Below are 72,089 nucleotides of genomic sequence, written 5' to 3'. Positions count from 1 at the left end.
GTACAAATATAACATGCATGTGGCACCTGATGGATTACAACTGTGGAGCACGGCAAAGGAGAGTGAATCATTCAAAGAATACACCAAAAAGTGTAGGGCGTTCAAGCGCAAATACAAACTTTAATTGATTCAAGATGGTTAAAGTTTGAAGACGGTCAACCAACACTAAGGCAGGGCTTGAGAATGTCTCTACAGATGCCATAAAGAAATGAAGTGTCTTGCTACCGGGGAGGTATGCGCATTGATATCGCACTTTCATCCATGACTTTTGATGTGAACATTCACTACGTGGTTCTCCAAGCAGTGCTGGAAATCGAGTCCTGAAAGCGTATTACGAAAAAAAAGGGAAAACAAAATTAAAAAAAAAACAAAAAAAAATGAAGGAAATCTTGAGTCACTTGTCTTTCTTGTGAATCATTAAACTCTTGTTTTTCAAAAATAGAAAAAAAAGGAAAAATGATGAATAATCAAAAAGAAAATTGGGATGTCAAGTTTTTCTGAGGACAAATGTTCAAAAATAACAATTTGATGTTTTCTCTTGAGATGTTTGTGCACGTGTTGCTTGAAAGCCTTCACCCTTCACTTTCTCTAAAATAAAAGATTTTCCCCAACAAACACTATCACTGCCCTCACTAACAAAGTGAACCTTTACACTGGGGCAGGTTGGCCTGGCCAAAATTTCTCTCGCTTGTGCTAGTTGGGTGATCCCCGAATCCATTGAGACAAACAAAAGAACTTTCAAAAAGAGAATAAGCCCACTAGATTGAAAACCCGAAAGGGCGATCTAGAAAGGCAAAGAAAGGAAAAAAGAACTCATGTTGAGGTCATCTAGTCGTGGAGTTAATCTTTTGGAAATAAAGCAATCAGAGTTCAAAATGATGTGTGGCCTTCTTTCTTTATCCAAAAAGCAAAAAACTATAACCATTGTTACCCCGTTTGAGCCAAAAATAATCTCTTTTTTCAAATTATCCCCAAGCAAGGGTTGTCATCAGGTAGGAGTCAACTCATGATGCAAATGAAGAACACTCAATGATCAAACGAAGAAATTTCATCAAGAAGAGTGAACAAAGAAAAACAAAAGGAACAAAAAATCACAAAGTGATGATGAAAAAACGAAGTTCAAGAAAAAAAGAAGAGTGCTCAAAAGATCAAATAGTTGACACAATGTCAGATGATAACCCTTGTTTCAAAAAATAATAATAACCGACAAGCATTCATTTGAGCCTTTATATCTTTTTTTCAATACCTTTAACCTTTAGCCACATTACAAGCCTAATAAAGTCCACACAGATTGAATAATGTTTGCTCACGTTTTCATAAAGTTTAATTTTGCGACAAGACGAAATGACTTGCAATGTCTTCAAAAAAAAAACAAAAAAAATTTGAAAATGAAAAAAAGAGAAAAAAAACTAATGTCTCAAGAAGAGGGGATCTCCCTACCAACTGGTTAGAAGCGTACAAAAGAAAATCAAACCAATTTGCGCCATCCTTTTAGCTGATCCTTTCATGCCCACTACCTCTCCCAAACGAACCCCATGCCAAAAACAAAAAAACAACAAAAACTGGGGCAGCTTGGTGGATCTCACCGCACGCCTTTTCCTTGAAATTCATTAGCCCGTAATCTCAAGACTGGGGCAGCTTTGCAGATCTTACTTGAATTTTCCACCTGAGTTATCATGGATTTGTCACCATACTCATTACACCAAATCGGGGCAACTTTTAAGTACCTCGTGTTCGCTTTGGCACTCTTCTCCTTTAAGGAGCGCATGAGGTGACAAGCCTGCATGGCTATCCCATTCTCTTCCAAACCATTCTAAACAACTCTCATCCTTCACTTGCCAGTAAATTCAAGCATGTGTGCACTAAAGTCTCGGAAGAAAAAGTCAAAATGTAATCATCTCAAAACTAGATCTCGGATGTATGACATTCCTCGCTTTTCGAACTATTGCAAATAATGACCAGTTTGATGATTGCAAGTAAGACAATTGACTCACGCAAAAAAAAACAAAAACAAAAAAAAAACAAAAAAAAAAACAAAAAAAACGAAAAGAATAACATTCAGATTTTCTCTTTCAAGCCATATTGTTTCATTTCGATCACGTTTTTTCTCTCATTATGGGGTCTTGACATCCTGATCCTGCATCAAGATTTTAATACTTTGTAATGAAAGGTTTCAACACCCTCCTGTCTTTTCAAAAATCAATTTCTGTCAAAATTACAAAACATTTCACAAATTACAAGTTTCAAGAATTTCAAAATTCCAAAGCCCAGTTTCTACACTGGCCCACAAAGCCCAGTTTCCGCACTGGCCCCAAAGCCCAGTTTCCACGCTGGCCCTTAAAGCCCAGTTTTCACTGGCCCCCAAGCCCAGTTTACACACTGGCCCAAAAGCCCAATTTTAACATTGGCCCCAAAGCCCAGTTTCAACACTGGCCCCAAAGCCCAGTTTCTACACTGGCCCCCAAAGCCCAGTTTCCACACTGGCCCACAAAGCCCAGTTTCTACACTGGCCCCCAAGCCCAGTTTTACCTGGCCCACAAAGCCCAGCTTGCCTGGCCCCAAGCCCAATTTTCACATTGGCCCCCAAAGCCCAGTTTCCACACTGGCCCACAAAGCCCAGTTTCTACACTGGCCCCCAAGCCCAGTTTTACCTGGCCCACAAAGCCCAGCTTGCCTGGCCCCAAGCCCAATTTTCACATTGGCCCCTCAAAGCCCAGTTTCTACACTGGCCCCAAAGCCCAGTTTCTACACTGGCCCCCCAAAGCCCAGTTTCAACACTGGCCCCCAAGCCCAGTTTCTACACTGGCCCCCCAAAGCCCAGTTTCAACACTGGCCCCACAAAGCCCAGTTTCACACTGGCCCCCAAGCCCAATTTTCACATTGGCCCCCAAAGCCCAGTTTCTACACTGGCCCCCAAAGCCCAGTTTCTACACTGGCCCCCAAAGCCCAGTTTCCACACTGGCCCACAAAGCCCAGTTTCTACACTGGCCCCCAAGCCCAGTTTTACCTGGCCCACAAAGCCCAGCTTGCCTGGCCCCAAGCCCAATTTTCACATTGGCCCCCAAAGCCCAGTTTCCACACTGGCCCACAAAACTCAATTTCCACACTAGCCCCAAAGCCCAGTTTACCTGGCATTCTACGCTCAAGTTTTTTCTTTCTGTTTCTGTCCTCTGCTAGGAAATAGTCGAATTCTTCTACAAGCTCACCTTTTCTTGAATTTGCTTAATCTTATGTTTTGTACTAACCCTCTTTCTTTTCGCCTCCTTTGAAGCTCAGACGAAATTAGTGTTTCTATCTTTACTTAGCTTTTACTTTGATAATATGAAAATTTTAAATTTTCATATTATCTAGTAATATCCAAGTAAAGAGGGGCAGCTGTAAACACCCAATTTCGTCCGGGTGACTAAGTAATATGTTTTGTACTTTTTATTTTATTTTATCTTATTTTATATCTTTTTTATCATTTTGTTTCACTTCATATTATTTAATTTTAATTCTAATTTTAATTCTAATTTTATTTTATTTTATTTTATTTTGTTTTATTTTATTTTTATTTTATTTTTATTTTACATTTTATTATTTGAAGTTATTTCGTTTTATTCTTTTTTATGTTAGTTTCTTTTTACTGTTTAAGTTTTATTTTATATATATATGTATGTTTTTAGTTAAAGCGTTAACAAAAAAAAAATCTAAGAAAAAGAGAAGAAGAAAAGGAAGAAAAATATAATGGTCTGAGTTTTTAGAGTCTTTTTTTTTTTTTTACTTTGCAGTAGTTGTTTTTCCTCTATTCTGTCGAGGTAAGCATTATTTGGTCATTCACCGTGAAACTTGCAACAGCATGCTTACGTTTCTCATCCCCATGAGGCCTCACGTGATCGACTTTGTTCTTCTGGCTGAAAAGAGTTAACACGAAAAAAGGAAAATGGTGTTTGTACAGGGTGGCTTTGACCATGGAGCAAACATGAGAAAGGAAAAAGATACAGAAAGGAAATCTTAAGTCAGAAGATCGGCTTCTTCCCTTGGGTTCTCAAACAGAGCTGAGAGAGGCCTTTTTTTGATTTTTTTGGGGGATGAACCTTTTCTTTGGGGGATATGGCGTCTCACATCTCATGACGAGCAAAAACAAAAAAAGAAGCATCTTGAAGCTGCAAAGTTTCAACAAGATTCATCTCCCACGCCGGATGACCACAACCAAAGGCAAACTCGTAGACTCTTTGGATCTCCAACACCTCCACCTTCAACCATAATCCTCCTCCATTCACTCGTTGGATATCACCATCAACCAGGATTCAAAGGAAAAAACTTAACGCAGAGACAGAAGGCAAGTTCATCTTCTTAAAGCTTTATTTGTGTTGATGTCTGCGTTCATTTGGGTTGTTATATGTTCTTGTGTTGGTTTTGTAAGACCTGGTTTTGTCTGCTCGTATTAAGCTTGTAATCATATTGGATATACATGATTAAATTATGTGTACTCTTTGCCATTCAATCATCCCCAACTCCAGTATCATGAACACGGCCTTGTATCCCATTACCTGAAAAAAAACAAAGAATCAATTATCACACTCACACATGCACACTCTAATGCACCCCTCTCTATAGTGAAGCTGTGAAATTACCTCTTTTGCCTCTCCGCTTCGAAGCCATCGAGCAACACGAGCTCTCCGACCTTCCATAGCCTCCAACGCCTCTGTTCATCTCTAACCATTAACAAGGTTAAATCATAAAAAAATCATAAGCACACCACAACAACAGAGTAAAAACCCATACATAGAACCTCCAAAGACTGTCTCGGCAAGCCTCAGTGGAATCAATAGAGAAAGGGAGAGAAAGGAGTCAAGGGTCAGTGACGGAGGCTGGGGATTGCAGCGGTTCCGGTGCGAGAAGGGTCGAACCGTCGAGGCAGCGGTGGCGACTGGATTTGGTCGTGGTGGCAAGGACGTGACGTGAAGGAGCACGACGCTTCTCTCTCGCGCGAGGAAGAGGATTAGAGGTGAGAATCTGGAGCGGTGACCGGCAACGACCCCGGCGGCGAGCTGTATCACTGGCGCGACCTTGGCTCACGGCTTGCGGTGGTTGGCCTCACCGGGGGTGGCGTCGACGTGGCGCGGAGAGGCGAGAGTTTCTCTCCCGCGCGCGAAGAAGCGGAGGAGAAAGGGGGAGGGGAAGCTTGGCGCGGCAACCGGTGGGGTCTGTGGCGGCGATCGGCGCACTGGTGGCGTCCTGGTTTTGCGGCTGGTGGCGGTTGGTTCTGGCTGGGAGCGGCGACGAACCTCTAGGAGGGGAAGGAGATCTCGGGTCTCTGAAGAACTGAGTATGGGCGTTGGGAATGAAGGGGGAGATGCTGAACCCCTAGGATTTCTGGATAGAAATTGGGCCAAACCCTAAAACGAAAAAAGATATTCTCCCTTGCACCCCCCGTTTTTTATTTTCACAGTGCTTTCCGTTTGGGCTTAGGCCCAGTCCGTTTTTGGAAAGGAAAATGGTTTAGGCACCACTTGCAACTCCATTCACACCCCCATTTTCGTTTGGGCTTAAACCCACTCTGTGCAAACAGAATAAAAAAAAAGGGAAAGAGGAATTGGACCTAAGCACATTATTTCAGGATGCACCTCCATTTTCGTTCTTGCACCCCTGACAGATACAAAGACAGAAAAGGAGATTTTGGACCAAGCTAAAGGAGCCCCAATTTTATTCCGCACGCACCCCTGGTTTTTCATCTCTGTACCCCTATTCCTGTTGGGCTTTTTTTTCTCTTGCTTTATTTTTATGTTTTTGCTTTCTTTTTATTAGTTGGTTTTTATTGCATGTAACCCCTTGTATGATAGCCCACACCCCTTGTTTTATTTATATCTATTGGGTTTGTTTTTTCGTTTTACATAAAAACTACAAAAATAAAAATAACAAAAATAGGAAAAAGGATAAAATATTAAAATTACAAATATTTTAAAAAAAATTAAAAAAATATATTTTAAAGGTTAAGCGCATGTGTGGTCGCTCGCATCGTCTTTGTGCTAAAAAACCTTTTCTCTTTCTTAAATAAAAATTACAAAAATATGTTACAAAAGGTTAAGCGCATGTGTGATCGCTCGCATCGTCCTTGTGCTAAAAACCTTTTCTCTTTCTTAAATAAAAATTACAAAAATATGTTACAAAAGGTTAAGCGCATGTGTGATCGCTCGCATCGTCCTTGTGCTAAAAACCTTTTCTCTTTCTTAAATAAAAATTACAAAAATATGTCACAAAAGGTTAAGCGCATGTGTGATCGCTCGCATCGTCCTTGTGCTAAAAACCTTTTCTCTTTCTTAAATAAAAAATACGAAAAATACATTTTAAAGGTCAAGCACAGGTGTGATCGCTCGCATCGTCCTTGTGCTATAAACCTTTTCTCTTTCTTTTATAAAAATACAAAATATATTTTAAAGGTCAAGCACATGTGTGATCGCTCGCATCGTCCTTGTGCTAAAAACCTTTTCTCTTTCTTGAATAAAAAAATACCAAACATATGTTTTGAAGGTTAAGCACGTGTGTGATCGCTCGCATCGTCCTCGTGTCAAAAATCTCTCTTTGTCTTTTATAAAAATATCAAAAAAATATAAAATCTTCAAAAACTAAAAACAACACTTTCAAGCAAACAAACAATATTTCTAGCCAGAACTACGTGATCCTTGATTCTCCATCAAAAGTGGAGATACGTAGGAGCAAGGCTAGACCTTGTCAGGTTCACTTTCCCAAAAATCCAAATTTATCCGTAATCATTTTCCAAACAAATTTTCTAAACAATTTCTCAAACAAGCTTTCCAATCTCCAAAAGAACTACGTAACCCTGATTTCTCATTCTGAATGAGAATACGTAGGAGCAAGGTCAATCCTTGTCGGGCCCAAAAAACTAAAAAATATATTTTTTTTATTTAGAGTTTTATTTTAGGGGATAGTTAAACATATTGAAAACCACATCATATTCGCGTATTTAGTTAAAGGTACTGCCTTAGGGCAGGCGTTGTAGGGTGCTAATACCTTCCCTACGCGTAACCGACTCCCGAACCAAGAATCTCATTTTCGCAGATCATGCCTTATCATTTTATGGTTTTTCCGTAGTTTTCCAGAATAAACTATGGTGGCGACTCCAAATCTCTTTTCTAAAACCCGTTTCTTTTTGGATCGTCGTCCCGTCGCGATTCCGGTTGCGACATGGGCCATTGGATTAAGTGTTCAAAAGAAAATTTGGGGGTGCAAAAAGTAAAACAATTAGTATTTTTTATTCTGGTTTTTTTTATATTTTTTTATTCATTTTTGTGATGAATTTTATTTACCCGGACGAAATTAGGTATTGACACATCCTGACTTATTTTTTGCCCCCAATTTAATAATTTAAGCTGGGTCAGGACTCGTGGATTGATAAGCTAAAAACTTCAACTCAGATTTGTTAATTTTTGACAAACTAAATGCAAACTATGACCTCATCTTTAAAAGTAAAATAATTAAATATATTATTTATAATATAAGATATTAAAATTTTATTATAGTAAATAAATTGGATTAGATATGCTTTCAGTCCTTTAACTATCAAGCGATTTTATTTTTTGTCCCTCTTTCAAACTTTAGTACACTTTGATCATTTTCCTTAAAGAAACTACAATTTTTCGTCTTTCAAAACTAACGGACTTAAAATTACGCTGAAGTGGCTAACAGTGTGTGCCATGTAATTTTTTTGAGTCAATTTTTTCCAGCTTTCCTCCCTCCTCTCCCTCCTCTCCCTCTGTCTCCTTCCTTCGTCTTCCTCCCCGTTCACTTGCCGCAAACCTGTGTCCCCATCCCTGACTTTCGTCTTCCACGTCGAAGATCGCTCTCCGCGGTTCTGTCTCACCGAAATCTTTGAGGTAATGTAACTTTAATGTCTGAGCTCAAAGCATTGAAGCGGATTGATCTTTCAAATAATAACTTTGATGGATTTATTCTTCATGGTTTTGGAAATTTATGTAATCTTGAAGTTTTTTATTTGTCTTCAAATAAGATCCAAGGTTCAATTCCACCTCAGTTGGGTGGTCTCAAAAACCTCAAATCATTGAACCTTTCCAATAATGTGCTTGAAGGAGAAATACCAATGGAACTTTAGGGCTTAGACAAATTGCAAGATTTTCAAATTTCTAGTAATCATATGAGGGAAGCGGAAGTTCTTGTTCTCACCCAGAATAATTTTAGTGGCGAACTTCCTGAGGAAATTGGGAATTGTGAAGCCCTTTCCAGCGTTCGAATTGGAAACAACCATCTAGTAGTAGGTACCATTCCTATGACCATTGGAAATCTTAGTAGCCTAACCTACTTTGAAGCTGATAATAATAATCTTTTTGGTGAGGTTGTGGCAGAATTTTCTTAGTGTTCTAGTCTTACTCTGTTGAATTTGGCTTCAAATGGATTTACTGGAACAATTCCACAACTTTGGACAACTTATGAATCTTCAGGAATTAATTCTTTCTTGAAATAGCCTATTTGGCTATATTCCAATTTCAATTTTGAGTTGCAAAAATCTTAACAAGCTTGATATTAGCAACAAGATTCAATGGGACAATACCAAATGAAATATGCAATATCACTCGGTTGCAGTACTTGTTGTTTGATCAGAATTTCATAAGAGGAGAGATCCCCCATGAAATTGGTAATTGTGCAAAACTTCTTAAATTACAATTGGGCAATAATATTTTGACTAGAACTATTCCTCCTGAGATTGGGCGCATTAGGAACTTGCAAATAGCTTAAGGGAATGTTGAGCTTGATAGAGGTGAACTTCTCAAATAATCTGTTAGCGGGTTTGGCTATTTTTATGTCAGTAATTATAGCTGTCTTGTTGTTTATGATTAGAGAAAGGCAAGAAAAAGTAGCCAAAGATGTAAGGTTTAGTCAACGAGGTTGCGACAGTGGAAGGGGAGGAAGATACAAGGAAAAATCAGAAAAAAAAATTACATCGCACACCACCATTTGCCAGCTCAATGTAATTTTAACGCCGTTGGTTTTAGAGGACAAAAAATTATAGTTTCCTTAAGGAGAAGGATCAAAGTGTGCCAAAGTTTGAAAGAGGGACGGAAAATAAAATCGCTTAATAGTTAAGGGACTAAAAGCATATTTAACCCTAAATAAGTTTGATTATAATTAAACACTCTATATATTTACAGACTAATATATAGTTGTTTATAATAAGGATACTTAGTTTTATTTAATCCACGACTTTATTTATTTATTATATTTTAATTTGTTTTTTTTTTTCAATTAGGAGCTTTATTTGTATTGTAACTTAACAATATTATTAAAAATAAAATGAAAAAAATGTTAATAAGATAACCCTTTATATATATATATATATATATATATATATATGAAATAGATACATGAAAATGTCTATATATATCCATATTTTGTGATAAAAACTAATACTTGATATAATTAAAAGTTTTACATAACTATTATCATAATTAATAAAAATACATACACATGTAAATTATATATAATTTTCTAAGAATTATAGTAATTAAGAAATATTTAAATACGCATTCACGTACGTAGATATGCATACATGAATATATATATATATATATATATATATATATATATATATATATATATATATATATATATATATATATATTTATTTATAATTTTTTAGTAAAAAAATAAGAGAATTTTTTTTGAAATCCATACTTGAGGTTCTCAATGTGAGAGGGTGAGTTGAAGATCTCACATTGACTAGTGATGAGATTAAATTATAGTATATATAGTGACAAATCACATTTTATTGAATCAATTTTGTAACGAGAAAAGTTTAAACTCATTACCTTAATATCTTGTAAGTCGAGGTGTTGTTTTTATTATTATTATCATAATATAGCTTCATTAAGCTAATCAAGTTATGTTCTTAAGACAAGATCATCTAAGTAAATCTCGTTTTGATGTTTAACATAATTCCTTAACGAAATAACATCTATCAAATGAACCATCTAGAATAAGTACGTTATATGTTATATGTGTAAATGCTAAACGTTACTCCAATCAAACTTTGCCTAAATGCTAATACATGCATCATGCCGAAACACTTAAGAACGTTTAACGCTTTTAACATATGTACAAAATAGTACTCTATTGTTTATTATGTTGTGCTCTCTTTTTTTGTGGAGATCATTAAAGTACATAACTTTATTCAAAATTTCTACATTGAATTAGAAAAACGTTAAGAGATAGGAAGATATTCTAGGAATGATTCCTTAATGTTTTCTGTCTAATGCATTCATACAAGAAACATGGTTGCCTGTACAAGAAGTAACATTGCATTTGACCTTAGACCTAAAGGCTACCAACCCTACGTTGAGTAACAAATCTTTATTAAAGAAGTCTATATAAAGAGGATTACATGAAGAGAAAAGAACAAGAACAATATTTTTTATTGCTCTTACACTATCAACGTTCTCTCGCTTACATCATCTAGACTTTCTCTTTTGATAAAGAAAAACTTTATTACAAGTTTTCATATATTCATTGTATTGAAAATTTATCCTCTCTATTAGAATAATCATTTGTACTTATTTTAGAAAAACACTTTGTTGTTTTGTATATTCATAAATGAATTAAAATACATGTTGATTTAACTCAATGGAGTTAAACTAGTCAGTTAGACCAATGTAAAATCAAGAATAGTGAAACTCATTTAACTAGTTGGGTTAGTTTGTAAAATCAAGAGTTGAAGATTAGTAGAACCCGTTAAGGGTACTTAAGGGAGAACTGGATATAACTCATATTGGAGTGAATCGATATAAAAATAAGTCTTCATCCTTGTTTTCGTTTTAAAAGTTTTCTAAATGTTTCTGAAAATCTTTAAGTGTTCAACACTATTTGTAGACCGTTTCATCCCTGCAACAACACGTAACACTTATGTGTTACTCAAGGAAGGTTCATTTCATCTCTTTTGTCTTCAAGAGAGTTGTTCTCTAAACTTTAAACTCTTTCTTATATGATTGTAAATTTGGTTTATTTTTAGTGTTTAAGTTAATACATTTTTTAGAAAGATTACAACTAGACATATGGTCTTTTTATTCGAACTAATATAAAATATCTATGTACAAATTTTCTATTCCCTGATTTCTTTATTTTACTAAACTTATTAAAATAACATAAAAAGGTTTTAATTGAATGATAGATTTTGAAAAAAAATTTGAAAGTGTCAATTTTTATTAAACAAAACTAATTTGACTCCCTCTTAGTTTTTATCTGACGTAAATATTCTATGTTATGACTCTAATATCTGCAATAGTTATAGGAGGACAAGTCACAATGGGGTAGATGACGATGATCTTGCCCCAGTCTTCTTCTTCTTGGAAGGAAGGCGAACAACCAGACGTTCTTCCTAAAAGCCTTGTAATCCAATTGGCCTAACATGTATTCTGCAAAAAAGAGGAAAAAGGTTAAGAAAGTCAGTCACAAAGGAAAAACTCAAACATAATTCTAGCTTACCATAAAAAATGAGCGTCGGGGACCTCGACATCAAGGACTCAAAGAATTTCCTTCCAACTAAGGTAATTGGTAGAAGAACCCAACACCCCTCTTCTCCTCGATATTGAATAAATTCTTCCCAACATAGTTGAATTTGAAGGGACGACCACAAGAAGGAGGAAATTTCTAAGTTCGATCAGGATTGAGAAATAATTTGAGCTCAACCTTTGGAGTATAAGCCTTTAGCATAATGAAACAAGTTTCAAATTTTTTAAACGATTGAATGTAAGGTGTGAAAAGGGAATGTCGGGCATTGTTCAAGGAAACCTAGCTAACTTAAGACCCATGCTTTAGTTGATAAAAGTATGTGAAAATTTGAACAAAGCACACTATTCCTAGTTGATTACACAAAACTTGAAACGCTTTTACGAAACCCAACTATTGGGGTGAAGTTGACTATGAGCAGTGTTAGCATAAAGCTAAAGACCAGAAATTTTGATGATGTCTCAAAGTCAAGTCTCAAGTGCTCTTATTGCAAGAAGATATAAAGATTTGTTTGTATATTAAAGCTTTTGTAATTTAGTATATTTATGTATAGGATGTGGTTTATCCTTGATTTTATGTATTGTGTGCCTTAGGTTGCGTTAAAATTTATTTTAAATCAGAAAACCTCATTTTATACTCAAGATAATTGATTATCAACTTATAATAATCAATTATCAATAATCAATTATGACTTGCCATAATTGATTATCACGAGCAATTATGAGAATTTTTAAGCAATTTTTTTAGTGTTGTGCATTCATTAAATGCATAATCAATTACCATAATTAGATAATTGATTATCACACGTTAATTAGTTGACAACAAATTTTTGGAGGTATCCTTGAGTGAGATCTCTATAAATTAGATTGTGACTCTCATTCTAAAATACGAAATACGAAAATACAAAATAAGTGTATTTTGGAAAATCTTATCTGTAGTGTGCGGTGATAAGTTTTCTAGGGTTTGCTGAACCCTTGTGTTATGGCTTTGAGAACTTGACGTTCTGACATAGAGCGAGAACTTTCATAGGGAGTGTGATTGAGTGTTGTTGTTGTTGGCATAGAGCGAGAACTTTCACAGGGAGTGTGATTGAGTGTTGTTGTTGTTGCTGAGTTGAAAACCTGTTATCCTTCGTGAAGCATTCGGAGGAAGAGTTCATCCTTTGTGAAGATTCAGAGGAGGTGTTCATCCCTTGTGGGTCACAGGGGAAGGGAGTTTCATCTCTTTGGGTAACAAGAGAGGTGTTCTAACCTTAAATTGTTTTATTTTCTTTGTAATTGTAACAGTTTGTTGGTTTGTGCTAGTGCAACATTAATTCTAAGTTGAGATTAACAAATAGATGTAGGATCTATGTGATCCGAACCAGGATAAAAATTACCTGTGCAATGTTCTCTCTTTCTTATTCTTTAATTTGTTTAAATTTTTTTAAGGAAGTTTTATATTTACTTGAGAAAATTATTAAAAGAATGATTTGAAATAAGAAACCAATTTACTCCCTCTTGGTTTGTTAAATGTGTTAACCATTCTATTGCGTCGTTCTAACAGGCAATGCTCAAATCTGTCGGAAGAGCCGACTCAAAATTGGAAAGGGGGAAAGTCACATAAAACACTTTAAAAAAATATTCATAAGAAAAGATAAAGGTACCTCGCTAGCCTCAGGTACCATAAAACCCATATCCGAAAGGGAACAAGGGAGAGCAATGAGCCCATCCCGACAAATTTTGAAGGTAACAACAAATTCATTCAGTTTCCTGAAAAAATTAAAATCAGAGATGTAGGAAGCAACCTTATCTAAACCTCAAGTATACCTAGCATCTATAATAGGAAGAAAGTGATCCTTATGCTTGGTTTTTGGGGCAGAAGAAGCCATTTTTTTCCTTTTGTCCTTTGACTTAACCTAATGTTTCCTAGAAGTCACTATAGTAACCCCTAAAGAAAGAATTAAAGGGGCAATGATGTTAAGGAGCTTTGGGGGAGGAAACCTTGTCTCGCGATCAAATGAATATGAAGAACCCTCATCCATGGTGGTAATCTCCCTCTCTAGTGGAGGATGACCTAGAGAAGAGTTGGAGGAAGAAGACATACCTAGCAGATGAAGGACAAACAAAGAAGTATGTAGAGGAGAAACTTGAAGAAAGGTTGTTCGTAAATTGTAGAATGTGGATCCAGAACAAGGATTGTTGTGAAGCAAGGAGAAATTGAAACTTGAAAAGGAAGAGTCACTAAGCTCAAAATAAGGGTTTATAAAACGTTGTTTCCCTCCAAAAGGTCATGACCTTTGACGCTTCGTGTCTTTTCATCAAGCCAACGAGATAGTGAAACATCAACAAAGAAGTTAGATGTAATTAATGTAAAAGTGCACTTTAGACGCTTAAAGGCAATTATTATCCAAAACCCCTTATTCATGTTGCACTAAAACCAAGAAGAGTGCTCAACAAGAAAAACCCTAAAAGATAGCGCAAATGTCTTTATGTTTGAATATGGTGTCATTAAGCTTGGATAAACAACATTCCACCTACTCATAAGTTGGTTTAAGCTCGGCCAAAAGGTCAATTATAGCCACGATAAAGTCTTTTATATTTGCATGAATAAGTTAGATGCAACTCGGCCAAAGCAGAGTTGTCATCCAATGAGATAAGACAAAGTGTTGGTCAAACTCCTGAGCTTGGGGGTCTGCGTACATACTCGATCTAAAGGAAAACTTTAATGTACCTTTAAAGATCAATAGTTTCAACCATAAAGATCATTTATAACATATAGTCGTTGTGTCCTCTCTTTGTATGATATTTATTTATCATCATTCTTCGGATACTTAGGCTCAACAGGCTCAAAAGCCAAATTCGATCAAATTCAATATAAAGAACTCAACCAAGAAGCATTGCTCACTAAAACTAATCACTCTTTTTCCACTCATGTCATCTTATCTATAAACTCTTACTTAACCATCTAAAAAAAATTTACATGTAAATATTAGGATTCTACCACGGACCTCAAATCTAAACCCAATAAAAACACATATGAAGTCTAAGACAATTATATTTTAGCAACACACCTTTGATATAATACTTATTCATTTCAATTAGATTATGAACGCAGCACAGGTCCTTATTAGTGTTAATAAATATGTCGGTCGACTTTATTTGAAATATTATTTATCTTGATATTATTTTAAATTGTTAAAATATATTTTTAATAAAACTTTATTTATTATTGGCCGAGTTAGATTAATTTAAAACAAAATTTTCAAATATTGGTATATTACATTCATACTTAAGAAATTTGTCCTTAAAGAAAAGAAATAGTTGGTCTAATCCAATTGACATATTTTATTTTAGTATAATAAAAAAGTTATAATTTTATTATAAAAAAATTTAATTGCATTAATTTTGTTTGCACTTTGATATAGTTGTGATAATTGAACATGTGTTAAATTGTAACGTGTATTTATTAAAAAAATGTAATATATCATCATTATATTTGGAGATAATTTTTTCTCCTTTGTTGTTTGTTGTGTAAATTTACAATCATTTATGATTCCTTCGTTATTAATTGCGTATTAATTTAATTTTTTAATAAACGCACATAATAATTACTAAAGACCAAATTTGTACTAATTTTTTATGTTTTTATCAGCAATTACATTAATTTTTAACAGAGTTGAAACAAAGCTTATAAAAAATTAAAATTATTGTACTAAGAATATAATTTATTTTACTATATTCAAAATAATATTCAACTGATTAATTACTTTTATTTTATCCATTAAACAATTGAGAGATTTTTAAACACTAGAACAAATATATCTTAACTCGTAAAATTAAATTTAAATAATGTAAAAAAAATGTATGTTCATTTCTTAAAAGGTACTCATACAAAGTCAATGTAGAATTGAAGAATAACAACTAATTATTAGCTAATAATGTTTATACGACTAAATAATTAATTGATAAATTAGATGTGGTGGAATATAGAAATTCGTCAACTTCAAAACCTTATCTTATTACATGGTCATGAAATTATCTACAATCGTCTCATTGATCAGTCTTGATAAATGATGTACAAAATTATGATACTAATTTTCTAGGTCCATTTAAATTATTTTACTGAAAGAGTATTTTAATATATTTTTGAATTTAGATAATGGTATAAAAATAATTTTGAGTATGAATTCAAACATAAACAACTTATTTTTTTTTTAAATAATTATTAAAGATCGTATACAAAATGCGATTTATTTTTGGGTGATAGAAACTCAGAGGCGATATGAAAATGAACTATTGTGATACGCTCCAAATATTTAGAACGAATCGATGCCTTTAAAACTAGATAAGTACTTAAATTGGTGAAAACAGTAATTTTAAGGCCACGAGTTTTATTGTAGAATTATATTAATATTTTAATATCATATAATATTCTAAATAATAACATAGTATGCCATTGTAAAAAATGAATATATAAAATTTATCAATTACTTTGAATAACTAAATTATAATAATAATTGGAAAACTATTTTCCAGCTATATAATATTTAAATATTACTCTTTGCTATCCTAAAAAATTATTTTGGTTAAACTAAACATTAAAACTTAAAAATATGATTTTTTTTTTATTTCAATCAAATTATTCAAATAATTTTTCAAAACTTTAGAACAATAAATTAATGGTTCTTCATCCATATTTCTATTCAACGTCTTAAGAGTCACGTCTTAAGAAATATGATCTGTTCTGATTAAACACAAACAGTGGAATGAAGTGTTTTATTATGTGAGTTGCAGCTTTCTGTTGTGTGTAATTCTTTGTTTTCGGTTTCTTTCTTTAACACCATTTTCTTGTTTCGTAGCTCTTAGTATTTGATGCATTGATTGTGTTATAGTAGATGATATGTGTCATGAGAGTGTAGAACTTTATGATAAGATTCAAAATGTAACGAGAGATAACGTTTATAAGGTTGAGATCAGCACACATTTTATTATCTCACCCAAACCATGTTGTCACTGTGTGAAGCAGAGAGAAAGATCTGCTCACCACTCACATTTTGTCTTCATTTCTTGCATCACATCAAGGGCCATACAAAATTGGACCAACACACTCATAAGTACTTTTTTTTTTCACTTTTCTGTGTCTATCTATAGTGATACCATGATTCATAATTACCCTTTACTGTTACAACGTGGGTCTCTATCACAACAACGACAAAGACCACGAAATTCATCGAGTGTTGTACTGCACAAGCTCATGTTCGCTTATCCTTAATGCAATTATCATCATCAATGATTCAATGGCCATGGTTGAAGCCACTTTCTTAGTGCCCAACAGCTTCCTCTTATCTTTCTTTCTCTATCTCTGTGCACCCTTTTGCATGCCAAGCTCTTCTTCTTCACTCACTTCAAACATTTTCACCACACCAACATGAAAATATCACTCTTTCACACTTAAGTGGCTTCTGCTCTTACTGTGTTCTAATATGGGTCTGCTTAGACTCCCATTTCTTTCTGTACTCTGTTTCCTTTTACCATTGCTGTGTTCCATTACCAAATGTGGTGCCTCTGATGTTTATGTGAAGTTCTTGAAGGTCCCTCACGCATTCTCTCACTCTAAGTCGGCAACATTTGCTTTCCAAGTTCTTAACTCTTCTAGTAGGGGCCATTGCTCAAACTGCACCCTCATATGCAAGGTTTGTGTGTTTGGGTGTGTTAATTTGGCAAGTCGTTTACTTCTAAGAGTAGCTTAATTTAACCAGCAATTCAATCATTTTGTTGTTGTGAAATGTTGATTATATTACTTAGTGTAGTTTTTCATTAACGTGGGCATGTTTTTATACAAGACCGAGATTGATAAAGAAATTAAATCACCAAATTTATCAATTTTCTGATTCGAGAGCTTTCTTTTCTGTGGGAAGACATGTGAAACATAGTACAGCTTACGTGTGTTAAATCCTTTTAAGGAGCAATTATTGCATGATCTTCAACTGACACATCACATGTCTATGGTTTTGACCAATCTTCACATGTAGGTGTAGCACAGTTTTAGTAACTATTTGAAACGTGAATTTTGGATGGTAACAAAAACATGTGAGGTACCATATCGTACAATAATTTTAAGGTTAAAGGGGTTAGATTCACTTGACAGATTATATCATGTCTTAAACTACTCTGTTGTGTTTGTGAGTAGCACTAGAACTAAAATGCTGGTTCAAGGTGTTAATTTTGTTTTATATTCCTTTTGGGTTTTGTATCTTTTGGATGGGGAGGGGATGTTATAAGCTATTCTGATTGTTCTGAAATACCATGTTGCAGATGGATGATGAGATCAAATCAGTATGTAAACATGGAAAAGTTTCATACAGAAATTTGAGGGATGGAAATCATACTTTTGAAGTCTGCACCAGACATGAAGGACTTGGCTATAACTGTGCCACCTATAACTGGATTGTTGGTTAAGAAACCATACTTAATTCCTTATCCTTTTTATTAGTTAACAATCACTTCTGGGATTTGACCCCTTTTAATTTCTGATTATGTGTGGTTAATGAAAGAACCTATGTCCAGAGTATTTTGACTAAATAAGGTAGCATAAAATAGGAGAACATTAATGTTTCATGCTTAACAGTTTATGCCACAAATGTCAGTAGCAAAATTTCTTTTGACATTTTGAGTAGGATAGCTAATGCATCTCATTATCTCAATGCTTAACTACCTTTTGCTTGCATCATTGTAACATGGAAAAACAAGTTTCCAGAATCATGGAAAGGAGGGAAAGAAGAAATATTGCTTGAATTTTCTATCTGACTAATTAACATAAATCTGTTTTTCATTGAACATAATAGGTATTTTTTGCCTATCTGCACTGTAATTTTGTCATGAATTTGGTGTAGTCTTGTCTTTCCATGTTTTTCTTTTCTTTTTCTCTTTTTTAATAAAATCTTCATGTAATACCAATGATATCTGACATGAACTTATTTTGAAATACCATTTTAACATTTCTCTACATTATTTTCTATCAGATACAACTCCCCCAACGGCGTATGTTACTGCCTCAACATCTTTTACAAGTTCCTTAAATGTGTCTGTAAACATATCTTTCACAGAACCCTGTATAGTTGGAGGAGGTTTTGGATGCAAGTCAGTAAATGCATGCAATGTAAGTGGGTGGCTAACCAAGGTTGCTTATATTTCTGAAGTTGTCTTTTTTTACCATGTATCTATAGCAGATCTCTTCTCTGTAACTTGTTTCCAACGAATGCCATATATTTCCAAGAAATTAATGTAAAAAAAAAATATGGAATTTTTCTACCTGTATAGCAATGATAATTTCTTCCGAGCTCTGTTGTCGCTATGGAAAATGCAAAATCCATATTAAGGGGGTGAGGTGTCTTGAAAAAATAAATGCTGTTAATATAATACTGCCTCAGTCTTTAACACACTGCTTTGTTATTTCTCTACAGCTTCTTGTCTATGGTGCTGGCCAGGTCATACCATCTTCCTTTAGAGTTTTACAGCCAAATCTCACATATTCTCTTCTCGTTAGTCTGTCATCTACAGTTCAATATGGCCGAGCAATCGTTGTAATGGATAGGAACTTCTGCACTGACCTTGCTGGCAACAGCTTTATGAGAATGCCAAATTCTAGTGTTTATATACATTTTGGTAAGTGAATCTTTTATTCTGTCATAGTAGGTCAGTTCAAGGTCCAAACAGGTAAAACCATTGTTTTAAGCCTCCAAGAAAAGAAGGTCTAAAAAAATGTTTTCTAGTACTAATTGCTTTAGGCCTCAAAAATAATTTTTAGGACTAATTGCTTGAGACCTCCATGAAAAAAGGACTTCAAAAAAATATTCATTCTTAAAGGACTTCTTAAACCCTTGAATAGTCCCTTTGGCATACCATAGTATTATTCTCAGCAATGCGTGATGTGTCATTTGTTTGATTACTTTTATGGATAAAAGTTCATGTGCTTTGGTGCTTGTGGCCTCAAAGATGCTGTACTGTCTTTTTCTACAGGTGCTTGAACTTTTAATCCAATAGAACTGAACATTATGTTATCGTGTATCAGTATTGTAGAGGCTAGGAGCTTCGAAGATTTTTATGCATTCTAAATATAAGTAAACAACACTGTAGAACACATTTGGTTACTTTTTAATGTTCAGAACTTGATTTCCTCTATTGCAACCATGATACAGACAGGAGAAAAGTTTATGTCAACATCAGGACTCGTGTACCAGAAGAACTGCTTCAACTTAACAGTGAAACGAGAACAGTACAGGCAACTAATGACTTTGACAGGCTAAAGATATATTTGTACTTCTCAGCTCCAGTTCTGAATTCATCTACAGAAATTTTGAATTCTATCAACATTAGTCAGGGTTCACTTCTTCTAAATAATTCAAAAAGCCTTGGAGAGAGAAGATTTGGATTCATGGTCAGTTGATTGATTCGTTGATATGATAAGTTTTAAGTGTGTATATCATTTGCTTATTCTAAGTGCTTCTCCTCTGCTTACACTTTCTTTTGGCCAACTCTTATTTCAGATTGCTAATATATCCTCAACTTCTATAATATCAATTAACTTCAATTCAGAGTCTATAATAACCAGACAAGGGACTCAAGTTTCACCAACTGCACCAGTTACTTTCCTTTATGGTACATTCTATCCACCAACCACTAAGAAAAAACATATATTGTTTTTACACACCTTTGTCTTAAGAATCTTGAGATTCCTATGCTCTTTGCTAACATACCCATGCATGGAATTCAGATACTACGAGGCCTGCTGTGATGTTGAGTACATATAGCATGAGGACAAGAGAGCACAATCTCCAAATATTAGTTAAATTTGTGAAGCCTGTTTTTGGCTTCAACTCCTCTTGCATATCAATTTCAGGGGGTTTACTAAAAAGGTAAGTATTTTTGTGGATGGTCATTTTCTTAGGATATAAATATGTTTTTAACCTTTCAAACTTGAACACAAAATTGGAATTGGTCTGGTTTGAAAATTTGTTATATTTTGATCCTAAACTTAAAAAATAATTGATATAATCTTTTCAAACTAATAACGTTAATCTTTTTAGATTTGTTAAAAGGTATTTTAGGCTGACATTTGAATTGAAACTTAGGTAAACACCTCAAACATTGTCTTCAAACCGCATTTAACTCATCAAAATTTTCTAATGAAGTTGAATTAGAAGGACGATATTTATTTATTTTTAAAAATTTGAAGACTAAATTATATCAAAGTTTGTAACAGATACTAAAAATATATTTAACCATTTTATTATATTGTATATAGTGTCAAATATCCCTCTCTCTCTCTCCACAATCATTATGTGAAAGCCAAATGTCTATTGACAGACATCAACTTTTGTTTTCTGACTAGTTTCCATGAAATAAGACGCGACATATACATGGTTGAGTTACTAGCAGATGATGGTTTAGTCTTTGTTGGTGTGCATGAGAATGTAACAAGAGATGTTGCTGGGAACAAAAATCTAGCTTCCAATTTTCTACAAGTGAGGCGCTGTAAGATTTTTAGTTTTGCTTATTCATTCTTTTTTTGGTGATAGTGTTGCTATTAGAGCTGATTTTTTTTTCCCATCTTGTGAGCATTTCTATTCGTGTATATCACAATATTGTTTTTTTATTTGCACCTATTTTATCAAGTTGTTAAAATATTTATGGTTTTGCAATCGTGCAGACTCTATGCCTCTCATTTCCTCAGTGGTTTCAGCATTTGCAACTGCTTCATTTGTGGTGACATCAATTGCTGCGGGTTTTCTTACTATCTCAACTGCAAGCCTTCAATCTGTTGGTACATTTACAAGATCATCGTCTTTCTTGGTCTTCGATCCAGCGAGGAATCTTCTTGTGAGACACTTAACTTGAATCCTGCTGACAAGTTACACCAGTTTATATCCTGTTATTTAAATGGAGAGTCAGTGACCTAGAATACTTTGGAAGAGAGACTCAGATATCAAGCTTGACAAATTATCAAATGGAGCTTGATCGAGTTTATAAACAAGGAAAAGTAAAAACAAAACAATGGATGAAGATAAATTTTCTCTATTTCAATGCTCAGTTGCTCACTCACTAACTCACTTTCTTCCATGCCAACTTGTCACAAACAAAATATTGGTCCTAGATTTTGCATTCAAGGGTAGAGAGTAGAAACCATTGCTTCTTCTCAACCAACATGAAATAATTTTCTTTTAGCATCTTGAACTTTTAGTTTTCTTTCAACTTTGAAAAGTTTCTGTAAATTACAGAATGTTCTTTTATTTTTATAGTGATTATGGAGAGAAAACCACATTGATAGGATAACTTTGTCAATCATGCAGAGAATTTTGGGCCATATTCAGGTGTTTGCACTATCTAGATGGTTAGCAGTTAAGTTGCCAGTCGAGTTTTATGAATTTGCCAGACATTTGCAATGGACCATACCCTATTTTACTGTTCCATGGGAAAATGAACCAATGAACCTATTCAAGGTAAGCTCTAATCCCTTTGGAACCTCTAAGGTCATCAACAAGGCTCCAGCAACAATCCCAAACAAGTTAGTTAAGAGTTTGAATTTGGCTGCTTCAGTGTATGGATCACCACTTACTTCTTCAGAGTACCAGCAATATTTTGAGGTTAGAATAAGTTGAGATGTATATCAATAGTGCAGAGAAATTGAATTTCTTATCTATGTTAATGAAAAATCGTCAATTCTTAATTCATAGTGCACACTTGCAGAGTGAAAATATGAAACCAGAAGCTGAATATATTTTGGATTCACAACATCCCTCTGGGTAAGTTATATGTTTCAATACATTACAATATATTTGGAAATCAGTTTTTTCATTTATATACAGAAAAGGTCATCATTAGCATACAAAGGATACTAGCAAAACACTCAACTCACTTTTTGTTAGCTCAACCTAATATTGTTTTGAAAAAAAATGAATACTAGACCACCAATACTTTACTACAATGTTAACTGGAAATTGAATACTAGACCACCAATACTTTACTACAATGTTAACTGGAAATTGCCAACTTAGTATATTGCATTCTAGTTGTCAACACATGATATACCCAATTTCAACCAGATGTCAGAAAAGGTTTGCAAATGAACCACTGCTTCAAAAATGGACTAAGAGGATACATTTTTTTGTTCTGCATCTATAACAATAAGAAAAGGCATTCCATGAGATAAATCAAGAAGCATACTCTGTTTTCAGATTATAATTTATTTATTTGTCAAGTACAAGTGCTTCAACAATATATTCTATAATCGATTATAAGATTTGTTTCTTTTTTGTCGAATAGATGGACAGAATTTTATAGAAGCATGTTGTGGTTAGCTGTGATCTGTGGTGGTTTAATGGTTCTGCATGCTTTTCTCCTCATTGTCCTGAAATTTGGGAAGAGAAATTCTGAGAAGCATACAATCCATGGATCACTCACATTCCCAAGATTTGAGATATTTCTTATATTTCTTGCACTACCGAATATTTGCAAGTCCTCTGCTGTCCTAATTCAAGGTAAACATAATCATGATGTTGTTATTTGTCACCTAACCATTTTCTGTGATCAATAAGTAAAGCAAAATATAAAGCAATGACAGATAAAAGATATTAGACATATGAAATGAATACTAGTTGATTCAAACCACCAGTGAGGTCAATCACATTATAGAGTGCTTTATGAAGAATGAATAGGTGGTTTTTCTAATTAGTGGTGAAATGTGTGATATAAATTTGGGAAAATTACAGGATTCTTGACAAAAAAACACAGTATGTTTGTTGTCTTCGATATGAAAAGGAAGATTCCTTTCTTTGTTTTGACAAAATCTAAACTGATAACTGAAGAGTTTATGGTTCCTGTTTTCCTTCCCTCTCAGGAGGTGAACACAGATATTCCAATCATTATCTCACCTGGTCTAAATTATAGCGCTTGGCAAATGTATTCAATTGATTTATTGAAACTTATGAGAAGGATAATAGAAAAATTAGAAATAGATGACAGCAATGAGATCACTTCCCTTATATGATTTCAGTATTCAATGCAAGGCCCTTTATTCAGAAGTCCAAAACTTCTCTCACACAATCACTAGGTTTAATTTTTCTCTTTTGCATTATGGCTATAGGGGGATCTCCTTCTGGAATTGCTGTTGGGACTATACTGTTCGTTTTTGTGTCCATTGTTCTACTGGCTTTGTTCTTGTTCCTCTCCATTGGAATCACATTTGGAAAGTTGCTTCAATACAAGGAAGTCCATCAAGAAGGTTTGACATTTCACTGGTACCAAGAGCTTGTGAGAGTAACTCTGGGGCCAGGTAAAAGAGGCCAATGGACATGGAAAGAACAACCTAGATCTGTTTATCTAACCATCTTTGGCCCACTGTTTGAAGACTTGAGAGGCCCTCCAAAGTACATGCTTTCACAGATATCTGGTGGCACTGGCAACCCTCCAAGTCAAAGAGACCGCATCATTGCCTCTGATGATGAAACAGAAGATGCAGAAGCACCTTTCATCCAAAAGCTGTTTGGGATTCTTAGGATATACTACGTGTTTCTTGAATCCATAAGGCGTGTTTCACTGGGAATTTTGGCAGGTCACTTTGTTCCAACTCAGTCTTCTAAGACCCCTGTGATTATTATGTTGTCTATGACTTCTTTTCAGCTGTTCTTCATGTTGCTAAAGAAACCTTTTATAAAGAAAAGGGTTCAGCTAGTGGAGATTATCTCACTCACCTGTGAAGTTGCTTTATTTGGTACTTGTTTTGTCCTTCTGAAGAAGGAATTTTCTGTGAGAGCTGAGACTAAGACTGGGATTTTCATGCTAGTGCTGTTCCTAGTGGAGTATTGTGCACAGATCATCAATGAATGGTATGCTTTATATGTGCAAACAAAGATGCTGGACCCTGAGGAAAAATCACTCTTGGTAGGTTTAAAAAATGCCTTGATTGGGTTTCTTTTGTATTTCATCCCTCAAAAGTGCATCAAAGACTTGGTAAATAGGTTACCACAAAACGGAACTGGGAATAATGAAGAGTCTAGAGACACTGCTTCAGGTGGTGACAGGTCAAGATTCTCAAGTAGTAGAAGCTCGGGTACACCTGATGGAGCGTGGTTGAAACAGATAAGGGAATTTGCAAAGTCTAGCTTTGGTAGGGAAAGAAGTGTAAATGATCCTTCGACTAGTGGCACTACTGCATGGAGTGGGTTATGGGGAAACAAAAGGAGTGGGAGCTCATCTTCTGAGTTCAAGTCAAAATCAAGTTCATTGTACAAAGATTTGGAAGCCATTTTTTCTTCCAAATAATACAGAAAATAGTTAGATTCGTATCTCATTTTAGAACAATTTGTATCTTACTGTAATAAATCTACATGGATTTGCCTCCCGTTCCTGTCAACTTGTTTATCATGTAAGATGGTGCACAATTCTATGTGTTAATCGTTTTTTGCATATTATCAAGGTTTTTTTTGCATATAACAACAAAGAGGGAAGAAAGAGATAAGTCAAAGCAACAAAGAGAGTAAAAAATTCATATTTACTAAATAGAAGAATGGAGATGAATAAATTCTTACCTTAAAAATCGAAACCTTTATTCTTCTCGTTGTTATCATCCTTTATTCTGATGATGTTATTATATTCTCCTCGCACTATAGATCAATTTCCCCCAAGAAACCCAAATTACCAATTTGCCAAGTTAAACTGAACCCTAATTTTCCAAAACGTCATATCTTACTACTCAGCTTTTAATCTTCATTTTGTTCAGCTAAATTACAGTTTCAAGCTTTGTTCTGCTCCCAAACCCCGTGCCACCAAGCAGCAGCAAAATTCAACACCTGTGCTCTGTTTTTGGCTTATTCTCTTTCCTTTCAACACCTGTCCAAAGCCAAAGCTTCAAGCTTTTTCTCTATTCTGCTCCTCTTCAATTATCATATCATATAAACATACAGAAAAAGAAATGGGTTCTTTGATGAGTTCACCGAAAAAGAAAGAACAGATGGAAGCAGCGTTGAATAAGGCTAAGGGCATAGTATCCTCTTCCCCTGTTGTTGTCTTTAGGTATTTCTTTTCTTTTTCTTTTCAATCTAATTTACCTGTTGTTTTATATTTTGCAAGTACCTTGTTTAATCCATGAAATCCTAATGATTTTCAAAATGTATTCAGATTAATTTGTATTTAGGTCTCACTCAAATCTAAAAGTAATTCCAATACAAAAACCTTAAATAGATTTAATTCTTCTACAATCACCGTACAATTTGAGGTCTCCAATACCTGTTGAGACATTGAAAGTTCCCTTCAAAAATGTTTACCCTTCAACCAATTAGTTTTTGGTTGTGAGCTTAGGAATAGTTAGGTGCACGGTACAATGAAATAGCTCTAAATTTTCTCTTTTTTATATTAGTAATTCCATCGTGTAATCTGTGTGTGGTGGCAGCAAGACTTACTGTGGTTATTGCAAGCGGGTCAAAGATCTCTTCCTACAGCTTGGAGCATCCTACAAGGTTTTTGAATTGGACACAGAAAGTAAGAGTGCTATGAATACTCTCTCGAGTGATTTCATGTTTGGTCTATTATATCAATTTTCTTTTCTTGTTAGATCAATGCTGTTTTCATGTTTGTTGTCTTCGCTTATTCTTTGCTTTAAGAGTCTATTTTCAAGTTAAGGTGAGTTACCTGCTTTTAGAGTGTATTAAAGCTTTTAGGCAAGACACTATTTACCCGTTGAAATTGAAATCTAGACAATCCACTTGATATCATTTTCAATCTAACCTAAAGTTTCTTTTATCTAAAACTTCATCGTCTTTCTTATTTTTATACTCCATCGTCTTTCTTTTGTTTTTGTGTTTTTGTGTTTTTTATTTTTTATTCTTTTGTTTATGTGTTTTTGTGCTTTTTCTTTCTCGTATTTTTGTGTTTTTTGTTTGTGTTTTTATACTTCATCGTATTTTTCGTGTTTTGTGTTTTCTGTTTTTGTGCTTTTATACCTCATCATCTTTTTTGTGTATTTGTGTTTTTATATTTCATCGTCTTTTTTGTGTATTTGTGTTTTTATACTTCATCGTCTTTCACGTGTTTTCGTGTTTTTATACTTCATCGTCTTTCTCGTGTTTTTGTGTTTTCGTGTTTTCGTGTTTTTATACTGCATTGTTTTTCTCGTGTTCTCGTGTCTATATACTCCTTCGACTTTCTCGTGTCTACATACTCCATCGACTTTCTTTCTCGTGTCTGCATACTCCATCGACTTTCTCGTGTCTGCATACTCCATCGACTTTCTCGTGTCTGCATACTCCATCGACTTTCTCGTGTCTGCATACTCCATCGACTTTCTCGTGTCTGCATACTCCATCGACTTTCTCGTGTCTGCATACTCCATCGGCTTCTCGTGTCTGCATACTCCATCGACTTTCTCGTGTCTGCATACTCCATCGACTTTCTCGTGTCTGCATACTCCATCGGCTTCTCGTGTCTGCATACTCCATCGGCTTCTCGTGTCTCCATACTCCATCGGCTTCTCGTGTCTGCATACTCCATCGGCTTCTCGTGTCTGCATACTCCATCGACTTCTCGTGTCTGCATACTCCATCGACTTCTGGTGTCTGCACACTCCATCGACTTCTGGTGTCTGCACACTCCATCGACTTCTCGTGTCTGCACACTCCATCGACTTCTCGTGTCTGCACACTCCATCGACTTCTCGTGTCTGCACACTCCATCGACTTCTCGTGTCTGCACACTCCATCGACTTCTCGTGTCTGCACACTCCATCGACTTTCTCGTGTCTGCACACTCCATCGACTCTCTCGTGTCTGCACACTCCATCGACTCTCTCGTGTCTGCACACTCCATCGACTCTCTCGTGTCTGCACACTCCATCGACTCTCTCGTGTCTGCACACTCCATCGACTCTCTCGTGTCTGCACACTCCATCGACTCTCTCGTGTCTGCACACTCCATCGACTCTCTCTATCTCGTGTCTGCACACTCCATCGACTCTCTCTATCTCGTGTCTGCACACTCCATCGACTCTCTCTATCTCGTGTCTGCACACTCCATCGACTCTCTCTATCTCGTGTCTGCACACTCCATCGACTCTCTCTATCTCGTGTCTGCACACTCCATCGAATCTCTCTATCTCGTGTCTGCACACTCCATCGAATCTCTCTATCTCGTGTCTGCACACTCCATCGAATCTCTCTATCTCGTGTCTGCACACTCCATCGAATCTCTCTATCTCGTGTCTGCACACTCCATCGAATCTCTCTATCTCGTGTCTGCACACTCCATCGAATCTCTCTATCTCGTGTCTGCACACTCCATCGAATCTCTCTATCTCGGGTCTGCACACTCCATCGAATCTCTCTATCTCGGGTCTGTTTAATACTTCATCGAATCTCTCTCTCTCGGGTCTGTTTAATACTTCATCGAATCTCTCTCTCTCGGGTCTGTTTAATACTTCATCGAATTTCTCTCTCGGGTCTGTGTAATACTTCATCGAATTTCTCTCTCGGGTCTGTCTAATACTTCATCGAATTTCTCTCTCGGGTCTGTCTAATACTTCATCGAATTTCTCTCTCGGGTCTGTCTAATACTTCATCGAATTTCTCTCTCGGGTCTGTCTAATACTTCATCGAATTTCTCTCTCGGGTCTGTCTAATACTTCATCGACTTTCTCTCTCGGGTCTGTCTAATACTTCATCGACTTTCTCTCTCGGGTCTGTCTAATACTTCATCGACTTTCTCTCTCGGGTTTGTCTAATACTTCATCGACTTTCTCTCTCGGGTTTGTCTAATACTTCATCGACTTTCTCTCTCGGGTCTATCTAATACTTCATCGACTTTCTCTCTCGTGTCTATCTAATACTTCATCGACTTTCTCTCTCGTGTCTATCTAATACTTCATCGACTTTCTCTCTCGTGTCTATCTAATACTTCATCGACTTTCTCTCTCGTGTCTATAGAAAACTTGATCGACTTTCTTTCTTGTGTTTATCTAAAATTTCATCGTCTGACTTTCTCGTGTTTATCTAAAAATCTAAAACTTCATCAATTTCTCGTGTTTATCTAAAACTTCATCAAATTTATCTATCGACTTTCTCGTGTTTAACTAAAGCTGTATCAACTTTCTCATATTTACCTAAAGCATTATCGATATTCTCGATTATTATTACTTTATACTTTTTCATTATATAATGTTTCATGTAATGGAAGGAGATGGAGATGATATTCATTCAGCTTTAATCGAGTGGACAGGACTTAGGACAGTGCCTAACGTGTTTATTGGAAGAAAGCACATTGGTGGTTGTGATAGTAAGGCCCTGCACACAAGTTTCTTTTGAGAAGAACGTGCCAATGCTTTTGTTGCTCTTTTTTTCCTTATTTCCATCTAAAGTTTTATGTTGTATCTTGCAGCTGTTTTGGAGAAACACAAAACAGAACAACTAGTTCCTCTTCTGAATGATGCTGGGGCGATTGCCAATAACTCTGCTCAACTGTGAACAACTATGTTCAGTAACAAAGTATTTTCTAAAATAAGATGAAATAGGAGAAAGTATATGCTAAAATTTCAAGCATGACTTCGCATGAATAGCATGCTCAGCAAGTATAAGTATAGGCGATGGCTCAAATTATGTTAAATAAGACCATCTTATCCTCATGAATGTATCATCAAAGTTGAAACATCATTACGTGTAATTTTTCTAAGTGATTACGTGGTCCCCTATAGAGTTTAACCCTCACTGGAGAGGTTGCTTGTTAATGAAATTGTTCAAGCACAGATGGTATTGTCCTAAACTATTAATATAATCTTAGAGTTTTAAGTCATCTAAATTCACGCATGCTTGGATGCTAAAAATATAAAACGTAAAACAAAATATAATGTAAACCTTACAAATATTTGACGATTTTTATTCTTGGAATAAATATTTCACATAACATTCAATGTCTTCTTCGGTTCCATCTACCGGTACAATTTGACTTATAACTCCTAATCTAGCTGTAAAACATACATATAAATGGAGACCCTCTGTTCTTATGGTAACTAATTCATGCAATAATATACATTAGTGATGAGAAATAAATTCACACTCTTATTATAATTATTATAATCAATGCCACTGGTTTATAATGAATACATAAAATTAGTTTTAGATAAAGCATACGAAGTCTTTTCAAGCAACACCACTAACTCAATTAGTATTCTTTATATATTACTTAGATTTTTAATAATCTCTCTGAGTTTCTTTCTTTCACATTATAACATTATTGAATGTTTTTTTAAAATGAAATTATTTTTTATTATTAATATCTCACAAGTGAGACTCTTATTTGTATCATCGTTTATCAACACATTTTTCTGTCTTTCCATGCAAAAACCACTCTATTTATCATACACGTCCTTTTACTTGTATTTTTGTTTCTCTTAAAACATCTATTAGAAAAATTTTCAATATAAAAAATTCATAAATTTAGGATTCTTAAAAATACGTCCTTGATTCTATAGATAACATCACAACAATGAAAGATTTAAAAAAAAAAATCTCTCTCAATCCAAGTCATGTAAAAGAAGAACTACAACTTCAACAGGCTTTACTATTTGCGAATTTCATTTTAATATTTGAGAATTTGGCACTCTTGTCAAAATTAAAATCAAATCTAACATTTTAAGGGCATGTGACAAAGTGATAATTAATTATCCATGTGTATATTGTTAGATCAAAGTTTAATAGATCTATGTATGATTTTGATTTTGTGGTTAAAAATAAGAGGAATCACAATCCTTCATGAGTATCAAATTATGTTAGATACAAGTATTTAATTTAGTTCAAGTGACATAAGTTGTGTAGCTAAACATATGCAAATGTTATTTGTAATGGGTTTCATCTTAAATACGTAAAATTGCACTTCATAGTATTCCTCAAACTAACAAAAGTTTATTTTATACTTGTAGAGAATGTACGTTTCTTCAATATTTTGGGAGAATCTCATTATGTTTGATGACATAAAGATCTCATGAAGAACATTTGTAAGCTACTTCACGTAAACATTTTCAGTTTTTGTGAAACCATTTAATGATGACATAAAGATCTCATGATGACACATGGATTCAATGTTAAGTCAAAACCATTTAATTTGTCTCAACTTCAAAGCATGCTCAAATGCAAGAAGAAACAATAGTAGAATTAAACACTCAAAATGACTAGGAAGGTTTTGCAATAAGGTCTTTTATGTTCTGCATCTATAACAATAAGAAAAGGCATTCCATGAGATAAATCAAGAAGCATACTCTGTTTTCAGATTATAATTTATTTATTTGTCAAGTACAAGTGCTTCAACAATATATTCTTATTTATTATAATTGATAATAAGATTTGTTTCTTTTTTTTGTCTAATAGATGGACAGAATTCTACAGAAGCATGTTTTGGTTAGCTGTGATCTGTGGTGGTTTAATGGTTCTGCATGCTTTTCTCCTCATTGTCCTGAAATTTGGGAAGAGAAATTCTGAGAAGCATACAATCCATGGAGCACTCACATTCCCAAGATTTGAGATATTTCTTATATTTCTTGCACAATATTTGCAAGTCCTCTGCTGTCCTAATTCAAGGTAAACATAATCATGATGTTGTTATTTGTCACCTAACCATTTTCTGTGATCAATAAGTAAAGCAAAATATAAAGCAATGAGAGATAAAAGATATTAGACATATGAAATGAATACTAGTTGATTCAAACCATCAGTGAGGTCAATCACATTATAGAGTGCTTTATGAAGAATGAATTGGTGGTTTTTCTAATCAGTGGTGAAATGTGTGATATAAATTTGAGAAAATTACAGGATTCTTGACAAAAAAACACAGTATGTTTGTTGTCTTCGATATGCAAAGGAAGCTCTTGGCAAATGTATTCATTTTGTTCATTGAAAGTTATGAGATGGATAATATAAAAATTAGAAATAGATAATATAAAAGTTTAATAGATCAATTTCCTCCAAGAAATCCAAATTACCAATTTGCCAAGTTGAACTGAACCCTAATTTTCCAAACGTCAATTCTTACTACTCAGCTTTTAATCTTCTTTTTTTTTTCAGCTAAATTACCGTTTCAAGTTTTGTTCTGCTCCGAAACCCAGCGCCAGAAAGCAGCAGCAAAATTCAACATCTGTGCTCTGTTTTTGGCTTATTCACTTTCCTTTTAACACCTGTTTAAGCTTTTTCTCTATTCTGGTCCTGTTCAATCACCATACCATATAAACATACAGAAAAAGAAATGATCAAGCTTTTTCTCTATTCTGCTTCTCTTCAATTACCATACCATATAAACATACAGAAAAAGAAATGGGGTCTTTGTTGAGTTCAGCGAAAAGGAAAGAACAGATGGAAGCAGCGTTGAATAAGGCTAAGGGGATAGTGTCCTCTTTCCCTGTTGTTGTCTTCAGGTATTCTTTTTCTTTTTCTTTTCAATCTAACTTACCTGTTGTTTTATATTTTGCAAGTAACTCGTTTAATCCATGAAATCCTAATGATTTGTTCAAAATGTATTCAGATTATAGAATTTGTGCTTAGGCCTGACTCAACTCTAAAAGTAATTCCAATCCAAAAACCTTAACTTTTGAGAAGGTTATGGTAATAAGGCCCCTGCACATGAGTTTCTTTTGAGAAGAACGTTCCAGTGTTTTTGTTGCTCTTTTTTTCTTTATTTGCATCTAAAGTTTTATGTTGTATCTTGCAGCTGTTTGGGAGAAACACAAAACAGAACAACTGGTTCATCTTCTGAATGATGCTGGGGCGATTGTCAATAACTCTGCTCAACTGTAAACAACTATGTTTAGTAACAAAGTATTTTCTAAAATAAGATGAAATAAGGAGAAAGTATATGCTAAAATTTCTTGCATTACTTCCTATGAATAGCATGGCATGCTCAACAAGTATAAGGGATGGCTCAAATTTTGTTAAATAAAACCATCTTATCATCATCAGTGTATCATCAAAGAGTGATTAGGTGGTTTGCTATAGAGTTTAACCGTCACTGGAGAAGTTGCTTATTAATGAATTTGTTCAAACACAGTTGGTATTATCCTAAACTATTGATATAATCTAGTTGAAAAACAAACATATAAATGGAGACCCTCTACTCTTAGTTTCCCATTTAGTAACCAATTCATGCAATAATATACTTAGTGATGTGAAATAAATTCACATTCAGATATATTGATATATTGTTCCATATTATAATTATTATAATCAATGCCACTGGTTTATAATGAATACATAAATTTAGTTTTAGATAAAGCATATAAAGTCTTTTCAAGCAACACCACTAACTCAATTAGTTTTATAAGTTATAACTCAATTAGTATTTTTTTTTATATGTTACTTGGATTTCTAGTAATCTATGTGAGTTTCTTTCTTCACATTGGAACATTATTGAATGAAAATATTTTTTATTATTTATGAGTATCTCACAAACGACTCTTATTTGTATCATATGGTTTACAATAATATAACATTTTTCTGACTAAAACTTCAACTTAAGATTTTTAATGTAAAAATCACTCTATTTATCATCCACGTCCTTTTAATTGTATTTTTGTTTCTCTTAATGGACATGTTTGCTTAAAACACCTATTTAGAAGATTTCCAATATAAGAAATCCATAAATTTAGGATTCTTAAAAATAATATGTCCTTATTTCTATAGATAACATCACAATAATGAAAAAATTACAACAAAGATCTCTCTCAATTTAAGTCATGTAAAAGAAGAACCACTACTTCAACACTTGAAGGTTTTACTATTTGGGAATTTCATTTTAATATTTGCAAATTTGGCACTCTTGTCAAAATTAAAGTCAAATCTAACATTTTAAGGGCATGTGACAAAGTGATAATTAATGATCCATGTGTATATTGCTAGATAAAAATTTAATAGATCTATAAATGATTTTTATTTTGTGGTTAAAAACAAGAGGAATCACAATCTTTTATGGGTATAAAATTATGTTAGATCCAGGTGTAAGGACTTGGATTTGAGTCAGCAAAAAGGGGATGACAAGTGGCAAAAGATGAGAGGTTGAGTACTTTAAAATAAAATTACATTAGTTTGGAAACATTGGTTTTTAACTCATTCCTCTTGTCTGAGAAACCATTCCTCTTCCTGCAAGCTCTCTCCTCCTCCTATATCTTCTCCCTTTCCATTCTTCACACTGAACCATTGAATTCTCGATTAGGTGCTGCCCCAACGATCACAAAGTAGCGGGTGTTGCTCTTAGTCGATCGATTTTCTCTAATCTGAACCGGTAAGAAAACCCCCTTTCTCACGTGCCCTAGGGTTGTAAGCATGTGATTGAACTTGTTGCATGCAACCCATTTCGTTTTCTTCCATAATCTAGCTTCTATTTGGTGCTAAGATTCGTTTTCTATCATCAATTGATGATTTATAGGTGATTCTAACATTTTGAAAGTGCAAGCAAGTGGTCTAGGGTTCCTACTTGAGCTTGGTTGTCTACACTTGAGGTAAGGGGAGCTAGTTCTTTTTCGGTTTAGTTGTATGACGTGAATGCATGATGATTTTCAAATTGGTATGTTGTTGGAAGCATAATTTTGAATTTTGCTAACTTGAAATGCATGTATGGAAGTGTGAGTGTTACGTGAATTTGGTGATTGATGGATATGAACTGTTTGGGATGATTTTGAGTGATGAATTATGTATGTTGGAACTGTTTTGGTGTGTAAAATTTGTTGTGGTGTTGATAGGAAGGAAAATCAAGTGTCTTAAGGTCACTTTTTGGTCATTTTGGAGGAAGTGAGGTAGTGATTTTGAGCAAATGAGGTTTGTCATGTTTTTGGACTGTGGGGACAGTTTCACCCACTGTATTGTGACTTGTTTGAGTCACTAATTTGGACAAGATAGGTGCAAAGTGGTAAGAATCAAATTTGGGTCCCTAAGTTGTTGAAGTTAGTGTTTTGGGGCCGAAAGTGAACTTTAATCACTTAAAAATGGTAGTATAAATGTTTAGAATAATTTGGATAAGTTTAATTAAGTCTAAAACGAGAATTAAGAGTCTAAGAAGTTGAGAAAAGTGGTTAGAAATGGCCAAGGGAGATTCTGATACAGTCTGCAGAATTCTCAGAATTCTGCAGAATTAAATTCTGCAGAATGTGCAAACTGAGCGTTCGTCCATGTCGGAGTTGAACGCTCGGTCATGCCATGTGCTGAGTAGCGTTCGGTCAGTTGAAGGTTTAATTAGCGTTCGGTCAGGGGCTGTATTAGTAGCGAGCGTCCATAAGTAGTAGCGAGCGTTCATATTGGAGGCGTTCGACCTAGTATTTGACCAAATCAGTGTCCTTCCAAGGGTGTATGACGTTCGTCCAAATCAGTGTCCGTCCAAGGGTGTATGACGTTCGTCCAAATCAGTGTCCGTCCAAGGGTGTATGACGTTCGTCCAAATCAGTGTCCGTCCAAGGGTGTATGACGTTCGTCCAAATCAGTGTCCTTCCAAGGGTGTATGACGTTCGTCCAAATCAGTGTCCGTCCAAGGGTGTATGACATTCGTCCAAATCAGTGTCCGTCCAAGGGTGTATGACGTTCGTCCAAACAGTGTCCGCCCAAGGGCTTTTGACGTTCGTCCAAATAGGGTTCGTCCAAGTGCTTTTGGCGTCCGTCCAAACAGGGTTCGTCCATTTAAGTGGTGGTGTTTTCTGTTTTATTTCCTCTCATTCCAGTAAGCTATGTTATTTAAATATTTCAGTTACAATTTATGAATGTATTTTTAGGTGATCCAAATTGGTTGAAAGTGTGTGGTTATAAGTGGTTTATGATGTACATTGTCGATTCAAATGGAATATCATGACATTTAAAATGGTCGGATTTAATCGGAAATTAGATCTCTCGGTGGGATCAGTTAGTGTATTGAATGAATGTAAGAGGCTTCCATATGGGGGGTTATCCCTAACACTCCAACGGTCTTTCATTCTCACTTAGAGAGGATTGACGCGTGTGGTGGGAGTAGTGGGAGGTCCTAGGGTAGACGCTATCACTGGAGGTCTATTCCGCGGTAACGGACTAGCCTTGTGTATGGTCGGGTGGAACCCCTCGGCAATGGCTTTGCAAAGCAGTAGAGGCCGTCACAAGTGCACAACCCGCCCCAGCTCTACATACATTCTATGTCCGGACGTGTCTAGAGTCTTAACATGATAGGATGCTTGTCTTGATGAGTTTTATGAAATAAATGCTAATGTTTATGATGACTTATGTGTATGGATATTCTGGTAAATGTTAGATTGGTTGAAAATGAATTGTATGATTGTTTGAGACCTAGCTCACCCTTGCATTTGTATGTGTTGCATGTGTTTGCTTTCCCCTTGCGATGATCATCCAATCCTTGGATGTGAGCAGTAGGTGATGATGTACCTTTGGAGCAAGCTTTGGAAGTTGAGGAAGACCCAGCACCTAGTGCTTAGGATTTCTACCAGCTCTTATGTTAAATAGCTCTTCATTTTGAAAGACTTCTAGACTTCATTTTATCATGATCTGTATTTTGGAAAAACTCTTTAGGTCCCATTGAATCTTTATTCAATCTTGTATTTTGGAGAATTATGAACTTGTACTTAAGTTTTAAAGTTTTCCAGCCAGACTTGGATAACTGTACTCCTTAATTCCATCTATTGTGTACCCTTAACTGCTTTCTATTATTATAATCGATGCATTCTACGTATATACATTGCTATATATTTTGGGATGTCACACTAGGTGTTTAATTTAGTTCAAGTGACATAAGTTGTGTAGCTAAACATATGCAAATGTTACATCTTAAAGATGTAAAACTAACAAGAGCTTTGAGCATTTCATATTATTCGTCAAACTAACAAAAGTTCATTTTATACTTGCAAAGAATGTATGTTTCTTCAAGAGGATCTCACAATGTTTTGATGACATCAAAATCTCTTAAAGAACATTTGTAAGCTACTCCACATAAACATTTTTTTGGAAAAAGCTTGGATGTTAATGTTGCTAAGTTAGCTAGTTGTACCAAACCATGTACGTCACTTTTGTGGAATGAAACTACCAACCCAGTTTGTGAAGCTTTGTCATGTTTTAGAGGTGCTGTCAAAAAAGAAACATGGATTCAATGTTAAATCAAAATCATTTAATTTGTCTTACAACTTCAAAGCATGCTTAGATGCAAAAAGAGACAATAGTATAATTAGACACTCAAAATCACTAGGAAGATTTTGCAATAACTCTTTTCGTCTCAAATTCTACATAAATAATGTCTTTACGAAGAAGGTTGAAAAAATCTTGAAATAAATATGTGCACAAATTCTTATTTTCTTAACCGATCATTGGTCTTGTAATTGCGAGAAAGAATGTCATGTTCATAGTTTTACATAAGAATGTGTTTTATCTTGTTTTTGTCGAAATAATGAATCATCTTTCTAATTAGTAACCATGTGATATGTTATATTATTTTTTTTGTAAACGTTCAAGTTTTAAAGTTTTATTGAGAAGTAGTTGTATTGCAAATAATATTTAATGTTTAGCCATGATTAATTTTGTTTCAATTAATATACATTAATTTAATTAAGACGATATTCCAAATAATTCTCATAAGTGGTTGGATTTTAAATAATACTTAAGTCTAGTCAAGATTGGTTGTGTACATGAATAACACTAAGGTTGTTTTAGTCACAAGTGAATAAGGTTCAAACAATACTCTCATATATCTTTACAACGTTAGTTTACTTAGTAAAACTTATCTCAATAATTTGACAGTATGAAAATAACTTATGTATATCTCTCTTAACTTTTATCCTTTTATATTATATGTTATTAATATAACATGAGAAGAAGAGTGTTGTGAGAAAAAGTATTACTATATGTTTTTTAGGATAATAAAAAAATAATTTTAATACAAACACTTTAATTTCATTAATTTTTATTTGAACTCAATAATAATTAAACATGGTTACGTATGTTATTAGAAAAGAAATTTAACGTTGATTTACGATTAACAATATAAGGAAATTATTAAACATTTTAAATTTATAAAGCAATAAATAAAGATATACAAAACTATTAAGAATAAAGTGATTTTATAAAAGTGTTATTATTGTAAAAAAAAATAGATGTTTATTATTTTCAACTTTTTCTCAAAAACCAAATAATTTGATGTCATCACTCAAATTAATAGTTACATATAAAAGTGTAGTCTTTTTACTTAACGAGTGTATTTTCTGTGAATTTACCAAATTAGGCATTTAAAAAATATTATGAATATAGGTAAATCATGTATCTTGACGTGATTTGATTACGAAGAAATTTTGTTAGGGCGTACGACTTTAGCTTAAAATTAGGGATGACAATGTGAATCGTTTGAGTCTCTTTAAGTCTGTCACGTACTTAGCCTATAATTAAATGTTATGACCCATCCCGTATATGTTTACTCCCGCGGGTTGGGGTTTGGTCCACATTTTTGCTTCACTATATTTTCTTCTTTTAGATTCTGACTCCACAATGAATGTATTTTTGCTCTATATAGGGATGATACCAATGCATATGCCTAACAAATAAAAGTCGAAACTTTTGATGTTTGTGATTTAAGAATAAAAAAAATAAAAAAACCTTTCTTTGAATTCATGTACAAAAAGTTCTTTTTGTAACAGGAAAATCTATCCGGATTGACCTTTGAAATGCATGGTAAATATTGATGTCATTTTGAATGTCCTCCAAAAATTTATAAATTATGTACTTTTCTTGTATGATCACACCCCTTTCTTGATTTAAGATTAAGTATTTTTCTTTCAACATTCTGGCCATTCCACTCAACTCTAAGCCTGTACAAACTACTTTTATCATGAATTTTTAATTTATTTCTCAAATCCTAATTTTATCTATTCATATTTCTTCGACCCGCTGCACCCCATCCCATGTCAACTCAATCTTCTTCTACCTAGTTGTACCTAATTTGACTCCTCACCCCATGTCTACTCAATCTTCTTCTACCTAGTTGTACCTAATTTGACTGTTAATTACCATGCTATCAGTTGAGTATCTGAAAAAATATTGTAGTATATTTTTTTATATCAATGGATATCCACATATATATTTTATATTTTTTAATTTAAAAAAAATAAATATAAACTTATATTAGATTAAAAAAACTTAAGTATAATTCAAATCAAATTATATGAAATATTAGTGCAAATAAATTTAATTTTTTTAGAAATTAAATTTAGATGAATTACAACAAAATATAAATTCTAAAAATTTAATCTAGTACAAAATAAATTCAATTTTATAGGTCTAAATAAAAAAATAGAAATATGTGAACACAAATTTTAAATTATTCTTAAATGATTAATAGGTTTTCATTATTAATTTTATTTTCATCATTCAAATTTAAAAGATTAAACTAAAATTCAATAATAATTATTAGGTATAATCGAATACATGATAGTTTTATGTACTTTATCAACAAAAGATAATTAAAAATTCATATTTGATGTGGATACAACTAGATAGAAGAAGATTGATTTGACATGAAGTAGAGATATAACTGCTGCCAGGATATGAATGAGGAAAGATTAGGGTTTAAAAAATAAATTAAAAATTTGTGATAAAAATAATAAAGTTTCAACCTTAACCTAAGAATAGTTTTAAAAATAAAAGAATTTAAAGAAATACAAGAATCGTGGTGGTGGAGAAGGAAGCAACGCTCACTACATGCAAATCCGACTTCAATAGACCAACGAGTTCAAAATATCAGTCCACTTCATGTTTTTTTTAATATACCCACACGACCCGTTTGACCCATTCACTTTCTCAATCCTACTTAAAATATGTTGAAGTAAATATTTCAATTTTAAAATTGTTTTAATTTAAACTAAAATCATGACTTTTACACAGTAATAAAATCATGTCACTTTAACATGATTTACCCATATCAATAATATTTTTTAAAATTACCCACTTTTATAAATTTCTAAAGAAAGTACGCTACTTTATAAAAATAAAAAAAAAAGCCGGAAAGTGTCGTATAAGTAAACTTGATCTTAAGTGTGATATTTAACGAAATAAAGGTGGAAACCGTGCTTGCAGTGATTTTTTTTTTCTCAAACGCTACTCCTTAACGAGAACCCCATGCGTATACCAGCATCACCTTTTGCTACTGCTTCTGTCCCTGAATCGTCTGAACCCTAAACCCTTGTACCGACCACTCAATTGGATTTTGGGAAAAAATTAGGGTTTGGTTCACTCGATCTTGCATCGCCGCCGGTCCACTCCACAACCTTCCCCCTTCCTTCCGGTCTCGCCACCGACACACTGCCAACGGAGCCAAAGAATCTTGCGCGTCGCCTTGCCACTGACGGACGGAACCAATCACATTTCGTAGCCAATAAAATCAGAACGACGTTGTCTAGCCCTTGATTGCGGACAAGGATCTTTCACTCTAGGTTCGCTTTTCCTTTCTCAAATTCATCGATTAATTCCACTGTAAAAATGTAATTTCAGAGGAGACAAAAGTGTTTTAACAATCAAAACGCATCCGGCATGCTATTTACATACATTGGATTTACCCCATCTGGGTCATAGGATTGAATTCCTCTTTGGTCGTCTTCATCCTATTAACTCTTCATCTTATTAACTATGTAATACCCATCCATTAAAGTCTTAAAACTAACAATATCAGGTTTTACACCATCTTTCATCATCACACACATTTTTGGCTTCTTTCTCCCTTCTTCTTTACCTAGTGCATCAATGAATATATTATAGGGATGGACATTTGGCCTGATGTTATTTGATACTATTTCATTTAGGAATCCAATTGCATTCTTCTTGTTGGAGTACATTAATATTGCCCTTATTTTGTTAGGTGTTGAACCTTGTTTGGTTGGAATAATAAAGTTTTATTTAATTTTATCAGTGTCCCTTGCCTTTTTACTGTCCAAAAAGTGATATCGTGACTGCAAACAAATAAACTTAGACCCAAAACCTAAGAAAAATCCTGAAAAGAAAAAACTGAAGAAATGGCGGGCCAGCCCGCCTTGTGGCTGGATGGCTCATGAATTACAGTTTGTTTGACTGTGGCAGGCCAGTTGCAGGGGCACCAAAAGAGGCCAGGGTGGCTCTTTTTGCCGCCCTTAGTTAAGGGTACGTCGTCTTCCCAAAGAACTCAAACCATGCATTTGAACCCAACCCCCACAAATTTCTTTTACCACCTTCTATTAGTCACAGGGACTTTCTGAAATGAATAGGAAGTAGTGAAGAAATTTGTGTGATGTAGAAAGAAACACTCCAAAGAAATGTGCAAGGCCGATTCCGATTGAAGTACATCTTTATGTACCAGTACTAATCTCTGACTCCTTTTTTCTATTCTGGGAAACACATACTCTAAAATGTAAATTTCTAAAGTAAAAGTGTCCCTTCCAATTGTTGTGCTCACATTGAAGCCTAACCTAACTGCTGCAGGCACCCTTCAGTGAGGCACCTCATCCACGAGCAAACCCTCCTATCATCAGCTCTGTGCAAGCCACCTCTGAACGCATGCACTAACCTCGATTCAGAATGAAGCTCGATGTGGATGTGTTAAGATATCTATCCAAAGATGATTTTAGGGTTCTCACCTCTGTTGAATTGGGCATGAGGAATGTGCGTTTCTCTCTCTTCACCTCTTACACCATTTCAATGCTTTTAGTTCCCATTTAATTATCATTTGTTTTGAATATTTGTGGTCAAATTAACGAAATTCTCCCTTGGCTGCAGCATGAAATTGTGCCCACGGAACTCATAGACCGAATTGCACGTCTCAAGTACCTCTCAATATTCCTCTGCATTCACTCCCATTACAATGTTTTATTTTCATTTTTGTTACTAAGTTTGATGTTAATGTTTGTAGGCATGGAGGCACGTACAAGGTTTTGAAGAATCTTCTCAAGCACAAGTTGTTGCATCATGACTCTTCTAAATGTTTGTTCCTTCTAATCTCTATTATTATTTGCCTTAAAAAAGAACAATCTGATCATATTAGTCTAGGTATATTGAATTTCTTTTGAATGGCTGTAGCAGCAGAAAAATTATTGTTTAGAATAGCTAATGATTGTGAATAACAGTATTAAGTTCATACTGGGTCACAATTGGTAAATACATACAAATAACAGTATGAAGTCCATACAAAAACAATTGGTAAATATCCAATTCTGCAGCATAATAACTGGAAATAAGAAACATCATTCCATTCCTCCATCTGTGTCATGATTCATATTCCACAAACCTTTGGTAAGAATTTGTAAGAATTTTGAGAGAAGACAAACAGATTAACAGAGGAAGAGAATATTCAGAACTAGGAACGAACCTGCAAATTCATCTCCTTTTTCTTTATCCCTCATTGTCCTTCAAATATTAATTTCGTTTGTGGATTTGTGAACTTTTGCACACTACTCCAGAATGACACGTGTCCAATTGTTGTTATTAGCTTTGGCTTCACTGTTTTATTTTGCATGCTACATGTTACATTGACCTTCTAATTTGTGAGCATAATTGATTTTAGATGATGGATTCCGCCTTACCTATCTTGGCTATGATTTTCTTGCCATTAAAACTATGGTGAACAAAGGAGTGTTTGTTGCTGTTGGTCGCCAGATTGGTGTTGGAAAGGAATCTGGTATTTTAGTTAATATTCTTTTAATTTGGTGCTCTTCATTCAATCACATTTCATTCATTTTTGCTAATTACGGGCATTTGTGCTCTGCTAGATATATTTGAGGTTGCCCGCGAAGATGGAACTGTTTTGGCCATGAAGTTGCATAGACTTGGTAGAGTCTCTTTTAGAGCTGTCAAATCTAAGCGTGACTACTTGAGACATCGAAGTAGTTATAATTGGCTCTATTTGTCTCGCCTTGCTGCCCTTAAAGAATTTGCTTTTATGAAGGTTTTACCTTCCTCCCTCTGTCTATCAAGTTGCAGTATACATGAATTATTTTATTTTTTGTTTGATTCTCTAGTCACTTACGCATGGTTTGCTTGAGCAGGCTTTAGAGACCCATGGCTTTCCTGTTCCAAATGCTGTAGAACACAATAGACATTGTGTAGTCATGTCACTTGTTCAGGGTTATCCTCTGTAGGTGTCCTTCATTACTTGTGCTACTTTTAAAGATTTTTTCTTTCGTTTGTTTTTATTTAGCTGGTTTTCTTGTTTCTAGTCTTTCTTTCACGCTTTTTTCTGGTTTTTGGTTAACAATTGCTTGCTTTGTGTATTTGTTTTTTCAAATGCAGTGTACAGGTGAAGCAGTTACAGAATCCAGAGACAGTTTTTGAGACAATTATTGGTCTAGTTGTTCGGTTGGCTGAACATGGCCTTATTCATTGTGATTTCAATGAATTCAATATCATGGTATGCTTTGACTTGTCTGCATAAGGACCAAAAAGGATTCTCATTTTTATTTCATTAAATGTAAGACGGTTGGTTTTCAAATCTAGTTTACACTTGGAGTTCCATTTATTGTAGATTGGCGATGATGAAAAAATTACCATGATTGACTTTCCACAAATGGTATCCGTGTCACACCGTAATGCACAGATGTAAGTGTCTGCTTGTATGTCTTTCTCATAATTTTCTTTTGACTTGTTATAACAGTTCCTAGCTATCTTGTCACTTTGCTAATTTTTGTTTTGTTATTTGGTAATGTAGTTTACAAAATTTAGGGGTCATTTCGCATTCTACTCACACTTAATAAGAATTTAATTGGCTAATATACAGTGTTCAAATAAAACATTTCTTTCCTATAGTTCAACCTGCTTCGTCCCTGAAAGACTCTTTTTTTTGTAATTTATTCATGTATTGAATCATTTATGCAAATACATGTCTTTAAATCTATAGTATTTTTTCAACAGGTTAAACCTTATTAATATGATTTTTAGATTTCTTTTTTCATTTTTTTCAATTTATGAATTAGAATATGGTAATAGAACTTTTCTACTTCTAATTTTTTTTTTGGTATAATCTTATAGATTTATCTTAGATTTTTTCTATCATTTGAAAGTTGTGTGGGGATATTAATTTTAAAATCAGTATTCATTGTGAATAAAATTTTGAAAATTTTCAAATAGTAAAAAATTGCTGTCATATTAAGGGAAAAACAGAGTATATTTTATTCTTGCTTACTATATATTATTTATCCTTGTTTCAGGTACTTTGACCGTGATGTTGAATGCATCTTTAAGTTTTTCAGGAAAAGGTAGGTGGTTATTTTGGAATAATGTATTTCTCAACAATAGTTTCACTTTTGCATATTATTTTTACTATTTTGGTGTCTTATATAATTTAAAATTGTTATAATAAGTATTAAATCCAAGTAGGAAGTAGTTATATTGGAAACCACTACCTGCTGTACCTATGGGTTATACCTAGTTTTGTACCCAGGTCTCTAGTTCAGACTTCTGATATTTGATCTTCCCTCTTCTCACTGTATCATAATTCTATCATTATAGATATGAGATCATAAGATGAATTGTTATAATAAGTATTAAATCTAAGTAGGAAGTAGTTGTGTTGGAAATCACTACCTTCTGTACCTATGGGTTATACCTAGTTTTGTACCCAGGTTTCTAGTTCAGACTTCTGATATTTGATCTTCTCTCTTCTCTTTGTATCATAATTCTATCATTGTAGATATGAGATCATAAAATGGGTCTTTTCAAGCCCTAAAATGGTGTTAGAAGAAAATATAAATGTAGAAAAGATATTCTCATATCAATTGCCCAAACTGCAGGCTTAACTTCAGTTAAGTAGCAAGTAATTACGGATGTCTGTCATTACAAGTTAGCATAACTTGTTAGAAAGTGCATTTAGTACAAATTATCAAGGACATGGTCAGAGGATTTGGACTCTTGATTCTTACACTATGTTTGGAAGGGATGAAAGTTAGAGAAAATAAATAAAGAGGAAAAAACACAAACTATGATGCTTTTTCCTGTTTGGTTGGAGAGAAAGTGAAAGGAAAATGAGAAGAGCAGCTGATTTCTAAAAATAAAAATTTGAACTTTACTTTCTTTCTGCTCTTCCTCAAATTTATATTTCAAAAATTTCTCTCTTCCCTCTCTTTCTTAACCAAACACCGGATAGTTTCTATCCTTTTGTCTTTCATTCTCTCATCCTTTCATCAAATAAAGATATTCCTCGAAGGTCATGTCCTTCATGTTGGAATTTGTTTTGCATTTATGCTGTTGGATTTTTTCTGTCTAACTTACGTCTATATATAACCTATATCCAACCTGTAGCTTTTACTATGAACTATACTGTCGTGAAAATATATTATGTGATTTCTTTTTCCTGTATTTTTTAGTATAATTTATTTGAATATTTTTCATTTGTTTTATGGTATCTTATACATATTTCGTTTTCATGTCCTATTTTACTGCACGGCTGATATATCTTTGGTTTCTGAACTTGTTGAAAGGTTTTTATATCTAGTATTTGGTTGCTAAATCAGTTATCTTCATATTGTTCCCTATTCTTTGTTTCAGGTTTAATCTTTCTTTTGAAGAAAGCTTAGATGATATTGATGGTTCAGATGAGGGGACAGATGAAGTTGGAAAACCCTGTTTTTCTGCAATAGAAAGAAGTGCTGGTTTTCTAGATAGGGAACTTGCTGCCAGTGGCTTTACTAGAAAGGACGAAGAAGATATTCAAAGGGTATAGTGGTTTTCTAGTTCTTTGTGAGAGGGGGAAGAAGATGGAGATTACTTTTAGAAAGGCAACATAACTTTGCATTTTATATTTTTCACGTATTTTGGCTTAGCTGCTAACAACCAGCGTCTGTTAAGCATGATTTTGTTATCATACATGGGGATTAAAATTGCCTATTTTTGGTTATAGTGCGTAGATTGGTAAGCTTTCATTTTTGTATTTGGTTCAGCCTCAAAGGTATTCAAATATCTATATGTGCAGTTCATTGAAGTCGAGGCAGAGAGTGATGCAAATTCAGATTCTGAAGAGGTTGATGTAGTAGAAGATCTGAATGGAGCAGACACTATTGACGGTGATTCTTCAGACTTGTTGGAACAGGTAATGTCATAAAAGGGATACAAACCTGTAGGGGAGATTTATGGTGAGAAATTGAGCTATGAATTGAGGGGAATTGAGAAAGTTGTATCCCAATAAAGAATGGACTTAATACAAAGAACACTATAAGTAACAACATAGCAACTAAGAGCTGAGATGTTTTCTTGATAATGAGCAAATAGATAGCTGATAACTCATTGCAATTAAAAACCATAATATAGCTATAGAGGTGAAGACGAACATATATAATTTATGCTGATGGAAGATTATTGATATTTGTTTAGCAGGATTCGTACTAAAGAGCTTACTAACAATGCCAAAGTTTCTTTCTGTGCTTGAGATGCTTGAGCTTGAAATTTTTCATTGTTCGAAATATTAAATATAGTATCTTCTGTGATATAATAAGTGAACTGTGATATGTAAATTTGAATATCCAAAATTTGGTTTGGTTTTTAGTTTGTCCATTGACTATCGGCATACATACTCTGCCATGGTTTTTTCAGCTTAGTTCATTAGTTGGGCGAGTTAAATTATGCATGCTGATTGAAGAATTGTTTTTGTTTTAACCAGAACGAGGGATACGAGAGTCAGGGGAGAGAGGAGAGTTGTGAAGCACGTGAAAGCAGTGGATCTGAAAAGGAAGATGCAAGTGATAATGTAAGCAATGCTTTATTCTCTTTATCGGTGGTTATCTCAATTCTATGTTTGTACTGATTTCTTTTCCTCTTCATAATATTCAATTCAAAGAATTTCTAGTTTTAAACGTTGATCCCTGATGAATATTTTGGGAAATAGCGTGGATTATGCATATCCTCTTCTAGACTTCTAGTGCATTTCTTCTCTTCTCTTGATGTTACTTGTGTGGTATTCTAATCTGGATTTTTCTCAACCAAAGGCTCATTTTATTATTGTAAATTTGCTAGTGACGTAATGTTCAACATTATTTCCTTGTATTGTCTCCTTCCTTGTTTTATATTATTCTAGTTTATATAGAAAGCTTGCTATGCGGCCTTTGCATGAAAGCCTCAATGGTGGTAATTTTGATTCACAGGAGGAAAACAATGAAGAAGCAATGGAAAATGAAGCTGAACTTGTTAAGAGCTTGAATAAGCAAAGACGACGCGCCATAGCATCAGCTCGCAAGGGGCAGAAGACTGCTGGAGCCAGAAATTCCTATAAAGATAAAGGTGGTAGGTCATCTCACAGTTCTAAAATCCAGAAACAGTTGAACAACTGGTGACATATGGTTCACCTTATGGGGTGAACTTAAAGAAGGAAATATTAAGTTTTGGTAGGCTATTGTAGACGACCGTTGTCTGTTCAAGCTTCCAATAAAAGTTCAGACATTGGAAAGCAACTGGGTTATGGTCGACCCCTCCTCTGGAGGTTATTCATATTATGTGTTATATTTATTTCGAATTAAAATTTTGCCATTCTTTATTGGAAAATTGTCACATTAGCATATATTTTTTTGTTGAACATAGAAAGCAGCAATTTATTATTCTCTGCTGCTGATTCAAAGCCTGATGAATTCGACAGGAGATTGCAAGATGCATAGCCAAAATTTATACAATTTGATAGTACCAGATGACAAAAAAATCAATTTTAAGCATCATATATGTTCCAAACACATCAAATTTGTGGTAAATAAATCAATTCAGCCAAAATCAACACAGTAATACCCTAAAGCATATTAATTTCATAAAATTGAAGACCATATACCCCAGTTCAATAGTCCACTAAAATATCAAACATTTAAAAACTAGTGATTTAGCTTGCCCCACCTCAAACGCTACTCTTGAGCTCTTCTACACTTCTTTACAACTTTCACTAATTACATATCACATCAATGATTTGGGGCATGGTTTGACTCACCAACACGTAGGATTCCATCCTAACAGTAAGGAACAACATGCATTTTAGAAAAAGTCCAGAAAATATAAAACACAGATTCGATTCTAGAAAGAGGATAGCAAAGAAACTTACTGTATTCAGTTTTTTATTGGAAAAATTTTCTGCGGTGATTTCAACTATATATAGGTCCTAAGATAAGAATGGAGGAGGTATGAGTGAGATATAAAGAAAGAGAAGATTGAAATTTTAGAGAGAAATCTAAAAGGTGCTGTTTTTGTTTTTAGGAAAACAAAAGGGGTTTCACAATATTCAGTTAGACAAAAGTATATGCAAATTCAAAAACTTTTTAGCCTAACAAAATAGTTAAACTATTTTTTATTCCTTTTCAATTATACATTACAATAAATAAATTAAATTAGATTAATATGCATAAATTAGACGGAAAGCAAAAGTATAACCATTCACCATAACTTTTCAGTCTAGCTTTTACCATGAATCTCAATTTTAAAAGTGGTAAGCCTTACATTGTGGATGTGGAACATACAAAAGTAGAAATAAGAAACAATTATTTTCCTCTTTTTGCACGTTAATTTTCTTTGAGAGGTGTAATATGTTAATTCAATCCCACAAAACTATTTTGAAAGATAAAATTTATATTTACTTGTATACTATAAATTGATATTATATCTAATCAAGGTGAGACTTCCAACAATTTTTCACAGACTAATTAATTTACTATCAATTTCTTTTCCTTTTCTTTTTTCTAATTTTTACTTTTTCTTATTATTTCTTGTCCTAACTAAAGGCTGTGTGTGAAGGGTGATATTTGAAGAGTTTAGGAAAGCCATATAGTGAGTTCATTAAAGACTCCGTGACATGGTAACTGGAACAAAGCAATATTGGTGGTTGTGACAGTTAGACATGCTCTCTTCTACGTCTAGTTTAAACAATATTATATTACAATTCAAAACATTAGTCTATAGATAAGAAAGTTGTTAAGGCAATATAGATATAAATATAAATATGGTATATAATAGTTTGTTTTCTATATTCTTGTTTTTGTTTAGATTACAATATAAATTTAAGGAAGTAGAAAAAATGAATTTAAAGAAAAAAAAAAGAGTGGAAGGTAGAGTTAAAAAAAATTGTATACTTTTTCTATAAAATTATTTATTAATTTTTATGTTATTTTCTTTATTTCTTCAGCTAGATATAGACCAAACGTGAGTTTATGATAAGAATTTATGAGAAGAGTTTTATATTTATGTTATTGCTATTGTAATAGTGTATAACATGGTAATTCAAGATTTAAAATAATAGCAAATATAGAAAATAATTACAAACTAAAAGTGGTCTTAAAAAATTAGGTTAATTATTTTATTAATAAATTCAAACTCATGAATAAAATTATTTGTTAATCAAATTTTATTTTATAAAGATTATTATCTCTCTCAAATTTATTTTCTTTTTCTTCATTTGATTTCTTTCTAAAATTTTCATGATTCTATATGGTTGTTTGATGATCGGAATATGTCATAAGAGTCTTAAAATGTTATAATTATATCCAATCAGTTTTTTTAAATGGAGTAAGTTCATTATTTGTCATTTTTCTAGTCTTTTGAGAAATTTGTTGCATATGGAGTGTTTTGAGCTTGCAAGGAACATTTAGGCTTTGTTCACTTGAATAAATTTGGAAGAGAGTGATTGAATGCATTTGAGAAAATTTAAAGGTAATTTTTTTGTTGTTTATTTGAGTGGATTTGGAAGTATAGTTTGTGAGAATTAGTGTAGGATTTGATTGACGTGACACATTAAAAAATTTACTTCCAAAATCCATTCTCACTTACCTCCAAATTCACTCAAATAAACAACAAAATATTATCCTCAAATTCTCTCAAGTTCATTCAATCACTTTTTCTGAATCCATTCAAGTGAACAAAGTGTTAATAATTCACGTTCGATTAGGATCATTAAAGAGTGATTAGATCATTAATTTGTGTACATATACTACTTTTTGTGTGTGAATAAGTGTTTCTAAAAGTAGTTGAGTCTTATTTTGGTGACTCATATATATATATATATATATATATATATATATATATATATATATATATATATATATATATATATAAAAGTTATAATTAAATTTAATAACTAATTTTGATTCCATTTTGTACATAAACAACATTACTCCATTTCAAAAAAATTAAAACTCAGTCGAATTAAAGTTTTAAATATAGGAATTGAAGATACAATCAGTGACATGATCAAATGGTGCTCATGTTAATATATACATTCACACATAACAGGACACAGCTCTGACGCGACACGACATGACCTGATACATGAAAAAAAACCTTAAAAAAATATTATAAATTGATATGTGACACTATATAAATTGAATGAAAAGAATTAAATTGAATCAACTTAACACAAAATGATATTTAACTAAAAGAAAGAAAAAATAAACAAAGACTCGGAAATTTTGGTACAATCTAACTATTTTGAGAATTATTAATTTGATTAGCTTTATCCAACAAAACGGTTCTTAAAGCTATGAAAATAAATAAAGGAAATATAATATAAATAGATAGTTACAAGAAAAGGCAAGAAAAAGAAAAGGAATGAAGAATGAAGGCTAAAAGTAAGAATGAATAAAGGCAAGTGTAGTAGATTAATGATGGAAGAAGAAATGAAATAATGGATAAAATTAAGAAAGTAGAAAAGAGGAAGGGATGGGTTGATAAATAGATGAATGAGATAGCCATCCAAAATATGAATACTTCAAAGACACATGACATGTATAGAGAGACAAGTAACTCCTAGCCCAATAAAAGACATGACATTACATGTTTTTGTTTTCTTGTAAAAATTTAAGGTTTTATAATAAGGAAAGTTGTGTATTTGACCAATTTGTAAGATAATCTCTACTCATCAAACTTTAAATTGTGAGGTTGTGTGCTAATAAATGTTTCTTCGCTCTTCTTCAAAACGGATATTTTTATACTAATAAGAATTTTATCGACCTAAATGATCTTCTTTGTCAATCCCTTGAATCTAAGACCAATAACAAAAGAAAACTCCAAACTTTATAATATTGTTTCTTGCTTCATGAAAATGAAATTTGAAAATTCACTAATAAATATTTATTAAGATTAGAATCAATGTAAAAGATAACGAAATCACTACATTGAAAAGATAAAAAGTAAATTAAGGATGAAAAATCTTAAATTATGAAAGTTTGATTGTGATCCTAAGAAAAAAATCTGTGTAAATAAAGAAAAAAACACCATAATAAACAAATAACTAACATTAAATTCTCGTACTTAAAAGGATTTTCTAAACTCTTAGCTCAAACAGTAATTAATTATAAACCTCTAAATAATGTATAGATCACATATCCCTTACAATATAAAATGTGATTAATAGATTACAGAAAATTTTTATGTTTTTAAAATTTAATTTGAAGTTTGGATATTATCAAATCAAGCCAAAAAAAATATATGTTTATAGTTATGTTTGAACATTATGAATGGAACACTGTGTCAATGAAATTAAAAAATATCCCTTAGAATTTCAAATATAATGAACAATATTTTAAATTCCTACTCAAAATTCGTCGTAGTCTATATTTGGACGACGTGTTAATATTTTCTAAATCAATATCAAAATACATTAAATATTTAGGAATATTTAAAAATGTTATAATACAAAATGTTATGCAAAAAAGAATTCTGAATTTCATTTAACCCTATTCTTTCTTACGTGTATCAAAAATCAAAAGCATAAATATAATAATTATATTAAAATAATATAGTTAGAGTTAATTTAAAAATAATTTTAGAAATATTTAATAAAAATATAAATTTTAATAAAAGTATGAATATAATATTTATATAAAAATTAAATTTAGTCTCAATAGAAAAATAGTGACACGTGATGAATTAAAATAACAAATAAAGACTAGATTGAATATAAGATAGTGACACGTGATACTAACACATTACACATGACATTACTACTATGATGTGACACAATGCTGACTTGACATATGAATTGTAAAATCTGTGAAAATAAGGGTTTTAAAAATAAAATAGTTTTGAGACTTTAAGTTTTTGTTTGGAAATTAGTGTTCTTGAGTGTATATTTTTGTTAGAACATAAATGTTATGTTATTTCTTTATTTTTATATTTTTGCTTAGGGGCAAAATGGTCTTTTATCTTTATTTAATTGATGTAGAAATTAATTAAGGGGTGGTTTGGTGTTTTAGAAACCCTAGAAACTCTAAATCAAAGAGAGAAAACAAAGGAAGATAGGAGATTGACGTTTTGGGAGAAGAAGAGAGAGAGCGATTGGAAACTCTTAGTTTAAAGGAAGATTGATGGTGTTTTAGGATTGTAGATAAAGCCTTATGATTGGCGAAGGTATGAGGATTTTAACTTTGTTTGTTTAAGGTTGTATGTTATATGTGTTCTTGATTATCTTGATTGGTAATCCTTATTTTAATACATGCTTATATGATTATGATTATCGGTGGTTATCGTTGGATATTAGTTTGTGTATGAATGAGCATATGGTTTATGAAATATTTGTGATGAGTTTTTCCAATGAATATATTATGTATATTTTGTTGGGTTATCCCAACAAAGAGTTTGATGCTAAGAGAGAAAAAAGTTATGATGCTTGACGGTTTCCATGCAAATATATGTTGAAAGTGTTGGGTTATTGGACTCCTTTCCTATTGGAGAATAACCTAAATAATATGGACCATTATGTATCACTTTGTTTTAGTGGAGATGGGTCAGATTAATAGGACACATTAGAGTCATTTGAAGAGAGGAAAAAGCCAAGTGAGAGAGAAAGGAAGAGAAGAAGTCATTCCCGCATAACATAAAATCTACACTGGTGTTTTCGTCGTTGTGAAGTCGTTCACCGTTGGATCGGCTTGAGTTTGCACAGTGGTTTCCAGACGTATGGTTCTTCATTCTGACCGTTCAGATCGTCAATCAGATGTCTATTTTGAAGAATTTTAATCTTCTTGGTTCTCATTTGTAAGCATTATGCTTAGTTTGGTTGATTGAAGACCCGCTTTGGTGTTTTTATTGGAGATTCTTTTGCTCCCTATTATTGGGATATAACATGTCAATGATGGGATTTTGATGATTCAAGTGATGTATTATATGTGTTTGAGTATGCTTACATGGGTATGTGATGCTTGAATGCATGTATGTATGTTGGAATGCTTGAATCATGTTCAAGATGTGCTTTGTTTCGACAATAATCGATTATCATAAGTTACAATCGATTATCTGTACATCAGTTTGAGTGTGGTTTCGGGAATAATCGATTATTTGGGATGATAATCAATTATCCCTTCCTGCGTGATGTTTTTGGGTAAATTTCATTGAGATAATCGATTATCTTAAGTGATAATTGATTGTCACAATGCATTTTAGTGAAAAATGACGAATTTGATGAAGAATGGACGTGAACTAAGCCTGAGGAGTTGTGGAACATGATGATAATCAGAGATTGAGGTTAATGGTTATGTTTAGGGTTAGTTTGACTTGTGTTTGAGAGTAGAACATGAGTGAGTATTGGGATGTACCTGAGTATGTGATTGATGAGCATGAGAGTGGAAGATAAGTCTATTTGTTGTACCTCGCAAAATCCTGGTTTTATCTGCAGATAAGTGCTTCCTTTTGCCTTGTATGCATTGGAAGGAAATGATTTGTAGGGAAGACTACAGGTAGGTTATAGGAGCAACTACAGTTGGTGAGGTAGGGTGCATGAGTGAGATGGACTTTTCTCACTATAGTATTATGTTACGGTGATGTTCATGGTGGTTTTCATGACTGGATAATTGTGATGGTGGTCTATCTATGATGATGATCATGGTACTTGAGATGCTCCAAGTTGTGTTATATTGATAGTGGTGTTACTATAATGATTATAGTAAGTAGTTAACATGGATGCTAATGAGTGGATAGACCAAGGGTTTATGTGTGAGATATTAGTGATGATATCAAGGGTTAGAGATCAAGGATCGATGATCGAAGTTCATGGGTTAGGGATCGAGGATCTTCAGTATGATTGAATTGTTTATGTTAGAGGATTATGAATCCTATTATTATTACTACTATGTATGAGGTATTTGATTAAGTTGATATAATCAGAAGGTATGTATCTTGTTGTGTGTTTGATTATAATTGGTATAATTAGAAGATATGTATCTTGTTGTGTGTTTGATTATGATTGATATAATCAGTATGTATGTATCTTGTTATGATTATTTTATCGGTAGCTTACCCATGCATGTTTGTGTTTATGTGTTTGTGAATGAAATTATCGATGGTGATCGTATAATGTGTTATACGTGAGCAGATAATGTTACAGATGCTGTAGAGGCGTGATTGACTAGAGAGGACGAGGAATAACCTTGGATTCATTTAAAGCTATTTTGTTTTACAAGTTAAGACAATATAATTGGAGTATTTCCTTAATTATTTTATTACTCAAAATAATGTAATTAAATAAGATTTTTTTTTAAATATGTTTCTGCACTATGATAAATTTTGGATTTTATCGATTTTTAGTAACGCATTACATCTCATAAATAGAATGTTACATGAATAATATTTTAAAATTAAAAAAATAAAAATCACAAGCTAACATGTGACCTATTTATTCACATGTCATTCTATTTAAACATGGTTAAAAAATTTCTTAAATTAATAAAATATAAGATTTTATTAAACAAAATATATTAGGATTACATTAAACAAAACTCAACAAAAAAAAAATATACTAAAATTAGTACTTAAGTCTTAAAAAATAGAAATGTAAAGTAACATTTATAATTTTTAAATTTAATATTTGAAATAATTCAAAAAAATATTTTTCTTTGTTAACTTATTTATAAATTTAATTCCTCAATAAAAAAAGTTAATTTTCGCATAAATTTTAAATGACAATTATTAATATATTTTACATATTTTAACTTAATTTGTCTATTCATTCTTGGTGTCATACATTATGCAAGTGTCACTACATATTTCAAATTTATGCTTTTTACTAGAAAAATTAATTTAAAACAAATGTTTAAAAAATTTAATTTAAATTTAAAAATTATAAATATCACTTTACATTACATTTTTAATATTTTAAAAATTAAAAATGTCACTTTACATTATATTTTTAATATTTTAAAAATTATATTTAAAATACATATTTTTAAAATTTAAATGAAAAAATAAAATTAATTTCAATATTTTAGTGGAGTGATTTGATTTATAAATTTTAAAAATTTATTTTAACATATATATCTATATATATATATATATATATATATATATTAAGTTGTAAATAGACTTAATTACTAATTTGATCCATTAGACAATATTATTCCATTTAAAAAAAAAATAGAACTCAATTGGATGAAAATTTTAAATATGGAAACTGAAAATATAAAACATTTATATGGTCAAATGCTACTCGAAATAACATATAATACTGATACAACACGAATCTGACCGGATACATAAAAAACTTTAAAAACAAAAAAAATATCATAAATTAATACGTGACATTGTATAAATTTAATGAAAAAAATTAAATTGAATCAACTTAACAAAATTATATTTAACTAAAAGAAAGAAAAAGAAAAACAAAGGCTCGGAAATTTTGGTACAGTCTAACTATTTTGAGAATTATTAATTTGATTAGCTTTATCCAACAAAACGGCTCTTAAAGCTATGAAAATAAATAAAGGATTATATGTAAAGTGAAAAAAGTAATTGTATAATTCATTAATACTAAAGCTTAAGTATCTTTCCTTTATTAAAATAATCAAGACATCATTTAACTTTTAATAATTTTTACATTTTATTCCTTTATTGTAAAATATTTCTTAAGCGAATTTATTGATCATTATAATTATATTTATAACGGTGAATTTCACATGGTTTGCAAAGTTATAACTTAAAAGTTTTTATAGAGTTATTTTCATTAGAAAAAAAAATATAATAACACTTTGATGAATCAAAATTTAAAATGGACAATTAAATTTGAATAAAACGAATTTAACTCTAAAATAAACATCAATAAATGTTTTCAAACATATCCTAACAACAAACTGTTATTTTCACACAATACGTATAAAATAATAAACAAATATGTCAATAAATAGAAAATAAATTACTTGATTGAATTGTGCGGGTAAAAATAATATAATTAGTTTATTTGAAAATATTATTTATTTTTCAAAAAAATTATTTTTTTAGTTATTTTTAGAGCTAAGATATATAACTACTTATACATTAAAAAATCTAAAAAACATAAAGTCCAGCTAATATTTTTCTTTTACAAAATTTAAACTTAAATAAGATTTTATATGTACATTTTCTTACATTCACACTGCTACAATTAATTTATTTTAATTTCTAAACTTTCTAACTTTTTTTTTCTTGTTTTAAATTCTTCATCTACCTACCTTTGCAAAATCACAATTCTGGCAAACTTTTTTTACACAAAAAGAATATTAAAAAATGGAAAGTGGGGATCACAGGAAGACTACTGGTGGATTCTAAATATTTGTCAGAAACGGTTAATTGCACAAGAAAACTTTATCTCATTTATTAACGTGAATTTAATATAAATTTATAGATTTAATCATATCAATTACTATTTAGTAATACCTACTTTAATCCTCGATGTGTATAGGGTCTATTTAAAGTTGTCATCTTTTTTTTAAAGTTTACTAACATCCTAATTTTTGCAAAAACAGTTTAAGTGGATCTTACGGCGTTAATTAGTTATTCTGTTGGCCAAAATTAAAATTAAATAACATGTCCAATTAGTCCAATTAATTGGCAAGTTCAGCTAATAAGAGATTGCCACGTGGCAATCCCCTTTCCACTCAAACCTTAATTCCCTTTTCCCCTCTATGCTACTACACCGCGCCCTATCTCCTCGCCCTTCCGCACTCAAAACAAACAAACAGTTTAGAAATACAGTAAAGGAGGGGCGTCATGCGACTCCCCACCCTGCTACTGCCCAATTGATTTTGCTTGTCTCATGTTTAACTTCTCTCTTCTTCATCATGACACAAGCAAAATCTCTCTTCTCTCCCTTCACTCTTCCATTTCCTTCACCGTATTCCAATCTCAACTCCCAACGACACCGTTTCTTTTCTCACCCAATTTCACCCCTAATTCAAACCACTTCGATTGCCTCCTCAAACGCCACCGTTTCGGGCAATGCAGCTACATCCGTTCAACCTCTCCCCCAGGTCAAACCACAATTCATCAGATTTTAATTCGTAATTCATAATTTTTTTTTCGTTCTGTTGATTTATATATAAAATGCGATTCTAGCTGATTGAAACGCTGATTTCCGGGGTGAATTTGTCGGAAGATGAAGCCGAAGGGTGTTTGGACTCGCTGCTTCACGAGCCAAACGAGGCCTTAATCAGCGCGGTTCTTGTGCTTCTCAGAGCCAAAGGAGAGACTTATGAAGAAGTGAGTGTTTTTGTTTGCAAAGTTTGAGCTTTTGTATATTTTTTATTGGTTTTTGTGGATTCGTAGGTTGTGGGGTTGGCAAGGGCAATGTTGAGACATGCGACGAAGGTTGAAGGCTTGAACGATGTTGTGGACATTGTGGGAACCGGAGGGGACGGTGCCAACACCGTCAATATTTCAACGGGGGCTTCCGTTCTCGCGGCGGCTTGCGGTGCCAGAGTTGCGAAGGTGTTTGCTGTTGTTAAGTTGCAGTGTGTGAGTGAATTGAAATTATGTGGTTGAAATTTGAAAGGGTGATGTGTTGCAGCAAGGGAACCGGTCAAGTTCTTCTGCGTGTGGAAGTGCAGACGTGTTAGAAGCTCTGGGAGTGGTGATTGATTTAGGTCCTGAGGTTAGTGCAAAATATCAATTACCAATTTTTTTTTTATATATATTTTTTTCCCATAAAATTGTTTTGATGCTAGATGGAAAGAGGGTTTTATTGCAGTAAAAAAAAGCTGCATTATTTAACTTTCCCAAGTTGAGAAAAACATTAACAGTACTTTTATTAATTATTTATGTGGTAAATAATTAAAGTTTTTGATACTAAATGTCCAAAGAATATACAGGACCAATCAAATAGGTGTTAATCATTCTTAGAAATTTCAGGAATCGGATTACCAAAAGCTCCCTTGATGTATGCCTTTATTATACATATAGTCGAGGTGATACTTTAATTCTGATTGGAAAACAACGCTAGAAACACATGAGCAAATGCATTTAAGTTGTCTTTATTTTGTAATACCAGAGATTGTCACAAATCTGGAACTGTGACTACTGCTGCTTTATATTAACAATCCTACTCTTTCTGTTAGTATTGAATTTATATAATGAAATTGATACTTTATAATAATGTGGTGTATTTCGGATTAACTTAGAAAATAATAGAGTTGGGTAAGTTTGTTAGTTAAGCTCTAATGCATATATTTCTCAGTAATACGCATTTTTTTGTGTATGTTGACTATATGTTTGTATGTTTGTCCAGCATCGATAGGATTTATTGAACAAAAATTGTTATTTATTGATGTGTTTGCGTATTTGTTTTGTTTTGTGAATTAGGGAGTAAAGAAGTGTGTGAATGAAGCTGGGATTGGGTTTATGATGTCTCCAAAATATCACCCGTCGATGAAGATTGTCAGGCCAATAAGAAAGAAGTTAAAGATCAAAACTGTATTCAACATATTGGGTCCAATGTTGAATCCAGCACACGCACCTTTTGCAGTTGTTGGAGTATACACAGAGGACTTGGTAAGTGCCATCCAGTCTTACAGCTTTGACTTGTTATTTTTTCAAATAATCTTACAGAAATGACTTTCGTGTCACTCGAAATCATTTACATGAAGAGTAATCTTCTTTTCAAGTTTTTGGTAAGCGAAAATTGAGTTAAGGATAGAATATTAAAATCATGAAAGGATATAATATAAAAGTCTATTTGCTCTAAATTTGGAATGTGAAGATTTATAATTTTTGAAAATCAGGTTGAATTTTGAAGTAATGTTCACATTGAAATCCTACCCACAAGTTGAATTCTTTTGTGTTATCAACTTAATTTAATATTTTTTTTTCTTCTTTATTCTAAAACTTGGTCTGTGAAGCATTTGAACCCCAACTAGTGTTGTTTTCTTTTTTCCTTCATCATTTCTTTATATGTATCCTTCTAAAAAAATCTCTATAATCCATTGGTTGAACAATTCATCCCTATAGAGTCATTCTGTTTAACTGAGGAGATTGTACCAGAAATCGAATTTGACATGTTTTATTGGGCAATTCTATTTGTCAAATAAACATTATGGATTATGTGGTTTTTTATACTCGTATTCCAGAAACATTTGCTTTTGTTTCTTACTTTTGTATCTTTTTCCTTAAAAAGAAGATAGAGGCTGAATGGTTGAGGACTAATTGTTTCTGTCCTTCTCCATCTGTCATCCCTAATTAGCTATTTGTCATGTTCTTCTGGATAGGTCTCCAAAATGGCTAAAGCACTCAACAGATTTGGCATGAAAAGGGCTTTAGTTGTTCACTCTGAAGGTTTGGATGAGATGAGTCCTCTTGGTAAGATCTCTAGCTTGTTTCTGCATCTAAATAATTTTTCGAGTCATGAATATCTTAAGCCTATTATGAATAAACTTCTACCTAAGAGCATATTGGAGAAGAAATAAAGAGGTTAAAAAGTGAATCAAACTCCTATTATGAGTTGGAATGAAGTTATGTGCTTCCACTTTTGAAAATGTTCGACGAGAAAACTTCTAAAAAAGTTAGGGGTGAATAATTTAACTTATGAGAAGAGAGGATTGATTCATTTTATAACCATATTTTCTCATCCCTTAAGTGTGATTTTGAGAAGTTTTTCTAAATCGGTACTGTATCTGATCTTATTATTTGCATTACATGCAGGACCTGGTTTAGTGCTTGATGTTACTACTGACAGGGTTGATAAGTTCTCATTTGATCCCTGTAAGCATATATGTCAATTTATGGTTTTATCTGTTTCTGTTATGGAGTAAACTAATATAGCTCCGTGTCGCTAATTGAGTGCTATAATGGATCTTTTATTGGAACAGTGGACTTTGACATTCCTCGTTGTACTGTTGAGGACTTAAAAGGTGGTGATCCCGAGTACAATGCAGAGGTTCTGAAGCGTGTTCTAGGTGGAGAGAGAGGGCCTATTGCAGATGCTTTAGTGAGTAATCTGTTTCCTTTCCTTTTTTTTTTTTTTTATTTCTTTAAAATTATTTATGGGGCTGAGAGGATGATACCTTTGTAAGTGGTGGAAGATGCTATAGCCTTGGAATGAAATATATAAATGATGCTTTTAACTGGGAGTTTATGAAAATTTGATTGAGATGGAACGTGTACCTTTGTTACCTTCAAATTATGTTTATGCTTTAATTAAACCCTATAAAACTGGTTTGGAAGATGAGGATTATCTTTTATTTCTGGTCAATATGGGACCAGGGTTCTTTCTAATACATCCCCTCACATCCAACACTAATGGATTTATTATCTTTATCTCGTTCTTTATGAATGTTCCAAGATATGTTTAAAACATGACTCAGTTCTTATGAATGTTCTTTTCTTTTAATTGTTCTGTGCAAACGAATCGGTTAGATTCTAAATGCAGCAGCGGCTCTATTGGTTTGTGGCCGTGTAAGGAACCTAGCTGAAGGGGTGGCTGTGGCGCGTGAAACACAACAATCAGGGAAGGCTCTGAAAACTCTCAACTTGTTCAAGGATGTCTCAAATGTGAGTTAAGTTGGATATTGCGTACCTACTCCTAAGTTGCAATGTTGTATTGACTAATTAATCTCTTTTCCTCTTTTGTTTTGTAGAAATTTAAAGATGATGTGGGCATAGATGCCTGAATCGTGACTCAGGTTTGAGTTTTGTAATTTCAGGCTTCATACAGTACATGTTTTACAGAGATGTACAAAAATAATCTCAGTACTGTGCAAAAGGTTTTAGAATAGAAGGAAGGATCATAGATTGTTTACGTTTCTGTCACAAAAAAGTGACAGAGGAAATGGATTATTTTTGTACTGAAAAAAAAGGAACCTTGAGCTTTGAGATTTTCTGTTAGATTTCGTAAAGACAAGATGCTAACTAATAGTTCTTGGATTCATTGAGTGGAATTGTTGCAAAAAAGGTTATTTGGTGCTTTTCTTTATATTATGGGAGTACCTTTTTTACCCTTGCTTATAGTTCTATGCTTATAAATCTAAAAGGAAGGTGAAAAATGAAATTTCTTTTATCAGTTGGAAATTATTTTGTTTAAAATCTATTTAGTTATTTTTTTTTCTTTTATTTTGATAAAATAGTAATAATAAAATACCTTGAGAAATAGGAGAGGTCAGTGATAGATAATCAAGCTGCTTTGTAACAAGAAGTTCTCATTTCCCTTCCTTTTAGAATGAGATTCTTTAATTATGATAAGATATATTAGAATATTATAAATCATCCAAATCTTAGAATATATAGTTTTGGTCCTTCCCGTTTCATAAAGGGATTTTTTTTTTTTTGTTTATTCGACAACATTTCTTGAACAAATTAAGTTGTTAATATGAAGTGGAAATTATTATTGTTTTTATTTTGCCTTCATCTGTGCTCAAAAAGCTTTATGCTTTGATTAAGAAATTTCTGAAATGAATGCAAAACCACACTATTAATGTATGATTTCATCTCAAAAGCTTTCATTTATATCATAACTGCTTTTAACCTTCTCCGTTTCTTGACACTTCGAAGAAATTGTTACCCAATTGATAAATTTGTGTATTTTTCTGTTACTGTATTACTTTTATTTTTTTAAATTGGAATTATGACTTCACCTTCTTTTTAGCTTCTTATCTTTTTGACTATTTATATATCTATATTCAATTACAAAAGTGCAAATAAAACATAAAGTAACATGTAAACTAATCATTAATATATAAACAAATTGTTAATGTAATTAGTTAAAAGCATATTTATATTTTTTATTATAATAACTTTACTTTTACAGATTATATTTAGGTAGTGTTTTTTAAGACGTACTTAGTTGTTTTTGAATGATAAATTTTAAATGCAGAGTATGATTGAAGTCAATTTTATAGTGTATTTTAAAAGAAAAAGAAACATAATTCATTTCAATTTTATTTTTCTCTTTTAATTACGTCATAAAATTTCACTTTATTCGCATAATCAACGTAATCTTAAATTAAAAAAAATTAAAAATTATCACAAAAAATTAAAGTAATTGCTTTTTAGAATGTTAAATACTTAGATATTGTTTTTAAAAATAAAATTATTATGGTAAAAAATATAAATATTTTTTTTATTAAATAAATAAATAATTTTAATTTACGCTCAAATAATTATTTATACATTATTTTAGGTTTTTGAAATATTAAGTACACTTCTATAAATATAAAATACTTATATAAATGTTAAAGTTAAAGAAGCTTTGATTCTTCCAAAAGTAATTTTAATATTTAATAAATATATGAATTTAGTCGTACTTGATATTTTATGACCTTTATACTATATCACATGTGAACGTACCTCCAAATATTTTACTAGATGATTAATTTAACATGTTTACTTTAAATGTTGAGTATAAAAATACTAAGGATTTATACTTAAAAGAAAAATACGTATTTAATCTTAAATATTAAATAAGAACATTTCTTTTTGTAAAATTTTAAGTTACTGCATTATAATTATTTCAATTTATCATAAATCCATGAGAGCATTTTCAACCATACTTTCTAAATCTAATAAATCTATCATCTATTTTTAGAGGATTGCACAACATATTGCATAATTTACCATTTTAATTTAATTTATAACATAAATACTAATAATTATCTTATATAAACTATAATTATGAATAAAAGTAATATCTTTTAATAAAATAAAATGTATAAATATTTTTATTAAATCATCAATAAAACTAAATGACAAATGCAAACACAAACAACAAAAATAAATGTAAAATTCAGCACAAAAAAGAAAATTATGTTGAGATAAAATAAAATAAAATAATCGACTTGAAAATATTTTCTTATATATATGTTCAGAATGATTAATATATATATATATATATATATATATATATATATATATATATATATATATATATATATATATATATATAATATGCAAAAGGAGTTAGCCACCGTTAAAAAAAAGGTAAGACTTGGGAACTTGTTGAAAAGCCTGAAGATAGAAAAATCATTGGAGATAAATGGGTTTTTCACAACAAAACTAGATGTGGAATACTCAATCAATAAGCACAAGGTTAAACTCATAGTAAAAGTGTATACACAAAGTTTAGATGTTTATTATTTTGACACTTTTATCCTTATGTCCATATCATGTCCATATTAGATATTGGTGTTAGTAGTGGCCATGCAAAATGACTGAAAAATATTCTAGTTAGATATTAAATAATTTATTTTAAAATGGATAACTTCAAGAGTATATGTGGAGCAGCCAAAAGGATCATTGAAGAAAGGTGAAAAAGACAAAAGTGTATTTTCTTAAAAAGGTCCACTGTCACAACAAGATAAATGATTTTCAATTGATCATATGCTTTAAAAAAGCTTACATGAATATACTTTTTATGTGAAACATAAAGGAAATAACTCTCTCATAATTTCTCTATATGATGATGATATTTAAGTAACTAGAGATTACATAATACTAGTTGAATAATTTCTCTATATGATGATGATATTTAAGTAACTAGAGATTACACAATACTAGTTGAATAGTTCAAGCTAGAAATGATGCAAGTTTTTGAAATGATAGATATAGGTCTCAGGAATTATTTTCTTAAAATTGAGATAAAAAAAAGTAAGAATGAGGTTCTAATCTTTCAAAGAAAATATTAAAAAGAAATTTTTAAGAAATTTCAAATGGAGGAATGCAAATCTTTTAACACATTGATAAATCAAAAGGAGAATTATTTTTCAGCAAGGTAGATGGTGCTAATAAAATTGACGAAGGATATTGTAGAAGGTTGATTCAATGTCTAATCTATCTCACCGTAACAAGGTTGTACAATCTATTTGTTGTAAGTCTCTTGTCTTGTTTTATCATTATGCAAGTAAAATGAATTCAAGAGAAGAAAAAATAATATTGAGGTATGTTAAAATAATTATTGATTATGAAGTCAAATTTGAGAAGTGTCAAGAATTTAAATTGTATGGGTTCTTTGGTAGTGAGAAGTTAGATCCATTAATTACATTAAAAATACTTCAAAATATTGTTTCAGCTTAGGTTTAAGAGTTTTTTTCATGATGTAAGAAAGGAGTTGTAACACAATTATGGGTAGACAAAATTAATAGAATTGCACTGAACTGTTAAAACCTGCATTGAACAAAAAAAATAATTCGCCTAAACTAAATGACCTAAAAATTAGTTTAGATAAACTAAACTAAATTATTTTTTGTTCTATCAAACTACACTACACTGAACTACATTGAATTGCAATATGAACTAAAAGGAACTGTTATGTGTAACATCCCAAAAATATTGGTAAAATACTATATAAAAGAGTCATCATGTGTATGATATGATAGAATAGTTAAATAAAATATAAAGTATAACTTATAGTTATCCAAAACAACTATAAATTTAAACTTTATATACAAACATGATAAAACAAAACTATCTACGAACTAGACTAAAATAACTAAGCCACCGGATCATCCTCATCAAGCGTCTACTTCACAGTAAGCTCTTCTCCCTCTGCTCACACCCACCGGATGATCATAGCCAGACAAGAAACATAGCCACATACAAATATAAACACAGACAGAAGGGTAAGCTAGATATAAAAGATTCATACATTAGTATAACATACAATCAAAACGTAACTCATTCATATGATATAATTAACCTCAAACATCCTAAACATGTTATGACTTAGACTTGATTTTCCGAAATTAGAATGAATACCAAACTATGGCAGCTTGTGCACTTGTGGTGGCCTCTACTGCTTTGCAAAGCCATTTCCATGGGTTTCACCCTACCACACACACAAGGTTAGTCTGTTACCGCACAATAGGCCTCAAAGTAGTGCCTACACTAGGACCTCCTATTACTCTCATCACATGAATCAATCATCTCTATGTGAGAATGAAAGATTATTAAAGTGTTAGGATAACCCCCAATACTGAGCTCCCTGTATTCATTCTAATAACACTTAACCATACCGAAAGAGTCCTCCCGTGGAACCCATATAACCATTCGTGGAATCATTTGACCAATACAATTATGCACACTTTCACAATTTCATGACACACATAACTTTTGATACTCACATAATACCCATACATAGTCATACATCATATAATCATACATCATCCATAATTGAATCAATTACATAACTCAAACCAATAGAGATCATATAATAAAAGGATACATGGTAATTTGGAACAGTCTTTACTCGCACACACACTCATTGAGCGACCACAGACTTTACTCGCACAACGACCCAGCTCACTGTGCGAATCCATTAACAGTGACCTTAACCTCCAACTCACTCGCTCAACGACCCAGCTCGTTGAGCGAATAAAATTCCCAGTGATACCATACCCTGAACTCGCGTTTAGAGACATCACTGGCTAAGCAAAACTCACCCGACAATGGACCAGTCCCTCAACTTACTCGCTCAGCCACTCCAATGCGCTGGTCAAATAAAATCACAGTGCTCCCAGACCCAGACCTCTCGCTCATCGACCCTTCTCGCTGTGCAAACCAACAAATAGGGATCCAACCTCCACGACCACTCGCTGAGCGACTCTATTCGCTCAGCGAGTCTGCATAATCTACAACACCAAATCTGTAGAATTACGCAATCTACACCAAATTTACCAATTTCAACCACTTTTCCCAACTTCTAACCCTCATAAATTGTGTAATATACCTAATTATACTTGACTAAGTGTGTCTGAACCTTCCTAATCTCATTATAAAGTGTTTGCTAACAAATTTCTGCTCTAAAACATCCAATTCATCAACTCATTGACCCAAATCACATTTTACCACTTTTACTACAATTTTTAGCAACTTAGGGACTCAAGCAAGTCCCAATTGACCTGCCTAGCCTATTCCAACTCACCAATTCAGTACTCAACTCCTAATTCAAAATTTCACTACCCGACTTCCTCAAAAAATAACTTAAACAAGTATAAATCACTTCAATTCTTAACTGATCACTCTCTAATAGATTTCAACATTCCATATAGTAAATAACACATTAAGCATAATTCAATTCAGTTCAATATCATAGTTCCTCAATATATCTTTAAAAGGTGTCAAGTTATACATAATATATTTACTCTAAAAACCTAAATTTAGTCCAATCACTACAATAAACACAGAGTCATCACACATCTACACCAAATCACAAATTAAAGCAATAATCTAGCTTCCCTTACCTTAGAGAAACGCTGCACAACTTTAGAAAACCTCGACCGATGCTTGCACCACAAGGAAACTCTAAAAAACCCTACAAATCACCGATTGGTGATAGGAAACCAACCTTAGAACCTAAATTGAGCTAAGAGTCAAGAAAGAGAGACACAATTCTCATGCAAAGACAGAAAATTTGCATAATCACATATTTAAGGAAAAACCTAGAAAAGAGGAACGAAACTTATCGGCTCAAATCAAAAAATTGATTGGTAGGAATTGTAGCCCTCGACGTCAGGATCGCCTAGACCCTTCCTGATCGTCAAACAGATAGTCCAAGAGCGAGAAAGAGTAGAGAGAAGTGAGAGAAAACGAAGAGGAAAGAGTTTAGAGAGATAGACAATGTTTTAGATAATGAGATGAGCTTTACAAAATTTTATTTATATTACAAGATTATTTTAAAGTAAAATACTCGGTCTCATTATTTTAATACACCTATCTACTCCAATACTCTATTTTCTAGGTTCTTACATTATGTACCTTTATTTCTGAACTACACTAAATTTAAACTAAATTGTAGTATTTTTGAACCAAACTACATTAATTTTGAACAGAGTTGTACTAATTTTGATTCGAACTACAATATTTTTTAATTAAAAAACAAAAAAATGTAGTATTTATCCACTTTATTCATAATATAGGTCCCTCGTACAAAAACTAAAAGAAAAACTCATGAGTGCATATTTATGCCCACATTTTTGCTTTAAATTCAAATTTTTGATGAGATAATTGTGCTTAAATGGTTAATTTTGAGTGAATTTGTCATGATTGAAATTGTTGGGTTTGAGAATTAAAGAGACGTAAAAGGTGAATTTTAGTGTATAAATTATTCTTGGATGTTCTAATGTTTATTTGTGCAGCTGAAATTATAAGCTTACTGGTCCAAATTGCAAATTAATGCCCAAAATCAGATTTTATTTGATAAATAATGTACAGATGGGCTAAACAGGCAGTTTTTACCCTTGCACCTCCTAAATTTCCCTATATACAACCTCTTGTCTTAACCAAGCCTAAACACTAAGCCTTTTCTCCTACACCCCTAAGTTTCCTATTCCTACCCCTCCAAAATCAGACTCCATCAGATGTTGCCACGTGTCACCAATCCACCATATACAGATTTAGCCAACCACATACTGCCACATCACCCTCCTTTGCCACATCATCATCATCTTCCACCCACTGAAACCCTAATTCCTAATCCTCCTATGTGCCACCGCCAGTGGCTACCATCAACCGTCACCACTGTCACCAATACAGAGTTCGTTCGCCACAGAACCCACCCTAAGTCAGAATCGCGCCTCGTCGTCCCCACATGTGTCGCCACTACCGTTTCGGCAACGTTCAACACCTCCATCATTTTTGCATCGCCGTCATGAAAAGCCACCTGCAATTTGAAACCAGAAAAAGCCAAAAACGAAACCCAGTCGCGCCACCATCACCGGATCTGCAACCGCGAAACCGTCGCTCCCTACCATCAACACACACCTGCAAACAACAAACCCAGAAAAGTCCCAATCGCGAATCCCTTTCTTCTGTCGTGGCATCATCTCCATTCCACCTGCATCAGGAAACAGGAACCGTGGATGAACCAATTCAGAAGCAAGTCGCGGCTCCATCAGAGAGCAATCTGCTCTCGAGTTCTTGCCCACGACGGCACGAGAGAAGCTGCAAAGTGTTTTCCAATTCGCGGCACAGGCATAGGGGGAAGCCTTTCCCCAATCTGCAAAACCCTAATTCTGGGGTGGGGTAGGAGCTGATACATGGAGGGCCCTCATTGGCCGAGTTTCCTCCTCAGTCAAAGCTGGTCAACAAGTCTCCTTTGGTCAAAGTTGGTCAAACAGGGGCCTTTGTGCAATTTGGAGAATTCTGAAGGGGCTAAAGTGCAGATAGAGGAAATTTCAGGGCATTTGTGCAATTTTGAAAATTCAGAAAAGCTAAAAGATAAAATTCAGTTGTTGAATTAATTTAATTTAGGAACATCAACAAAAAATATCTTCCAAATAATGTTATAATTATCTAAATCTTTTAGTTATTTGGAATATATAAGATAAAAGATTCTGTCAACTGAATATTTAGAGTTCAAGCCAATCAAGCCCTATATAAAGAGACCCAGGGAAGCAGAAAAGGGACTTCATTCATTCATTCACCACTTCTCTCTCTCTTATTTCATCATGTATTCAAGTCCATTCATGGAGAGCTAAGCATCTAAGGCTATTCTACTGTAATTTTATTGTGGATTCTGAGGTTAGGTTGAGTTAATGCAATTGTTTAGTTTGATTATTGATTTAAGTTGTTCTCTCTCTATGTCTTTCATCTCTCTATCATATTAAAAGCAAAGATTTTTGCATCATAATGTGTTTGAATCTACATGCATATTGATTATATGAGTTCTAGGGTTTCTAGGTTTAATTGAGAATCTACTTTGATTTAATTTAGGAACTTTCATATGATTAAATGGTTTTTACTATCAATTGAGAATGTACTTTGGTTGGTAGTAATAATTTCAACTATAATTAATTGAGAATTTACTTTGATTAATTAGCTTTTAATTTGGTTAGGAGATTTAAGAATAGACATGATTAAACACAATAGAATTTGATTGAGAATGTACTTTGGTTGAATTTATTGTGAATAATCTAGTAATGTCTTGCATTTGATTGAGAATGTACTTTGATTAAATGCATGATCGTCCTCAAATTAATTAAGAATGTACTTTAATTAATTTGAAACTTAAACAATAATCAATTGAACAATTATCTTTGAATAATCGATGATGAATCTATCTTGGAAAGCAGTGGAATTAGCCTATTTCATTACAAGTGTTTTTAAGTTTCCTATTTGTTCTTCAAACCTTAATTCCATTAGCATAGTTTCTTACTTTTATTCATTAGAGTCAAATATTGAAAATCGATTTCGTGTTCATTGAGAGACGACTCAGGGTTACTTTAACCCTATCTACTTTCTTGAATACTACTTGGCAATACTGAAGTTGCCTTGAAAAATAGTATTAATTTGATAGCTTCAACGATAGCGTATCAAAGACATTAAACTAAATAGATATAAAAAATTTGTCTCTAGTCAAGAACATAGGTTCTCCTATAAACAATTTTTTTTTAAAAAAAAATTAATACACCTTCAAATATAAGTTACATTATAAAATACAACAATAATTCAAATTTATAACACTTAAAGGTCTCACTCCATCTTGAGAGGTTATTTCTACAAAAATAAAATAAAATATCTCATCATATTTGAAAACGTAAAATATAAACTAAGAAATATATAAATTTTTCAAATAAACTCACCTAGCTCAAATTTATCAAGTTCTTTAGAATTCTCATAAAAAAAGTATAGAGAAGTTGTTCCTTTCAATCAATCTTGTGTGCAAACAAGTACTTCGACTATTTTAGGTATTAGACAACTACGATAAGGACTAACCACCCCTCTGTTGGGAATGCAAGTGTGAGTCTAAGTCCCACATTGGATAGAAATGAGAAAGTAGAGCAGTATATAAAGATGAAAGACCCATTAACCCATTGCCTTAAGGTTTTGGGTAAAAGAGTGGTGTCGATCCCTTATATAGTTGGCTTAGATGTTATTTGTGTTTGTGTAACCCACGGGGAATCTCCTCCTCGATAGACCCAACAGTGGTATCAGAGCCGGTGGTTTGTCTTAGTGACCGGCTCAGACGAGTACAATGATCCCTGTACCGAAAGTCTTCCTGGCAAAGGGTATCCAGGTAAGCAAGTTTTTGTTAAGATACGGTAGTTGGAAAGGGCTACTCGTGGTTGTGGTTAGTTAGAAATGCTTCCGTTGGAGGGAGAGTGTACCTATGTGGAAGGAACTCACCCTTGAGGGAGAGATTGTTGGGAATCCAAGTGTGAGTCTAAGTCTCACATTGGATAGAAATGAGAAAGTAGAGCATAATATAAAGATAAAAGACCCATTAACCCATTGCCTTAAGGTTTTGGGTAAAAGAGTGATGTCAATCCCTTATATAGTTGGCTCAGATGTTATTAGTGTTTGTGTAACCCACAGGGAACCTCCTCCTTGATAGATCCAACACCCTCCTCCTGATCAAAGTATACTCTCAGTACCACTGATCAACAAAGAGTCTTGTGGAATACTCAAACCCCAAAAGAGTAAAGAAAACCCTACATGCAAAGACACCTAAAATTTAAGGAAGAAGGGTAGAAACCAACTTACCCTATAGCTGAAATCAATCAACTACAAGTGAAGATCTCGCTTCAAGGAACCTTCAGGCAATCTCTAACCTCTTTTGACACATAAGTAGGGAGTTAGGGTTTCTAGAGAGAAGGTAAAGGAAATTTTGAGGAGAAGAAAAACTTTTTAGATAATGAAACTCTTGATAAGAAAAATCAATTTATAGGTTGATATTTTTTAAATAAAATAATAAAGTATTATTATTTACAATACCCTACTACCTCTAATACTCTATTTTTGAAGCTCTTACAACAAATATCAAAATTAGTTTTATAAACTAAAACAAGATCATTTAAATTATTTTTTCATGAATATTTTATAAAATAACTTTTCTATGAAAAAGTTTAAATAATTTCTCTATAATTAATATATTATAATTATTTATTAAAATTTTAAATTATTTTAATTTTTTAAAGTTGGTGTCTAAAAATAATTTTAAACAAGTGTATATATATATATATATATATATATATATATATATATATACACTCTTTATTAATAATTATTTAAGATTTTATTTTACAAAAGATAAATTTGAATATGTAAGATAGTAAATAATAATATAATAATATGTAATGAATGAAGACGAGAGAGGTAAACTATTTAATCTTCATTATCATCTCTTTCCATTACTATATTTCTCGATGTTACACTACTCTTTTTGCTCCTTTTTTTCATCTCAATTTCTTCTCATTTCTCATTTATTTCAAAATCTAATTTAAAGAACATTTTGAATCAATCAAATTTCAAAATAGTGTATGTTTCTATATACTCCTTAATTCATCTCTTAGTTTGGTAGTGTTTTGGTAATCGAGTTTAGTAGAAACAAGGAACAAATAAAAGAAGTGATTCTCTTATCTTATTCTACCGTATACCGAAATTTTGTACTATTTAGATAATCTTAATCTAAATTTGTAAATGAGTATCAATATTTTTAAGTTGTGAGAGCTTAGTTTGGAGGAGGAGTCAATTTAAGATAATGGAGGCACTAATGCAACTAAGGGATATTGCCTCGGTTGTTATGGGTTTATAACAACAGTTCTGCAATTGAGGTATATTCAGACGAGGTAAAAAGTCAAAACTTTTTGTCTCGGTTCAAAAAATCTGAAGCAGAAACGCGATTAAAACAAATAAAAAGTTGGGTTTATTGCCTCGGTTCTAATTTGAACCGAGGTCGTATACCCTTAAAATTGATTAATTAAAGAGTCTATTGCCTCGGTTGGATCCAGAACCGAGGTAATAGACTCTTTTTTGACTCAGTTTTTACCAGAACCGTGGTCTAAAGTATATATTTTTTTTTAAAAAAATTTATTGTTTCTGTATCACATAAACCATATGAAAGAATCCCAAAGACACAAACAAAAGCAAAAAACATTGTTTTCTATTTTTCGGGAATTCTGTTTTGTTTTTTTTTTCAAACTTTGAAAAAAATATTTAAAATAGTTACATTTTGAATTTTGAGCTAAAAATTTTTGTGCAGGGATTTCATGATTTTTTGGTTCTTCATACAAATTTTCATTTCATTTAGAGTTCGTTTGAGCATACTCTTAGTTTTACATATACCTATGTTTTGATGTGTATGGTGTATGAAGAACAATCAACCAAACGAAAACTTGGAAAACCTAAAGCAAAACTAACCTTGAAGGTGAGTTTGGGGCTAAAACGAAACGAAATGAAAATCCTAAAGCTTCTAGTCGAAGAGTCGAAGAACACCTGTGCACAAAATCAATCGGTCAAAATGAAAGAAAATCATTCCTAAGCACTTAATCAACATAAAATGAAAGAAAAACAGCAAGAAAAGTTGAAGAGGATGGTTGCGAAAAGGGAAGAAAGAGAGCAGCGGCGCACACCACAAACAGAAAAGCTTTTGTTTGAAAATGCATCTGTTCGCAAAATTTAACCCTAAACAGATGTTTTTACCGAGGCAATAAGT

General features: G+C 32.7%; 4 protein-coding genes across 9 annotated transcripts; all 4 read left to right on the top strand.

The window, feature by feature from the left end:
* The first annotated feature begins 16,785 nt into the window (after window positions 1–16,785).
* On the top strand, window positions 16,786–24,967 carry LOC124841278 (uncharacterized). 2 transcript variants are annotated; one of them, XM_047317527.2, is made up of 13 exons: window positions 16,786–17,191; window positions 17,814–17,952; window positions 18,521–18,657; window positions 18,962–19,163; window positions 19,697–19,935; window positions 20,045–20,156; window positions 20,272–20,413; window positions 20,890–21,032; window positions 21,208–21,377; window positions 21,848–22,141; window positions 22,245–22,300; window positions 22,821–23,035; window positions 23,641–24,967. In XM_047317527.2, exons 1-13 carry the CDS (start codon window positions 16,982–16,984, stop codon window positions 24,816–24,818), a joined length of 3,237 nt encoding a protein of 1,078 aa, XP_047173483.2. In that variant the 5' UTR covers window positions 16,786–16,981; the 3' UTR covers window positions 24,819–24,967. The 2 variants fall into 2 exon arrangements, with proteins under 2 accessions (XP_047173483.2, XP_087962372.1); XM_088106246.1 differs by lacking the exon at window positions 16,786–17,191 and having other exon boundaries at window positions 17,828–17,948.
* Window positions 24,968–25,191: 224 nt separating this feature from the next.
* On the top strand, window positions 25,192–32,569 carry GRXC1 (Thioredoxin superfamily protein). 2 transcript variants are annotated; one of them, XM_088106247.1, is made up of 5 exons: window positions 25,192–25,568; window positions 25,945–26,033; window positions 28,719–28,811; window positions 29,285–29,287; window positions 32,235–32,569. In XM_088106247.1, exons 1-5 carry the CDS (start codon window positions 25,468–25,470, stop codon window positions 32,318–32,320), a joined length of 372 nt encoding a protein of 123 aa, XP_087962373.1. In that variant the 5' UTR covers window positions 25,192–25,467; the 3' UTR covers window positions 32,321–32,569. The 2 variants fall into 2 exon arrangements, with proteins under 2 accessions (XP_087962373.1, XP_047173490.1); XM_047317534.2 differs by lacking the exons at window positions 29,285–29,287; window positions 32,235–32,569 and adding an exon at window positions 28,920–29,224 and having other exon boundaries at window positions 25,282–25,568; window positions 28,719–28,817.
* A 7,007-nt stretch (window positions 32,570–39,576) lies between these two features.
* LOC124824092 (serine/threonine-protein kinase rio2-like) lies at window positions 39,577–47,107 on the top strand. 3 transcript variants are annotated; one of them, XM_088106244.1, is made up of 16 exons: window positions 39,577–39,957; window positions 40,598–40,657; window positions 40,762–40,846; window positions 40,976–41,155; window positions 41,270–41,316; window positions 41,403–41,473; window positions 42,054–42,167; window positions 42,259–42,434; window positions 42,535–42,623; window positions 42,779–42,896; window positions 43,011–43,084; window positions 43,693–43,740; window positions 45,029–45,197; window positions 45,453–45,569; window positions 46,137–46,223; window positions 46,618–47,107. In XM_088106244.1, the coding sequence occupies exons 4-16, from the start codon at window positions 41,072–41,074 to the stop codon at window positions 46,804–46,806; spliced, it is 1,383 nt and encodes a 460-aa protein (XP_087962370.1). In that variant the 5' UTR covers window positions 39,577–39,957; window positions 40,598–40,657; window positions 40,762–40,846; window positions 40,976–41,071; the 3' UTR covers window positions 46,807–47,107. The 3 variants fall into 3 exon arrangements, with proteins under 3 accessions (XP_087962370.1, XP_087962371.1, XP_047152414.1); XM_088106245.1 differs by having other exon boundaries at window positions 40,762–40,852; XM_047296458.2 differs by lacking the exons at window positions 40,598–40,657; window positions 40,762–40,846 and having other exon boundaries at window positions 39,578–39,957.
* A 9,275-nt stretch (window positions 47,108–56,382) lies between these two features.
* Window positions 56,383–60,641, top strand: TRP1 (tryptophan biosynthesis 1). Of its 2 annotated transcripts, none has more exons than XM_088106242.1 (10): window positions 56,383–56,709; window positions 56,835–56,938; window positions 57,005–57,166; window positions 57,246–57,329; window positions 58,037–58,225; window positions 58,939–59,029; window positions 59,372–59,431; window positions 59,539–59,657; window positions 60,086–60,220; window positions 60,307–60,641. In XM_088106242.1, the coding sequence occupies exons 1-10, from the start codon at window positions 56,496–56,498 to the stop codon at window positions 60,337–60,339; spliced, it is 1,191 nt and encodes a 396-aa protein (XP_087962368.1). In that variant the 5' UTR covers window positions 56,383–56,495; the 3' UTR covers window positions 60,340–60,641. The 2 variants fall into 2 exon arrangements, with proteins under 2 accessions (XP_087962368.1, XP_047152410.1); XM_047296454.2 differs by having other exon boundaries at window positions 56,521–56,709; window positions 56,795–56,938.
* The last annotated feature ends 11,448 nt before the right edge of the window (window positions 60,642–72,089 follow it).

The sequence above is a fragment of the Vigna umbellata genome, chromosome 2, assembly GCF_029865625.1.
Source record: "Vigna umbellata cultivar VRB3 chromosome 2, Vumbellata_1.0, whole genome shotgun sequence".
Lineage (NCBI taxonomy): Eukaryota > Viridiplantae > Streptophyta > Magnoliopsida > Fabales > Fabaceae > Vigna > Vigna umbellata.
The sequence above is the reverse complement of the archived record's forward strand: the minus strand, read 5'-3'. Positions and strand labels throughout refer to the sequence as shown.

Coding starts and splice junctions, on each gene's coding strand:
- LOC124841278 (XM_047317527.2), top strand. CDS start 16,982: ATGGGTCTGCTTAGACTCCCATTTCTTTCTGTACTCTGTTTCCTTTTA. Junction 20,157..20,271: donor ACCAGTTACTTTCCTTTATG/GTACATTCTATC, acceptor CATGGAATTCAG/ATACTACGAGGCCTGCTGTG. Junction 20,414..20,889: donor TCAGGGGGTTTACTAAAAAG/GTAAGTATTTTT, acceptor TTTTCTGACTAG/TTTCCATGAAATAAGACGCG.
- GRXC1 (XM_047317534.2), top strand. CDS start 25,468: ATGGGTTCTTTGATGAGTTCACCGAAAAAGAAAGAACAGATGGAAGCA. Junction 25,569..25,944: donor TCCCCTGTTGTTGTCTTTAG/GTATTTCTTTTC, acceptor GTGTGGTGGCAG/CAAGACTTACTGTGGTTATT. Junction 28,818..28,919: donor GCACATTGGTGGTTGTGATA/GTAAGGCCCTGC, acceptor TGTATCTTGCAG/CTGTTTTGGAGAAACACAAA.
- LOC124824092 (XM_088106244.1), top strand. CDS start 41,072: ATGAAGCTCGATGTGGATGTGTTAAGATATCTATCCAAAGATGATTTT. Junction 41,156..41,269: donor TTGAATTGGGCATGAGGAAT/GTGCGTTTCTCT, acceptor CCTTGGCTGCAG/CATGAAATTGTGCCCACGGA. Junction 42,168..42,258: donor TGGTGTTGGAAAGGAATCTG/GTATTTTAGTTA, acceptor GTGCTCTGCTAG/ATATATTTGAGGTTGCCCGC.
- TRP1 (XM_047296454.2), top strand. CDS start 56,521: ATGACACAAGCAAAATCTCTCTTCTCTCCCTTCACTCTTCCATTTCCT. Junction 56,939..57,004: donor AAGGAGAGACTTATGAAGAA/GTGAGTGTTTTT, acceptor GTGGATTCGTAG/GTTGTGGGGTTGGCAAGGGC. Junction 59,030..59,371: donor GGATGAGATGAGTCCTCTTG/GTAAGATCTCTA, acceptor CATTACATGCAG/GACCTGGTTTAGTGCTTGAT.